At 47.5% G+C, this 60,948-nt stretch overlaps 1 protein-coding gene across 1 annotated transcript; it reads right to left on the bottom strand.

Annotated features, from left to right (window-relative positions):
• Positions 1-14,944: 14,944 nt before the first annotated feature.
• RPLP1 (ribosomal protein lateral stalk subunit P1) lies at positions 14,945-21,468 on the bottom strand. Its single transcript, XM_063921179.1, has 4 exons — positions 21,255-21,468; positions 16,188-16,262; positions 15,236-15,347; positions 14,945-15,062 (listed from the first exon to the last, which is right to left on the bottom strand). Exons 1-4 carry the CDS (start codon positions 21,324-21,326, stop codon positions 14,983-14,985), a joined length of 339 nt encoding a protein of 112 aa, XP_063777249.1. The 5' UTR covers positions 21,327-21,468; the 3' UTR covers positions 14,945-14,982.
• Positions 21,469-60,948: the final 39,480 nt, after the last annotated feature.

Here is a 60,948-nt window from a genome sequence, read left to right as displayed (position 1 = left end):
ACTAAAATTTCTGACTGATGCTGCTGTCAGCCATTGCATTTTATCCCTATTTATAGTAACTATAATGCATGACTATGCACCATACCCCTGGATATCCTTTTCCAATAGGAATTTATCTAACCCATTCTTAAAGGTGTTGACAGATTCCGCCATTACAACTCCCTCGGGCAGGGAATTCCAAACACGTATTGTCCTTACCGTGAAAAAGCCTTTACGCCGTATTGTGCGGAATCTCCTCTCCTCTAACCTGAGCGAGTGTCCACGAGTCCTCTGTGTTGATCTAACCAAAAACAGGTCCCGCGCAAGCTCTGTGTATTGTCCCCTTATATATTTGTAGATGTTGATCATATCCCCTCTTAGTCTCCGCTTTTCCAATGTAAACATGCCTAGTCTTTCAAGCCTTTCCTTGTATTCCATCGTCTCCATGCCCTTAATTAGTTTGGTCGCCCTCCTCTGTACCTTTTCAAGCTCCAGGATATCCTTTTTGTAGTACGGTGCCCAGAACTGTACACAGTATTCAAGGTGTGGCCTCACTAGTGATTTATATAACGGGAGTATAATACTCTCGTCCCTAGCATCAATACCCCGTTTTATGCATGCTAATATCTTATTAGCCTTCTTTGCTGCAGTCCTACTTTGGATACTACTTCTTAGCTTGCTATCTATGAGGACACCTAAGTCCTTTTCCAGTACAGAATCCCCTAATTTTACCCCATTTAGTAGGTAGGTGTAATTTTTGTTCTTATTACCACAGTGCATTACCTTACACTTGTCTGTGTTGAAGCGCATTCTCCATTTGGCTGCCCATGCTTCTAATTTAACTAAGTCGTTCTGAAGAGACTCGGCATCCTCCTCTGTATTTATAGCCTTACACAATTTGGTATCATCTGCAAAAATTGACACCATGCTCTCTAGACCTTCTGTTAGGTCGTTAATGAAAATATTGAACAATAGCGGTCCTAATACTGAGCCTTGCGGCACACCACTTAGCACTTCAGTCCAAGTTGAAAAAGATCCATTAACCACAACGCGCTGCTTCCTATTATCTAACCAGTTTTTGACCCAAGTGCATATTGTGCTTCCTAGCCCTGATTCTTGTAGCTTGTATATAAGTCTCATGTGTGGTACAGTATCGAACGCTTTGGCAAAGTCTAAAAAGATTACATCCACGTCTTTACCCTGATCTAGGTTTGCGCTTACTGTTTCATAAAAGCCAAGTAAGTTGGTTTGACAGGATCTGTCCTTCATAAACCCATGTTGATTCCTTTTAATGACCTTATTGGTTTCAAGGAACTTCTGAATACTATCTCTTAGAATACCTTCCAATACTTTCCCCACTATAGATGTAAGACTAACTGGTCTATAATTACCTGGTTCAGCTTTACTTCCCTTTTTGAATATAGGCACTACTTCCGCTATACGCCAGTCTTTGGGAACCATACCTGATATAACTGAATCCTCAAAGATCAAAGATAGTGGTTTTGCCAGTTCAGAGTGAAGCTCCATTAGAACCCTTGGATGAATACCATCGGGCCCTGGTGATTTATTAATCTTTAAATGTTTTAATCGGTCACAGACTACTTTCTCGCTTAAATAAGTACCTATCAGTGTGATATTGTCATTATTGAGATTGTGTGTCAGTCCCTGAATTGGGTCCTCTCTAGTGAATACTGTTGAAAAAAACTCATTTAGTGTGTCCGCTATGTCATTATCATTTTTGCTTAAGACTCCCAACTTGTCTTTCAAAGGGCCTATACTCTCCTTTTTTAATCTCTTGCTATTAATGTATTTAAAGAATTTTTTGGGATTCGCTTTGCTTTCCTTTGCTACTAGTTTTTCAGTTTCTACTTTAGCCGCTCTTATTTCCTTTTTGCAATTTTTGTTACATTCCTTATATTGCTGAAATGACTCTGCATCCCCGTCAGATTTGTATTTTTTAAATGCTCGCCTTTTCTTGCCCATAAGTTCCTTAATCTTTTTGTTAAGCCACATCGGTTTATGATTTTTATTCCCTTTTTTGCTACTCATAGGAATATATTTGAGTGTATTTTTAGCTAGCAGGAATTTTAGTACCTCCCATTTCTCCGTAGTATTTTTTCCTAAAAACAAACCTTCCCATTCAATATCCCTGAAAAATACCCTCATCATTTCAAAGTTGGCTTTGCTAAAGTTTAAAGTCCTAGTTGAGCCAGTATAGGGCTGTTTATAGAAACTGATATTGAATGTGACCATATTGTGGTCGCTGTTTCCTATGGGTTCCCCTACTGTAATACCCGATACCAAATCCTGATTGTTTGTTAATACCAGGTCTAAGATTGCATTGTACCTAGTTGGTTCCTCAATTAGTTGGACTAGGTAGTTATCATTTAGTGTGTTTAAAAACATACTGCCCCTAGCAGTATCACATGAATCGTTTTTCCAGTTTATCTCTGGATAGTTAAAATCTCCCATCACTACTATGTCTCCTACTCCTGCTGCTTTTTCAATTTGCTTTAGTAACAATTCATCATCAGATGCGTTAATACCAGGCGGCCTATAGCATACACCCAATACTAACTTTTTTGTTCCTTTTTCCCCGCATGCAATTTCTACCCATAATGTCTCAACAGTGTCTACAGTCCCCTCCTGACGATCTTCCCATATATTAGGTTTTAAAAACGGCTTTATGTACAGACACACCCCTCCACCCTTTTTATTTAGTCTGTCTCTCCTAAACAGTGTATAGCCCTCTAGATTGACTGTCCAATCATGAGATTCATCCCACCAAGTTTCAGTAATGCCTATAATATCATACTGTTTGCTTGCTGCAAGTATTTCTAGTTCACCCTTTTTAGCAGTAATGCTTCTGGCGTTTACATACATACAACTAAGATAAGTATTTTCCCTTGCGTTAGGGACATCTTTCACCTTATGTGGCAAGGATGACCTGTAATCGTCATTGGTTAGTGCTTTGGTAAAATCCCTTTTAGTACCCATGTTAGTAACCTTACCGCCTGCTCTTACCCTCCCCCCAACTTCTCCCCCATTTCGTTTACTACCGCCGTCCCCACTATTCTCACTGCATGACCCGTAGTTTCTAGCTAAACCCTCCCCCCAGGCTCCTAGTTTAAAATCTCCTCCAACCTTCTAACCATCCTTCCCCCCAGCACCGCTGCCCCCTCCTCAGTCAGGTGCAATCCGTCACGACAAAAGAGATGGCGCCTGACTGAGAAGTCCGCCCAGTGTTCCAGGAACACAAACCCCTCTTTCCTGCACCAATCCCTAAGCCACACATTTACCTCCCTAATCTCCCTCTGCCTCCCTGGACTAGCGCGTGGCACTGGTAATAATTCCGAGAATATTACCTTAGATGTCCTTGCCTTCAGTTTCTTTTCTAAGTCCCTATAGTCTTTCTTAAGGACATCCCACCTTCCGCTAACTTTGTCATTGGTGCCAACGTGCACCAAGACCGCCGGGTCTTTGCCAGCCCCTCCCAACAATCTATCTACCCGGTCCGCGATGTGCCGTACCCGAGCACCCGGGAGACAACAGACTGTACGGCGATCACGGTCCCGGTAGCAGATTGCCCTATCTGCCTTCCTGATGATAGAATCCCCTACCACCACCATTTGACTAGGTACCTCTCTATCTTTTATCCCAACCGCGCCAGAGGGACCGCACCTCTGGATGCTAGAGGGAGCAGTCTCCTCCGGCACCGTCATTTCTTCACTATCATCCTCCGATTCCTCGTCCAATCGGGCAAATTTGTTCGGGTTTGATAGTTCGGAGATGTCGTGCCTCTCCCTCTTTTTCTTCCTTCTAACTGTGACCCAACTGGCTACCTGATCATCATCCTCTTCTACCAGTGACCCCTCCCGCAACTCCTCCACCGTTCTGTCTAAACTACGCTCGAGATTGTGAATCTCCCTCAGTCGCGTAACGGTTTGCTCTAGATCAGTTACCTGGGCTTCCAGGGCAACCGTTCGCACACACCTCGTGCAGATGTATTCACACTGGGCCGGTAGCTCCAGGTGTGCATACATCTTGCACGACATGCACTGAGTGAGGTCCTCAATCACAGCCCCTCCCATATTGTTTGCAAGGTCTAACTCCCTGTTACACTCAAAGAAAAAGCAGCAAAAATAAAAAAATAAGAATTTACTTACCGATAATTCTATTTCTCGTAGTCCGTAGTAGATGCTGGGAACTCCGTAAGGACCATGGGGAATAGCGGCTCCGCAGGAGACAGGGCACATCTAAAGAAAGCTTTAGGATCACCTGGTGTGCACTGGCTCCTCCCCCTATGACCCTCCTCCAAGCCACAGTTAGGATACTGTGCCCGGACGAGCGTACACAATAAGGAAGGATTTTGAATCCCGGGTAAGACTCATACCAGCCACACCAATCACACTGTACAACTTGTGATCTGAACCCAGTTAACAGCATGATAATAGAGAAGCCTCTAGAAAAGATGGCTCAATACAACAATAACCCGAATTTTTTGGTAACAATAATTATGTACCAGTATTGCAGACAATCCGCACTTGGGATGGGCGCCCAGCATCCACTACGGACTACGAGAAATAGAATTATCGGTAAGTAAATTCTTATTTTCTCTGACGTCCTAGTGGATGCTGGGAACTCCGTAAGGACCATGGGGATTATACCAAAGCTCCCAAACGGGCGGGAGAGTGCGGATGACTCTGCAGCACCCAATGAGAGAACTCCCGGTCCTCCTCAGCCAGGGTATCAAATTTGTAGAATTTTACAAACGTATTTGCTCCTGACCAAGTAACTGCTCGGCAAAGTTGTAAAGCCGAGCCCCCTCAAGCAGCTGCCCAAGATGAGCCCACCTTCCTTGTGGAGTGGGCATTTACAGATTTTTGGCTGTGGCAGGCCTGCCACAGAATGTGCAAGCTGAATTGTACTACAAATCCAACGAGCAATAGTCTGCTTAGAAGCAGGAGCACCCAGCTAGTTTGGTGCATAGAGGATAAACAGCGAGTCAGATTTCCTGACTCCAGTCGTCCTGGAAACATATATTTTTTGGGTCCTGACAACGTCTAGAAACTTGGAGTCCTCCAAGTCCCTAGTAGCCGCAGGCACCACAATAGGTTTGGTTCAGGTGAACGCTGAAAACCACCTTAGGGAGAAACTAAGGACGAGTCCTCAATTCCGCCCTGTCCGAATGGAAAATCAGATAAGGGCTTTTACAGGATAAAGCCACCAATTCTGACACGCGCCTGGCCCAGGCCAGAGCCAACAGCATGACCACTTTTTCTGTGAGATATTTTAACTCCACAGATTTAAGTGGGTCAAACCAATGTGACTTTTGGAACCCAAAAACCACCTGGAGATCCCAAAAGTGCCACTGAAGGCACAAAAGGAGGCTGTATATGCAGTACCCCTTTAACAAATGTCTGAACTTCAGGGACTGAAGCTAGTTCTTTTTTGGAAGAAAATTGACAGAGCCGAAATTTGAACCTTAATGGACCCCAATTTCAGGCCCATAGATACTCCTGTTTGCAGGAAATGTAGGAATCGACCCAGTTGAATTTCCTCCGTCGAGCCTTACTGGCCTCGCACCACGCAACATATTTTCGCCAAATGCGGTGATAATGTTTTGCGGTTACATCCTTCCTGGCTTTGATCAGGATAGGGATGACTTCATCCGGAATGCCTTTTTCCTTCAGGATCCGGCGTTCAACCGCCATGCCGTCAACGCAGCCGCGGTAAGTCTTGGAACAGATAAGGTCCTTGCTGGAGCAGGTCCCTTCTTAGAGGTAGAGGCTACGGATCCTCCGTGAGCATCTCTTGAAGTTCCGGTTACCAATTCCTTTTTGGCCAATCCGGAGCCACTAATATAGTGCTTACTCCTCTCCATCTTATCAATCTCAGTACCTTGGGTATGAGAGGCAGAGGAGGGAACCCATACACTGATTGGTACACCCACGGTGTTACCAGAGCATCTACAGCTATTGCCTGAGGGTCCCTTGACGTGGCGCAATACCTGTCGAGTTTTTCCCAACGGTTTATAATCATGTGGAAGACTTCTGGGTGAAGTCCTTACTCTCCCGGGTGGAGGTCGTGCTGAGGAAAACTGCTTCCCAGTTGTCCACTCCCGGAATGAAAACTGCTGACAGTACTATCACATGGTTTTTCGCCCCGCGAAGAATCCTTGCAGCTTCTGCCATTGTCCTGCTTCTTGTGGCACCCTGTCTGTTTACGTGGGTGACTGCCGTAATGTTGTCTGACTGGATCAACACCGGCTGACCTTGAAGCAGAGGTCTTGCTAAGCTTAGAGCATTGTAAATGGCCCTTAGCTTCAGGACATTTATGTGAAGTGATGTCTCCAGGCTTGACCATAAGCCCTGGATATTCCTTCCCTGTGTGACTGCTCCCCAGCCTCGCAGGCTGGCATCCGTGGCCACCAGGACCCAGTCCCGAATGCCGAATCTGCGGCCCTCTAGAAGATGAGCACTCTGCAACCACCACAGGAGGGATACCCTTGTCCCTGGTGACAGGGTTATCCGCTGAAGCATCTGAAGATGCGACCCGGACCATTTGTCCAGTAGGTTCCACTGGAAAGTCTTGCGTGGAATCTGCCGAATGGGATTGCTTCGTAGGAAGCCACCATTTTTACCCAGAACCCTTGTGCATTGATGCACTGAGACTTGGTTCGGTTTTAGGAGGTTCCTGACTAGCTCGGATAACTCCCTGGCTTTCTCCTCCGGGAGAAACACCTTCTTTCTGGACTGTGTCCAGGATCATCCCTAGGAACAGAAGACAAGTCGTCGGAACCAGCTGCGATTTTGGAATATTGAGAATCCAATCGTGCTGCCGCAACACTACCTGAGATAGTGCTACACCGATCTCCAACTGTTCCCTGGATCTCACCCTTATCAGGGAATCGTCCAAGTAAGGGATAACTAAAATTCCCTTCCTTCGAAGGAATATCATCATTACGGTCATTACTTCAGTAAAGACCCGGGGTGCCATGGACCATCCCTACGGCAGCGTCTGAACTGATAGTGACAGTTCTGTACCATAACCTGAGATACCCTTGGTGAGAAGGGTAAATTTTGACATGAAGGTAAGCATTCTTGATGTCCCGAGACATCATGTAGTCCCCTTCTTCCAGGTTTGCAATCACTGCTCTGAGTGACTCAATTTTGAATTTGAACCTCTGTATGTAAGTGTTCAAAGATTTTAGATTTTAGATTTTAAAATCGGTCTCACCGAGCCGTCTGGCTTCGGTACCACAATAGTGTGGAATAATACCCCGTTCCCTGTTGCAGGAGGGGTACCTTAATTATCACCTGCTGGGAATACAGCTTGTGAATGACTTCCAAAACTGCCTCCCTGTCAGCGGGAGACGTCGGTAAAACAGACTTTTGGAAACGGCGAGGGGAATACGTCTCGAATTCCAATTTGTACCCCTGAAATATTACCTGAAGGATCCAGGGGTCTACTTGCGAGTGAGCCCACTGCGCACTGAAATTCATTGAGAACGGGCCCCCACCGTGCCTGAACTTGTAAAGCCCTAGCGTCATACTGAGAGCTTGGCAGAGGCGGAAAAGGGTTTCTGTTCCTGGGAACTGGCTGATCTCTGCAGCCATTTTCCTCTCCCTCTGTCACGAGCAGAAAAGAGGAACCCTTTTGTCCGCTTGCCAACCAGGACTGCGCCTGATAATACGGCGTCTTATTTTGAGAGGCGACCTGGGGTACATCCCCTTTTTTTAAGGCAATACTTCCAAATGCCGTTTGGAATCCGCATCACCTGACCACTTTACTGGTATAATTGGACAACGCACTTATACTTGATGCCAGTCGGCAAATATTCCGCTGTGCATCATGCATATATAGAAATGCATCTTTTAATTGCTCTATAGGCAATAATATACTGTCCTTATCTAAGATATCAAATTTCCAGTCAGGGAATCCGTCCACGCCAACCCAGCACTGCACCTCCAGGCTGAGGCGATTGCTGGTCGCAGTATAACACCAGTATGTGTGTAAATACATTTTAGGATACCCTCCTGCTTTCTATCAGCAGGATCCCTAAGGGCGGCCATCTCAAGAGAGGGTAGAGCCCTTGTTCTTACAAGCGTGTGAGCGCCTTATCCCTCCTAGGGGGTGTTTCCCAACGCACCCTAACCTCTGGCGGGAAAAGGTATACTGCCAATAACTTTTTAGAAATTATCAATTGTTATCGGGGGGAAACCCACGCATCATCACACACCTCATTTTATTTCTCAGATTCAGGAAAACTACAGGAAGTTTTTCCTCACCAAACATAATACCCCTTTTTTTGGTGGTATTTATATTATCAGAAGAGTGTAAACTTTTTCCATTGCCTCAATCATGCAATGTGTGGCCCTATTGGAAATCACGGTTGTCTCTTCACTGTCGACACAGGAGTCAGTATCCGTGTCGGCGTCTGTATCTGAGGTAACGGGCGCTTTAGAGCCCCTGTATGAGACGTCTGGACATGCACAAGCTGAGTAGCCGGCTGTCTCATGTCAACCACTGTCTTTTATACAAAGCTGACACTGTCACGCAATTTCAACAGTACATCCACTCAGGTGTCGACCCCCCAGGGGGTGACAACACTATTACAGACACTCTACTCCGTCTCCTCATCATTTTTCTCCTCATACATGTCGACACAAACGTACCGACACACAGCACACACACAGGGAATGCTCTGATAGAGGACAGGACCCCACTAGCCCTTTGGGGAGACAGAGGGAGAGTTTGCCAGCACACACCAGAGCGCTATATATATACAGGGATAACCTTATATAAGTGTTTTTCCCTTTATAGCTGCTGTATTGTTTATACTGCGCCTAATTTGTGCCCCCCTCTCTTTTTTAACCCCTTTCTGTAGTGTAGTGACTGCAGGGGAGAGCCAGGGAGCTTCCCTCCAACTGAGCTGTGAGGGAAAATGGCGCCAGTGTGCTGAGGAGATAGGCTCCGCCCCTTTCTCGGCGTCCTTATCATCCGTTTTCTTGTATGTTTTGGCAGGGGTTAAATGCATCCATATAGCCCAGGAGTTATATGTGATGCATTTATTTTAGCCATAAAAGGTTTTCTATCGATTTATTGCGTCTCAGGGCGCTGCCCCCCCCAGCGCCCTGCACCCTCAGTGACCGGAGTGTGAAGTGTGCTGAGAGCAATGGCGCACAGCTGCGGTGCTGTGCGCCTACCTTTATCTGAAGACAGGAAAGTCTTCTGCCGCTGATTTTTCCGGACCTCTTCGCTCTTCTGGCTTTGTAAGGGGGCCGGCGGCGCGGCTCCGGTGACCCATCCAGGCTGAACCTGTGATCGTCCCTCTGGAGCTAATGTCCAGTAGCCTAAGAAGCCCAATCCACTCTGCACGCAGGTGAGTTCGCTTCTTCTCCCCTTAGTCCCTCGATGCAGTGAGCCTGTTGCCAGCAGGTCTCACTGAAAATAATAAACCTAAACTAAAACTTTCACAAAGAGCTCAGGAGAGCCCCTAGTGTGCACCCTTCTCGTCGGGCACAGAAAATCTAACTGAGGCTTGGAGGAGGGTCATAGGGGGAGGAGCCAGTGCACACCAGGTAGTCCTAAAGCTTTACTTTTGTGCCCAGTCTCCTGCGGAGCCGCTATTCCCCATGGTCCTTACGGAGTTCCCAGCATCCACTAGGACGTCAGAGAAATAGAAGACAAGCAATCTCACTTATACAATAATTAAGCTGGCTTATACTTATCTTTGTGCGGTTCTTGGTCCTTCACTTTTATGCAGCCGTAGTACTCTCTCCTGCGGCACCTATACTCCACTTAGCAGTTGTTCCAGCTCACTGCTCCTCCTTTTGCCTGATCGATGCATATAATTAGTGTCAGTGTGTGGCATGTGTATTTATGTGTGGCCCCCCTAGACCTTGGCCAGAGCCATGTGTAGCTGTGCACCCCTCTCTGCCCATGTGTGTGACAGGTGGTGCAGGTTTCCGGGGTCGCAGAATGCCCGCAATGTATTAGCAGAATTGACCCAAAAGTCACATGGTGGAAGCAGTGATACACTTATCTGGCCCACAGCGGCCCCTGCTCCACTGCACATGATCGTTGTATAAATTTTTTCTTTAATTTTAACTGCACATGCTTCAATATAATATCTATATCCTTATAGTCTCCTGTCTCTTCTCATATACCATCAAGCTCCTCTCTTCCCTCATATATCCCATCAGGTTCCTGTGTCCCCTTATATATCCCGTCAGTCTCCTCTTTCCCCTCATATATCCTGTCAGTCTCCTGTCTCCCCTCATATATCCCATCGGTCTCCTCTTTCCCCTCATATATCCCGTCAGTCTCCTCTCTCCCCTCATATATCCCGTCAGTCTCCTCATATATCCCATCAGTTTCCTCTTTCCCCTCATATATCCCGTCAGTCTCCTCTCTCCCCTCATATATCCCGTCAGTCTCCTCATATATCCCATCAGTTTCCTCTTTCCCCTCATATATCCCATCAGACTCCTTATAGTCTCCTGTGTCCCCTCATATATCCCGTCAGACTCCTTTTAGTCTCCTGTGTCCCCTCATATATCCCGTCAGTCTCCTTATAGTCTTCTGTATCCCCTCATATCTCCCATCAGTCTCCTTATAGTCTTCTGTATCCCCTCATATAGCCCACCAATCTCACTTCGTATATCCCATCAGAACCTTCTCTCCCCTTGTTGTGTCCCATCAGGCTCCTGTCTCCCCTCGTGGATCCCGTCAGGCTCCTGTCTCCCCTTGTGGATCCCGTCAGGCTCCTGTCTCCCCTCGTGGATCCCGTCAGGCTCCTGTCTCCCCTCGTGGATCCCGTCAGGCTCCTGTCACCCCGCGTGGATCCCGTCAGGCTCCTCTCTCCCCTCATGCATCCTGTCAGTCTGTATTCATCTATTCTCATATATCCCGAGTCGCCTTATAGTCTTTTCTCGCCCCTCGTATATCCCGACAGTCTCCTTCTAGTCTCTTCTCTTCCCTCATATATCCTGTCAGTCTCTGCTCTCCAGCTCGTGTATCCCATCAGTCTCTGATATCCCATCAATCTTTCTGTATATTGTCTGCTCTGTCCTCTATTTGTGACACTTTACTTTGTGGTTTAATGTCATGTCCTGCTTCCATTACTGATACAGCTTTCCCTCTTACTCCTCAGTCCTATAACTTACCTCTAATAGGGGTCTATGGGGGTCATTCCGAGTTGATCGCTCGCTAGCTACTGTTAGCAGCTATTCAAACGCATAGTCGCCGCCCACGGGGGAGTGTATTTTCGCTTTGCAAGTGTGCAAACGCCTGTGCAGCAATAACATTTTGTGCAGTTTCAGATTAGCTCTGGACTTACTCAGCTCTTGCGATCACTTCAGTCTTTTTAGTGCCGGAATTGACGGCAAACGCCTGCGTTTTACCAAACACTCCCAGAAAACAGGCAGTTGACACCCATAAACGCCTTCGTCCTATCACCTTGCGTTCTGCTGTGCGAATGGAATCTTCGCTAAATGCATAGCTCAGCAATGATCCACTTTGTACCCGTACGACGTGCCTGCGCATTGCGGTGCATATGCAGTTTTGCCATTTTTTTTACCTGATCGCTGCGCTGCGAAAATCAGCAGCGAGTGATTAACTCAGAATGATCCCCTATGTACTAATCATTGGAGAGAGCTAAAAGTACCAAGCAATTGTCTCTCTCTCTCTCCAATGATTAGTAGTACATAGACACCATAATCTTTTCCTCCCATTACTGACTGTTCAATCCAGTCACCATTCCGCTCGGTAGCATGAAGCTTACTCTTGTACCACACAAACCAGCTGGTTTCTCAGGGTTATGGTGGGCAGGGAAATCACTCTTCCCATCTGACTCAGGCCTCAGAGCAACACGCCCCGAAGCCTAACATTGTACCGCAACATCTATCTCACCCATGGTATACGGCAAAGGAATGTAGGAGTAGACCATGGGTTGCTGCAGCAGCCCTCAGTGACCCAGTGCTGGTATCCCCTAAACTGCCCCCTGCCTGAGGAAGGGATGAGCACGTCAGGTCATGGACAGCTGGTGGACTTGACCATAGTTTGTAGGAATCTGTGACCTGCAGGGTCTCCAACTTGGGTCATACAGGAACCATAACGGTGTGTGGTAATCATCTTGACATGCACCATATAGGCACTAATGAAAGATCAACATTGTCCCTCATGGAGCAGTGATTCACCTGCTCCAGAACAACCTGTGTGTCCCCTGGTGGTCATACAACTGTCCTTTCCAGGTCATCCCAAATGCCTGAAAATGGGCAAAAATGGTCGGCCATATTAATTTGTTTGAACGTCCATGTTTGTCTGTTTTCCATGGTTTGGGAGGAAATGGTCAATTGTCATTTACTCCTATACATTACCAGATTATCGCTCCAACTAGAGAGATTGGACCAAATCTTATAGTGTGAATCCAGTTTATAAATTCCATAAGGACCAGGTTAGAGAAACCCCATTCTGGTAATAGGATGCCACCTAGCACCCTATAACTTGCTGGGTCTGTTGGTGTTCTGTGGCAATACTTCCGGAAATAAATGTCTGGGTTATTTCGCACCAAACCAACACAGGTTTCAGACTGATGAAATTTGGTATAATAAATGCTGCCATGGGTGTAAAGCAAGCCCCAAATCTCAGGCTATGTTCAATGCTTTTGAAGTTATATGCTCTTAAAGCTGCAATTTTTCACCTAATTGCATTAGAGTTATAAAAGGTCTCATTTTAAACTAGAGATGAGCAGGTTCGGGTTTTACTCGGTTCTCAAAACGGCATCTTCTTATTGGCTATCCAAAACAAGAGACATCAGTCAGCCAATACAATGCTGTTTTGAGAACAGAGTTAAACCAAACCCGCTCACCTCTATTTTAAACCTATTTTTATGGTCTTTCATATGATGTAACAGCGGTATGTTTCCATAAAAAGTAAAAATGCAAAAAATTTCCAAAAAGAATTGATTCTCAAAAACCAGTAGTTAAAATTTGAGAAAAAAAACCTCAAAAATTATTCGCACTGTGGGAAGGGGGGGTTGATTGATTAATAAAGTATCAACCAAAGGTTTGATACACCTCCTCCTAGGTTTTAGTTAACATCACAGTATCTGAGAGATCCATGTTGGTCTTTTTTCCTTGCATTTGAAGTCATTTACCTTCCTCCATTATCCAAGTCTAGGCTTGTGGTAACAGTCAGTAGGCTTCTGATCAATCGGCCTGAGGAGCCAGCTACGGCGGTGACATGACCATTCGCTCAGAGCAGACACTCCTGCGGCTCGCTGTATGGAGACGCTAAGTAACATTTCATTGCTGCCTTACTGCAGCAGTAATTGGAGGCTTGCTCGCCCTCCACCAGCCGCTGCTAGGCACACAAGAGTTTTATTGGTCAGCCTGACAATTGGCCGATTTTTGGGGAAATTGTAGGCACAAACATCTGAGCTATACACTAAATCTGTTTTAAAGTCACCAATTTTCTGCGTTTGCACATGTCCATCCTCCAGGAGGATAACAGTGACGGGTACACACAGGAGATATGGGCAGATTATTGAGAACGCACACACTGGTCACTATCGGGAGATTGTGGCTGAGATTTCTGGTTTGGGATGACAGATCAGAAAATCGATCATTCATGTGGGCAAGAGCTTTCAGAAATATCGCTGAAATAATCATTCGTACATCCTACACGATAACTTTGGTCGTTTTTCTGATTATTGGCAAATTGGCCCAATAATTCTATATAGTGTGTACCTAGCTTAAGTCTGAAACACATGATTAGGAATTGATCTAAAGAAATAGGATCTATTGGCTGAATATCAGGACTAAGCATGCTTCTGCGAGTTCTGCAGTTAGATTCATAAAGCAGCATTTTATTGGCCATGCAGTAATTCAGAGCATTAAATGTCCCTTTAAAATTCTGTGCTAAATCATCAAAACCTTGGAATTTTGCAAATCACCCTATTACAGAGGTTCTCAAACATGGTCCTCAAGGCACCCCAGCGGTCCAGGTTTTAATTTTATCCCTGCTTGGCCACAGGTGTCCTAATTAGCACATCAGTCAATTTGATTTAACCATATGTGCTGAGCCACAGATATACTTAAAACCTGGAACGTTGGGGTGCCTTGAGGACTGCGTTTGAGAACCTCTGCCCTATTACATTTGGGACAACATCTCTAGCTGGACCAGGGGTACGCAACCCATGGCACTACACATCCAGCATTTCTGCCATCAGAGCATGCTGGGATGTGTAGTTTCACAGTAGCCTACCTGAGCTGGAAGACCGAACCAAGAATTATGTTGGCCTTTGGCTGGTACAACATGGGTGTGAGACTGGGACCGTTCTTTAGGAGAGTACAGGTAAGGCTGCACCTGTCAGCTAACACACCTCTGTACCAGGCACCTGTCCTGCACATAGGGAGGAGTCACACACTCCAAGAGCACAGCGCTTTATACAAGGCGCAGATGGGCATTCCCTTATGGTTATAGTAAGCGGTTACCTACATCCAGATTCATTACTTTGTATTTCACAAATGTGAATGGCAAGTGAGAAAATCGGGGCAGATACTGGGAGACGCAAGTTCTTGTAAGAACCCTGCAGGAAGCCCCTCACTTTCTCATGTCCCACAGTGGTGCAAAGAAACCCAAGCAATATGGGACCACACATCACTCAGACAATAGGAGAATGCCTGGAGACACCGGACACTAGCTTATTGGAGTCATCATCCTGTAAGATTGTCACATACATAAGAATGTATCACCGTGGAGATAATCCACATCCCTGCTCCCATTAAACACCCACTTCACTGGGGACAAGTGTCTACAACCTTCACGGTGACATTCTACTTATTACAGCATTGCCGCAATGGTAAATAATGTGCATCAGGTAGTACACATCCCGTGTGTGTATGTTGTATGTACCCTGGTCAGTGTTATTACCCCGCACACACAAGTACCATGGAAATAGAGATACTCTCTTTATTACAAGTCCTCTTACAAAATTTAGTCAAAGAGCCCGAATCCCATGTCGTCATCAGATTCCTCAGACTCCTCCTTCTCTTCCTCCTTTTTCTTCTCTTCAACTGCAAGACACAAATGGTTACCCTGAGTGAGATACTCAATGGGAGCCCCTCACACCCATCAGGACCGCAACCCCCTATCCCCCCCCCCCCCTACAGAAAGGTAACCGCAATAGATAAACGCTGCAGCCGCTCATGCCAAGAGCAGAGCATTTGCAACAATTCAATAAGATTACCTGGAGCAGCACCAGCAGCGGCCGGTGCAGCAGGAGCAGCTCCAGCGGCCGGAGCGCCGCCACCGGCTCCAACGTTGCAGATCAGGCTGCCGATGCTAATGTTGTTGAGAGCCTGCAGAGGGAACAGGAAAGGCAGCTGGGATTACACTGGGACACTCCATAACCCACTGCCGACGCTGCTGTCACACAGCCCTACCACTAAGGGGTCTACTCAATTCAAGTCGGAATTCCCAACTTGTCGGAAAAACGGCAGTTTCCAACAACTTAGGATCGAATCCAGATTCGACCTATTCAATCAAACTGCGTTTATCCAACAAGTTAGAAATTCCGACTGGTCGGAAAACAAATGGATCGGCGGATTCACGCGTTCTGTCGGATTCACGGCCAAATCAGACAGGCTTTAGCTCCGTTTCAGACTAATGTCAGACTCTAAATGAAAAACCTGTTGAATTTGGCCGCAAATTGAATACTAAAATGTCGGATCCTTTCCGTCAGAAAGGATCAGACATCAATTGAATAGACCCCATAGACTGGGGGCCTGAGAGGGGCCGCTGCAGTTTGAGTAACAAGGCAGGGGTGGCTGGGGGTAATGAGTGGGACATTCCACAGATCAGAAAACTCTGTGAAAAGGTCTGACGGATTCGGTAGCCACTGCAGAGATGTCACGCGGGTGTAACTCCACCTACTACGCAAATGTGGTTTCTCACCAGGGAGAAAACGCCTGGAGAAGCCAGACTGTGCCGAGACACGGAAAGGAGTAACCTGCCCATCATCACCCACTTCAGGTGACAGCGTCTGCTTTACGTACAGATCCCACTACAGCCTTGTCTGCTATAGACCAGGCGACCAGCACTTCCCCGTACCGTCCACTTCCCTACAATCCATCCAAGTGTCACACTCGTTCAGTAAGTGGCCTGAGCAACGTTGCTGGTTATACATGATGGCGACTTACCTTGGCAAACAGACTTGGCCAGAAGGGCTCTATGCTGACACCCGCTGTCTTGATGAGTGTAATGATCTTGTCCTCCTGTAGGTAGGGAAAAAGGGACATGTCACCTGTGATACATCACAATATAAGGACAGTATTGCTGCGAGTGTAATGCTGTATTAGGGTAGCATCGGAGAAACTGCAGACAATCACATGAACACCGCAAAATGAGCATGTTCTGTCCACGTGCTACATACATGCTGCTCCGAGCGGCGCAACCCAACACCCAGACACCAGTTACTATCAAGTATCACACGTAGGGATCCCGACTTATGGGGCTAAACCATGAAACATGGCTGATCCGATCATAGGCATACATTAGGCCTCACCAGAAAGCACCTCCACCCTGTCTATACCAGCGCATGCGATGCAAACACTGACCCCCCCCCCTCACACACAGGACCCAAGGGATGGAGGTGGCAGTGCTGTCACTACAACCTGACTTCAGGCCGCACATTGCTCTGATGCAAGATCTGCTGTGAGCCCCACACATGATGCAGGACAGAGTACAGTTAGGGAATTAAACTGTGGCAGGGCATGCTGGGATGTGTAGTTTCACAACAGCTGTGACCCAGGAACATGCATTATCCATACAGAGCACCCGGTATCATTTACAGACACGTGGCGGTCTGAGGCACTGCAGAGCTGGACACATCAGTCACATGTCCTCAGCCGTGACATTTATACATGTAACCCGCACACCGTGTGTTGTCATCTTGTGTTTCATGTACTGGTGCGCCAGCTCTGTGTACAAACAGGGAACCCATGCTACAAACCTAACAGCACCAATACTATGACAGCAATGGGACAGGCCTATACGCAGCCATTTATCTCAGTGCAGGTGCCAGGCCACGGCACCGTGAGGGTTAATTCTGCGTTAGTGCATGGGACTATATCCCTGCAACACGTGATTTTCCAGCATCTAACTACTTACTGTGCTGCATCACCCCGACCCACGTGTCACATGGTACTGTGCCGCATTCCCCAGACCCACGTGTCACACCCCCGACCCGTGTGTCACCTGGTACTGCGCTGCTTCACCCCGACCCGCGTGTCACCTGGTACTGCACAGCATCACCCCGACCCGTGTGTCACCAGGTACTGTGCTGCATCACCCCGACCCGTGTGTCACCAGGTACTGTGCTGCATCACCCCGACCCGTGTGTCACCAGGTACTGTGCTGCATCACCCCGACCCGTGTGTCACCAGGTACTGTGCTGCATCACCCCGACCCGCGTGTCACCTGGTACTGTGCCGTATTCCCCAGAACCACGTCACACACCCCCGACCCGTGTGTCACCTGGTACTGCGCTGCTTCACCCCGACCCGCGTGTCACCTGGTACTGTGCCGCATTCCCCAGACCCACGTCACACACCCCCGACCCGTGTGTCACCTGGTACTGCGCTGCTTCACCCCGACCCGCGTGTCACCTGGTACTGTGCCGCATTCCCCAGACCCACGTCACACACCCCCGACCCGTGTGTCACCTGGTATTGCGCTGCTTCACCCCGACCCGCGTGTCACCTGGTACTGTGCCGCATTCCCCAGACCCACGTGTCACACCCCCGACCCGTGCGTCACCTGGTACTGCACAGCATCACCTCGACCCCTGTGTCACCTGGTACTACGCTGCATCCCCCAGACCCGCGTGTCACCTGGTACTGCGCTGCATTACCCCGACCCGTGTCACTTGGTACTGTGCCGCATCCCCCAGACCCACGTGTCACCTGGTATTGCGCCGCATAACCCCGACCCACGTGTCACCTGGTACTGTGCCGCATCCCCCAGACCCGCGTGTCACCCCCAACCCGTGTGTCACCTGGTACTGCGCTGCATTACCCCAACCCGTGTGTCACCTGGTACTGTGCTGCATCACCCCGACCCGTGTGTTTCCTGGTACTGCGCTGCTTCACCCTGACACGCGTGTCACCTGGTACTGTGCCGCATCCCCCAGACCCGCGTGTCACACCCAACCCGTGTGTCACCTGGTACTGCGCTGCATTACCCCGACCCGTGTGTCACCTGGTACTGTGCTGCATCACCCCAACCTGTGTGTGGTACTGCGCTGCTTCACCCCGACCCGTGTGTCACCTGGTACTGTGCTGCATCACCCCAACCCGTGTGTGGTACTGTGCTGCATCACCCCGACCCGTGTGTCACCTGGTACTGTGCTGCATCACCCCGAACTGTGTGTCACCTGGTACTGCGCTGCTTCACCCCGACCCGTGTGTCACCTGGTACTGTGCCGCATCCCCCAGACCCGCGTGTCACCTGGTATTGCGCTGCATCACCCCGACCCACATGTCACCTGGTACTGTGCCGTATCCCCCAGACCTGCGTGTCACCCCCAACCCGTGTCACCTGGTACTGCGCTGCTTCACCCCGACACGCGTGTCACCTGGTACTGTGCCGCATTCCCCAGACCCACGTGTCACCTGGCACTGCGCTGCTTCACCGCGACCCGTGTGTCAACCTGGTTCTACGCTGCTTCCTCCCGACCCGTGTGTCAACCTGGTACGGCGCTGCTTCACCCCGACCCGTGTGTCACCTGGTACTGTGCCGCACCCCCCAGACCCGCGTGTCACCTGGTACTGCGCTGCATCACCCCGACCCGCAAGTCACCTGGTACTGCACAGCATCCCCTCGACCCGCGTGTCACCTGGTACTGTGCCGCATCCCCCAGACCCGCGTGTCACCCCCAACCCGTGTGTCACCTGGTACTGCGCTGCATTACCCCGACCCGTGTGTCACCTGGTACTGTGCTGCATCACCCCGCTGCTTCACCCCGACCCGTGTGTCACCTGGTACTGTGCTGCATCACCCCAACCCGTGTGTGGTACTGTGCTGCATCACCCCGAACCGTGTGTCACCTGGTACTGCGCTGCTTCACCCCGACCCGTGTGTCACCTGGTACTGTGCCGCATCCCCCAGACCCGCGTGTCACCTGGTATTGCGCTGCATCACCCCGATCCACGTGTCACCTGGTACTGTGCCGCATCCCCCAGACCCGCGTGTCACCCCCCAACCCGTGTCACCTGGTACTGCGCTGCATTACCCCGACCCGTGTGTCACCTGGTACTGCGCTGCTTCACCCCGACACGTGTGTCACCTGGTACTGTGCCGCATTCCCCAGACCCACGTGTCACACCCCCGACCCGTGTGTCACCTGGTACTGTGCCGCATCCCCCAGACCCGCGTGTCACCTGGTATTGCGCTGCATCACCCCCACCCACGTGTCACCTAGTACTGTGCCGCATCCCCCAGACCAGTGTTTCACCTGGTACTGCGCTGCATTACCCCGACCAGTGTGTCAACCTGGTACTGTGCTGCATCACCCCGACCCGTGTGTGTGTGTGTCACCTGGTACTATGCCGCATCCCCCAGACCCGCGTGTCACCTGGTACTGCGCTGCATCACCCCGACCCGCGTGTCACCTGGTACTGTGCCGCATTCCCCAGACCCACGTGTCACACCCCCGACCCGTGTGTCACCTGGTACTGTGCCACATCCCCCAGACCCGCGTGTCACCTGGTATTGCGCTGCATCACCCCCACCCACGTGTCACCTAGTACTGTGCCGCATCCCCCAGACCCGTGCGTCACCTGGTACTGCGCTGCATTACCCCGACCAGTGTGTCAACCTGGTACTGTGCTGCATCACCCCGACCCGTGTGTGTGTGTGTCACCTGGTACTATGCCGCATCCCCCAGACTCGCGTGTCACCCCCAACCCGTGTGTCACCTGGTACTGCGCCGCCTTCCCCAGACCCACGTGTCACACCCCGACCCGTGTGTCACCTGGTATTTCGCTGCATCACCCCGACCCACATGTCACCTGGAACTGCGCTGCATTACCCGACCCGTGTGTCACCTGGTACTGTGCTGCATCACCCCGAACCGCGTGTCACCTGGTACTGCGCTGCTTCACCCCGACCCGTGTGTCACCTGGTACTGTGCCGCATCCCCCAGACCCGCATGTCACCTGGTACTGTGCCGCATCCCCCAGACCCGCGTGTCACCTGGTACTGCACAGCATCACCTCGAGCCGTGTGTCACCTGGTACTGTGCCGCATCCCCCAGACCCGCGTGTCACCTCCAACCCGTGTGTCACCTGGTACTGCGCTGCATCACCCCGACCCATGTGTCACCTGGTACTGTGCTGCATTATAACCAGAATCACCGCTGGACCTGCAGGAAATGCCACGCAGCCTGTATCTATCCAAACGCCCGCATGTAGGCAGACACTAGCAGCGTATAGGAGAACAGCGCCGTACTGGAGACAGACCATGTGCTGCGGCTGCCAGAGAGACCACATGTAACCAGAGCAGAGGCCTGTACCCCGGGGTACCACTGTACATAACAGCCCCAGCAGCCGGGGCACAGGGGGCTCACTACTGCATGTAGTGACCTCACGTCACAGCCTGTAGCCGAGACAGCTCCCAGGGAACTACAAGTGACAGGATACTCCAACGTGAGGGACCAGTACCACAGGATGTCTACCTCAGCCTTCGGGTCACTGACTAGCTCTAGTTGGTAGGCATGCTGGTATGTGTAGTACCACAGCAGCCAGGTCAGACTCCTATCAGTAACTCTAGCTGGCAGGGATACTGGTACATGTAACAGGTAAGAGCCACCTGGCCCGTCTAGTCCGCCCCTTCATAACCCCAACCCTATAGAGATCCCTGTGTCTATCCCATGCACACTACACTGCTCTACTGCCTGAGCCTCTACCACCTCTGATGGGAGGCGATGCCACCTGTCCACTACCCCTTCTGTGAAGTCATTTTTCTTCAAGCGGTGTATTACCCAACCAGTCACAGGCCTGACATTGATCACTGGCTGGCGGGCATGCTGGCACCTGTAGTACCCCATCAGGCAGACTAGCAGTAGCTGGCAGGCACGCTGGCACCTGTAGTACCCCATCACCCCCATATATAACGTTAGTCAGTGACTAGCACAAGCTGGGATCCACGCGGGCCGCCAGCGCCGCCATCTTCCCCCTCCCGCCGCCATCTTCTCCCCCCCTCCTCACCGTGATGGTGATATCATCGTCGTAGAGGATGAGCGCGGAGTAGATACAGGCGAGCTCGGAGACGGAGGCCATGGCTGGGTACGAGGAGCGCGGTGCCGGGGACGGATGGCTGGACAGGAGGGTGCTAGTCGCCGGATGGAGATCAGGCCTTAGCTTCCACAGAAGAACCGAGCACCTCACAGTCACACGGGGAGAGAGGGGGCGGGGCCACCACCGGGGCCTCTTATACCCGATCTGGGGCCCGCCCAGTGTAGTGTCACTCACACCGAGAAACGCCCAATGGGCTGTCACTCACACACCAAGTAACGCCCAATGGGCTGTCGCTCACTCATGACGAGGAACGCCCAATAGGAGGTCGCTCACACACCGGGGAACGTTCAATGTGCTATCACTCACGCACCGGGTAACGCCCAATGGGCTGTCACTCACACACAGGGAACGCCCACCTCTTCTTCGACCTCTCACAGCTTTATTTATATATACACAGAGACAGGGAAACACGCGCTTACAATAGGGTTGAAGCTAGATCCAAGTGGCCAAGGGACCTTTTCCGTCAGGGGGAGGAGCCACGACACAAGGGGGAGGAGCTAGGCCAGCGGGACAGTTGCTCTACTATCCACGCCACCAACTAGGGATGGACATCGAAAGCAAACCATCATATGATGGCAATGTTCTACCATTGAAACTTTCGATGCAATGGTTACTAACCATCACATCAAAAGTATTAGATGGTGAAAACTATTTATATGACTAGTTCATGCGCAAAAGCCTGTATTTTCGTTTGCAATGTGGGAATTGGGATCGGGGGCAGGGCCAGAATCTGAGCAACATATTACTTTATCACTGGACATTGTGTGTATAATATACATATATAATATACACACACAATGCCCAATGATGAAGTAACATTGCCCCCTCAGTGCCAAATATACAATGCCCCCACAGTGCAAGAGATACACTGCCCCCACTGTGCCAGATATACACTGCCCCCACAGTGCCAGAGATACAATGCCCCCACTGTGCCAGATATACAATGCCCCCACAGTGCCAGAGATACAATGCCCCCACTGTGCCAGATATACAATGCCCCCACTGTGCCAGAGATACATTGCCCCCACTGTGCCAGATATACATTGCACTGTGCCAGATATACAATGCCCCCACTGTGCCAGATATGCAATGTCCCCACTGTGCCAGATATGCAATGCCCCCACTGTGCCAGATATGCAATGCCCCCACTGTGCCAGATATGCAATGCCCCCACAGTGCCAGATATGCAATGCCCCCACAGTGCCAGATATACATTGCCCCCACAGTGCCAGATATGCATTGCCCCCACAGTGCCAGATATGCATTGCCCCCACAGTGCCAGATATGCAATGCCCCCACAGTGCCAGATATGCAATGCCCCCACAGTGCCAGATATGCAATGCCCCCACAGTGCCAGATATGCAATGCCCCCACTGTGTCAGATATACAATGCCCCCACTGTGTCAGATATACAATGCCCCCACTGTGTCAGATATACAATGCCCCCCCTGTGGCAGATATACATTGTCCCACTGTGTGCTCATTGCCCCCCACCCCTTACCGCTGGCTGTTTCTTCTATGTGAGGGGAGGAGAGCGTAGCATAGTGTCTCTCTTGCCCCTCAATTCTCTTTGATGCCCGGTCTCACTATCCAACGGCGGCGGGGTCTATCTGAAATGATGCGCCGGTTTGTTAGCCAATCAGAGCTCGCGGACCGGCAGCCAATCAGGAGCCGCGGCTGCCGGTCCATAAGCTCTGATTGGCTAGTAAACCGGTGCCTTATTCAGATTGACCGCGCCGCCGCCGTTGGAGAGTGAGACTGGGCATCCAAGAGAATTGAGGGGCAGGAGAGGCACTGCGCTGCGCTCTCCTCCCCTCACACAGAACGAAGCCAGCGGAATGCAGTATTGTGGACGACCCGGTGGTACGGCGTACCGGCTGGGAATTTCTTACAATAATGTGGATGGCAACTTGCTCAGTGCACGGTTTGCTTTGCTGTCTCACATGGGACCAATTCCGATGATTATGGTGTGGAGTTTGTATGTTCTTTCCATGGTTTTGTGTTTTCTCTTGGTTTTTCCCACAGTCCAAAACATACTCAAGCAAGGACTTTGTCCATAGCCCTCCTAAATTATTCCCCCTGAATCTGATCAATGGTGGTGTATAGCTGGAGTGATATAAATATCAGTGAGGCCACTCTGTCTCCTCTGAATCCTCCTGAGCTCCGAGTGTCTGTGGCTTCTGCTGCTGCAGGGTAAGGTCTGGGATCTGATTGGCTCTCTGAGTCAGTGAGAGCCAATCAGAGCTTGCAGTGGGCCCTGTTGCCTAGCAGCAGCCTAGAGAGGGGAGGGGGTGAGGGGTCTGGCTGAGCAGGCTCATGTCTGAAACAGACAGCCTCCAATGGACTTAGGAAGTTTCCCTGATAGACACAGCAGCAAGAGGAAGCATAGCTATTTGGAATTAGAAAAAAACAAGCCACCATCGGAAGAACATCGAATGACTATCATTCGATGGTGAAAAACATCGGGAGGGCACCATTAAATGCTAAAAACACTACCATCGAAACGAAAACATCGATGGTTCGGAAACATCGACCATCGATGTCCATCCCTACCACCAACTATTACCTTTAGTAATCAGGTTACCGAGCTCGAAACGTGGCGAGGGAAGCGAGCCCGCGAGGGTACTTTTCGGGTACCCTGTTCGGCCATGTCTCCTCCCCTAGATACGCCAGAAGCTCCCTTCTCCCACTCCGATATAGAATCAACCCTTACAATAGACGCAGTAAAAAGTATATGCTGACTGACTACAATGGGAGCAGATTGATATTTCTCTGACGTTCTAGTGGATGCTGGGAAATCCGTAAGGACCATGGGGAATAGCGGCTCCGCAGGAGACTGGGCACAACTAAAGAAAGCTTTAGGTCTACCTGGTGTGCACTGGCTCCTCCCACTATGACCCTCCTCCAGAGTCCAGACTTCAGTTAGAATCTTGTGCCCGGCTGAGCTGGATGCACACTAGGGGCTCTCCGGAGCTCCTAGAAAAGAAAGTATATTTTAGGTTTTTTATTTTCAGTGAGATCTGCTGGCAACAGGCTCACTGCAGCGAGGGACTAAGGGGAGAAGAAGCGAACCTACCTGCTTGCAGCTAGCTTGGGCTTCTTAGGCTACTGGACACCATTAGCTCCAGAGGGATCGAACACAGGCCCAGCCTCGATTGTCCGGTCCCGGAGCCGCGCCACCGTCCCCCTTACAGAGCCAGAAGCAAGAAGATGGTCCTGAAAATCGGCGGCAGAAGACTTCGGTCTTCAACAAGGTAGCGCACAGCACTGCAGCTGTGCGCCATTGCTCCTCATGCACACCTCACACTCCGGTCACTGATGGGTGCAGGGCGCTGGGGGGGGGGGCGCCCTGAGCAGCAATATTAACACCTTGGCTGGCAAAAAAATCACAATATATAGTCATAGAGACTATATATGTGATAAATACCCCTGCCAGAATCCATAAAAAAGCAAGAGAAGCCCGCCGAAAAAGGGGCGGGGCTATCTCCCTCAGCACACTGGCACCATTTTTCCCTCACAGCTCCGCTGGAAGGATCGCTCCCAGGCTCTCCCCTGCAGTTTCAAGACTACAAAGGGTAAAAAAGAGAGGGGGGGGGGCACTAAATTTAGGTGCAGCAGTATATATATATATATATATATATATATATATATATATATATATATATTGAAAGATAAGCCCGGCACTCTGTTTGTAGTCCAAATTCTGCCCCGGTGCCTCCAGTATCGAAGACAATAGTGAAAAAAGGAGTCTGTGGCACTCAAGGTCTTATCCAAAAGTTGTTTGTATTTAAAACATCATCCGTCATACGCCAATGTCTACATGCTGAAGGAGGAGGTTAAGATGTTTTTCCAAGATGATGAGCTGTCAGCATATATAGCACTCTTTACCAGGTACATTGATGACCTGTTCATCATATGGACAGGGAGTGAGGCTCAGCTTGACAAGTTGTTGTCCTCCATCAACGCAAGACCATCTCCTATAAAAATCACCCACCAGATTTCGGCTACGTCCATTAATTACCTGGATGTCTTGGTTACCATACAAGATGGCACACTATGCACAAGCGTTTACCATAAACCAACGGATAAAAACACCCTTCTACAAGCCAACAGCCATCACCCAAGACCTCTGAAGCAAGGACTTCCCAGGTCACAGATGATCAGAATAGCTCGCATTCACAATCAACCTGAGAGTTTAGAGAATGAGCTGGACAAGCTTATACTAAAATTCATAGCAAGAGGCTATGATTGTTCTGCTTTGGAAGCAACCAAGAGGGAGGTGCTGAAAATGCCTCGCAGTGGTTTGATGCAACCGAAGGTAAAATCATTAGAGAAGAGAATACCATGGATCACTGTTCACGACACCTCTAGCCCCGTTTTGAATCGAGCCAACAGGGCACTGTGGCCCATAGTGTCCACTGATCCGCAGCTACCATTTAAACATAAAACTCCTATGATGAGCTATAGAAGGGGACGCAATTTACGCGATTTATTGGTTCATACTGACATTTCCAAGTTCCCCAAGCCTACAGATGTTCCCAGGAGTGACACATTTATCTCTAAGAAACCTGGTTGCTATCGGTGTCTGGGTTGCACCACTTGCACCCACATGTTGACAGGTTCAGTATTTACGTTGCCATTAACCAACAGAAAAATTTACATCAGACACACAGTGACATGTACTTCCACATTCATCATCTATTTGATCATCTGCCCGTGTGGCCTGTGCTACGTGGGTAAAACAATTAGGACCCTAAGAGAACGCATGGCCCTCCACCGGTCTGCGATCAAGGCAGCACTGTCTGGAAAAGCCTCTGATCAACCTGTAGCTAGACATTTCTTTGAGGCTCAACACACGTTGTCTGGCCTTAAACACATCATCATTGACGAGGTCCCTAAATCCTTACGGGGAGGTGACAGGGAAGGTTGGCTCTTAAAGAAGGAATCAACTTGGATCTTTAAGTTGGGCACCATGCATCCCACGGGCCTGAATGAGAGAATCGTGTGGAGTACCTTCGGTTAAGAGACTTCCGTAATATGTACTATGCGGACATTAACATTACTAGTATTACCAGCATATTATAGAATTGTATTATGGAGTCACTATTAGCTGTACGGTAACACTATAGTGTTGTACTCTCCCTAGCCATACCGTTATGCATGACTCATTGTGAATGTTTGTAATCCCTACACTTTGACTACCCTCTCCACAGGGCAACCTATTACGCATCAAGCTTTGGGCTGCATTACTTCATTTTTACTATTAGCATGCACTTCGGTATATACACATGTTCCTTTGCATGCCCACATCCTGTTGGTTGTCTGTGATTTCATTTCACTCTTTTGGTCTTTACTTCACAGCGGCTTCTTTCCGGGTGTGTATTGTTTTCCAGACGTTGCTTAGCAACCTGTCCACGTAACGCCTCTCTGACGCGCTGACGCGTCATCACTCTGCGCGGCTTGGCGTCCACGGCGGGTTCCGGAGCGGCTGCACTTCTCTTGGGTCGGTGGGTTTTCTCCTATTTAAGGTGAGTTTTTTCACTTGTCTATACACGCTTCCACACATCTTGAAAAAGGGGTTGAAATCCCCGAAACGTCGATGTCCCTGTTTTTGATGTTTTAAATACAAACAACTTTTGGATAAGACCTTGAGTGCCACAGACTCCTTTTTTCACTATATATATATATATATATATATATATATAAGCAGCTATAAAGGAAAATCACTCAGTTACAGTGTTAATCCCTGCATTATACAGGTTGAGTATCCCTTATCCAAAATGCTTGGGACCAGAGGAATTTTGGATATGGGATTTTTCCGTATTTTGGAATAATTGCATACCATAGTGAGATATAATGGTGATGGGACCTAAATCTAAGCACAGAATGCATTTATGTTTCATATACACCTTATACACACAGCCTGAAGGTCATTTTAGACAATATTTTTTATAACTTTATGCATTAAACAAAGTGTGTCTACATTCACACAATTCATTTATGTTTCATATACACCTTATACACACAGCCTAAAGGTCATTTAAAACAATATTTTTAATAACTTTGTGTATTAAACAAAGTTTGTGTACATTGAGCCATCAAAAAACAAAGGTTTCACTATCTCACTCTCACTCAAAAAAGTCCGTATTTCGGAATATTTGGATATGGGATACTCAACCTGTATAGCGCTCTGGTGTGTGCTGGCATACTCTCTCTCTGTCTCCCCAAAGGGTTTTTGGGGGCTCCTGTCCTCAGTCAGAGCATTCCCTGTGTGTGTGCGGTGTGTCGGTACGGCTGTGTCGACATGTTTGATGAGGAGGCTTATGTGGAGGCGGAGCAGATGCCGATAAATATGATGTCACCCCCTGCGGGGCCGACACCTGAGTGGATGGATAGGTGGAAGGTATTAACCGACAGTGTCAACTCCTTACATAAAAGGCTGGATGACGTAACAGCTGTGGGACAGCCGGCTTCTCAGCCCGCGCCTGCCCAGGCATCTCAAAGGCCATCAGGGGCTCAAAAACGCCCGCTACCTCAGATGGCAGACACAGATGTCGACACGGAGTCTGACTCCAGTGTCGACGAGGTTGAGACATATACACAATCCACTAGGTACATCCGTTACATGATCTCGGCAATGAAAAATGTGTTACACATTTCTGACATTAACCCAAGTACCACAAAAAAGGGGTTTTATGTTTGGGGAGAAAAAGCAGCCAGTGTTTTGTTCCCCCATCAGATGAGTGAATGAAGTGTGTGAAGAAGCGTGGGTTCCCCCGATAAGAAACTGGTAATTTCTAAAAAGTTACTGATGGCGTACCCTTTCCCGCCAGAGGATAGGTCACGTTGGGAGATATCCCCTAGGGTGGATAAGGCGCTCACACGTTTGTCAAAAAAGGTGGCACTGCCGTCTTAGGATACGGCCACTTTGAAGGAGCCTGCTGATAAAAAGCAGGAGGCTATCCTGAAGTCTGTATATACACACTCAGGTACTATATTGAGACCTGCAATTGCCTCAGCATGGATAGTGCTGCTACACCGTGGTCTATTACCCTGTCAGACAGGGATACTATTTTGCTAACCATAGAGCATATTAAAGACGTCTTATATATGAGGGATGCACAGAGGGATATTTGTCGGCTGACATCCAGCATTAATGCAATGTCCATTCTGCCAGGAGGGTATTAGGGATCCGGCAGTGGACAGGCGATGCTGACTTTAGAAGGCACATGAAGATTCTGCCTTATAAGGGTGAGGAATTGTTTGGGGATGGTCTCTGGGACCTCGTATCCACAGCAACAGCTGGGAAAGAAAACATTTTACCTCAGGTTTCCTCACAGCCTAAGAAAGCACCGTATTATCAGGTACAGTCCTTTCGGCTTCAGAAAAGCAAGCGGGTCAAAGGCGCTTCCTTTCTGCACAGAGACAAGGGAAGAAGGAAAAAGCTGCACCAGACAGCCAGTTCCCAGGATCAAAAATCTTCCCCCGCTTCCTCTGAGTCCACCGCATGACGCTGGGGCTCCACAGGTGGAGCCGGGTGCGGTGGGAGCGTGTCTCGGGAACTTCAGCGACCAGTGGGCTCGCTCAAGCCTTGCCTGCTGCCCTTGAGGGGAGGAAGTACTGGCGGCAATTCACAAGCTGTACTCCAGCAGGTGATAATCAAGGTACCCCTCCTTCAACAAGGCCGGGGTTACTATTCCACAATGGTTGTGGTACCGAAACCAGACGGTTTGGTGAGACCCATTCTAAAATTGAAATCCTTGAACACTTATATACAAAGGTTCAAGTTCAAAATGGAATCGCTCAGGGCGGTTATTGCAAGCCTGGACGAAGGGGATTACATGGTATCACTGGACATCAAGGATGCTTACCTGCATATCCCCATTTACCCTCCTCACCAGGAGTACCTCAAAATTGTGGTACAGGACTGTCATTACCAATTCCAGACGTTACCGTTGGTCTGTCCCCGGCACCGAGGATATTTACCAAGGTAATGGCCGAAATGATGATACTCCTTCGAAAAAAGGGAGTTATAATTATCCCGTACTTGGACGATCTCCTTATAAAGGCGAGGTCCAGGGAGCAGTTGTTGGTCGGAGTAGCACTATCTCGTGAAGTGCTACAACAGCACGGCTGGATTCTGAATATTCCAAAGTCGCAGCTGGTTCCTACGACGCGTCTACTGTTCCGGGGTATGGTTCTGGACACAGAACAGGAAAAAGTGTTTCTCCCGGAGGAGAAGGCCAAGGAGTTGTCATCTCTAGTCAGAGACCTCCTAAAACAAATACAGGTGTCGGTGCATCAATGCACGCGAGTCCTGGGAAAGATGGTAGCTTCTTACGAAGAAATTCCATTCGGCAGGTTCCATGCAAGGATCTTCCAGTGGGATCTGTTGGACAAGTGGTCCGGGTCGCATCTTCAGATGCATCGGCTGATAACCCTGTCTCCAAGGGCCAGGGTGTCGCTGTTGTGGTGGCTGCAGAGTGCTCATCTTCTAGAGGGCCGCAGATTGGCATACAGGACTGGGTCCTGGTGACCACGGATGCCAGCCTTCGAGGCTGGGGGGCAGTCACACAGGGAAGAAACTTCCAAGGACTATGGTCGAGTCAGGAGACTTCCCTACACATAAATATTCTGGAACTAAGGGCCATTCACAATGCCCTACGTCAGGCTAGACCCCTGCTTCAACACCAGCCGGTGCTGATCCAGTCAGACAACATCACGGCGGTCGCCCATGTAAACCAACAGGGCAGCACAAGAAGCAGGATGGCGATGGCAGAAGCCACAAGGATTTTCCGATGGGCGGAAAATCATGTGTTAGCACTGTCAGCAGTGTTCATTCCCGGAGTGGACAACTGGGAAGCAGACTTTCTCAGCAGGCACGACCTCCACCCGGGAGAGTGGGGACTTCATCCAGAAGTCTTCCAAATGATGGTACACCATTGGGAAAGGCCACAGGTGGAAATGATGGCGTCCCGCCTCAACAAAAAGCTAAAAAGATATTGCGCCGGGTCAAGGGACCCTCAGGCGATAGCTGTGGACGCTCTGGTAACACCGTGGGGGTACCAGTCGGTGTATGTGTTCCCTCCTCTGCCTCTCATACCCAAGGTACTGAGAATAATAAGAAGGAGAGGAGTAAGAACTACACTCGTGGTTCCGGATTGGCCAAGAAGAGCTTGGTACCCAGAACTTCAAAAAAATGATCTCAGAGGACCCATGGCCTCTGCCGCTCAGACAGGACCTGCTGCAGCAGGGGCCCTGTCTGTTCCAAGACTTACTGCGGCTGCGTTTGACGGCATGGCGGTTGAACGCCGGATCCTGAAGGAAAAGGGCATTCCGGAGGAAGTCATCCCTACGCTGATTAAAGCTAGGAAAGAAGTGACCGCAAACCATTATGGCGAAAATATGTTGCGTGGTGTGAGGCCAGGAAGGCCCAACGGAGGATTTCAGTTGTGCCGTTTTCTGCACTTCCTACAGTCAGGGGTGACTATGGGCCTAAAATTGGGTTCCATTAAGGTCCAGATTTCGGCTCTGTCGATTTTCTTCCAGAAAGAACTGGCTTCACTGCCTGATGTTCAGACAATTGTTAAGGGAGTGCTGCATATTCAGCCCCCTTTGGTGCCTCCAGTGGCACCTTGGGATCACAACGTGGTGTTGGATTTCCTAAAGTCACATTGGTTTGAGCCACTAAAAACCGTGGATTTGAAATATCTCACGTGGAAAGTGGTCATGCTGTTGGCCTCGGCTTCGGCCAGGCGGATGTCAGAATTGGCGGCTTTGTCATATAAAAGCCCTTATCTGATTTTCCATATGGATAGGGTAGGATTGAGGACTCGTCCCCAGTTTCTCCCTAAGGTGGTATCAGCGTTTCATTTGAACCAACCTATTGTGGTGCCTGCGGCTACTAATGACTTGGAGGATTCCAAGTTGTTGGACGTAGTCAGGGCCCTGAAAAATTATGTTTCCAGGACGGCTAGAGTCAGGAAAACTGACTCGCTATTTATCCTGTATGCACCCAACAAGCTGGGTGCTCCTGCTTCTAAGCAGACTATTGCTCACTGGATCTGTAACACGACTCAACTTGCACATTCTACGGCTGGACTGCCGCATCCTGGATCAGTGAAAGCCCATTCCACGAGGAAGGTGGGCTCTTCTTGGGCGGCTGCCCGAGGGGTCTCGGCTTTACAACTTTGCCGAGCAGCTACTTGGTCGGGGTCAAACACATTTGCAAAATTTTACAAGTTTGATACCCTGGCTGAGGAGGACCTGGAGTTCTCTCATTCGGTGCTGCAGAGTCATCCGCACTCTCCCGCCCGTTTGGGAGCTTTGGTATAATCCCCATGGTCCTTACGGAGTCCCCAGCATCCACTAGGACGTCAGAGAAAATAAGATTTTACTCACCGGTAAATCTATTTCTCGTAGTCCGTAGTGGATGCTGGGCGCCCATCCCAAGTGCGGATTGTCTGCAATACTTGTATATAGTTATTGTTTAACTATAGGGTTATTGTTGAGCCATCTGTTGAGAGGCTCAGTTATTGTTCATACTGTTAACTGGGTATAGTATCACGAGTTATACGGTGTGATTGGTGTGGCTGGTATGAGTCTTACCCGGGATTCAAAATCCTTCCTTATTGTGTCAGCTCTTCCGGGCACAGTATCCTAACTGAGGTCTGGAGGAGGGTCATAGAGGGAGGAGCCAGTGCACACCAGGTAGTCCTAAAGCTTTCTTTAGTTGTGCCCAGTCTCCTGCAGAGCCGCTATTCTCCATGGTCCTTACGGAGTCCCAGCATCCACTACGGACTACGAGAAATAGATTTACCGGTGAGTAAAATCTTATTTTAGTTAATTGTGATTGTAAGTTTGTTCATTATTCTAATGTGTTGGTGATGTATTGTACTGTTATTCTCAATTATGTATTTTTTAAACCTTTGTATAGTTGTTTTTTTGTGGTTGCCTTGTCCTTTTTCTGGTGTTTTATGCCAAAAATAAATGTTTGTAGGTGTATTTTAAAGAAGTTTTTTTTTTAAATACATTTCATAGCATTTATGTTTATTCTGTGTTGTTCTGGGTTGTCCTTTGTGTGCTTCATGTGTTTTTTCAGGCATATTTGGTTGTGATGTTTCCAAGTTTTCTCAGATATTTGTGGCTAGTGTTTTATTGTTAGCATCAAAATTTGGGTGCTTAGCGTGCAATATTGTTGTTGTGTCAAGCTATGACGTTTTGGTTTTAAGTAGTTTTTTTTAACAATTATTTGCGTTAGTTTCTGGATTAAATTGCAAATTTGAATCAAATTTAAAGTATACACACCCAATGAAGTTAGGCAGAAAAGCATAAGCATTGTTTAGTTTACTTCTCATCAGGTACCACATATGTTTACATCACAATAAGGAATTTGCATAAACATATCAACAAAAAAGTATGTTCATAAGGACATTCTTCATATTTCTACAGTACGCCAGAGAAGCAGCACAGCCAGGCCACATCCCACACTGCCAAGAGATGCAGATGGTGGCAATGCAGGTAAGATTTTACTGTAAACACATATTCTGCAAACACATAGACAAACAAAATGTTAATGTTTATCTTATCACATAGGCTCTTCTTCAGCAAACCCCCCTCCACTAAGGCGCCCATCACAGGGCTCGGTTACTGTGGCTGCGAGGCCACCCAAGAGACGCCGTCTTGAGTCTTGAGGCAGAAGCTCCAGCACCAGCATCACCACCCCAACGGCGCATCTCCGCAGTGTCGGCCATGCCACCACTAGCTCTATTGGCCAGCCCACAAAGTGAGGAGCCACAATCCCCTCAGTTGTCTGGTGAGTAAACATAACAATTACGTGGAAATAAGTTAACAAACAGTGGTGTAGATTTAATAACCTGGAGAAGGCATAAGGAAGTGAAAAAACACTGATATGTGCAAGGTGATAAAGGCAGCAGTACAAAATAAACACAACTGTTAATTTACATATTTGAGCTGTTTGCCTTGTGCCTTTATCACCTTGCACATATCACTGGTTTTTCAATTCCTTATGCCTTCTCCAGGTTTATACATCTGCCCCACTGTTTGTGCACAGCAAAAAATGTAACACAAATGACCAGTCATCCTTGTAATAATCAACAACAACCACATGGTGTTAAGGTATTTTTAGATGGTTAATTGTCAGATGTGATGTTGGTCATATCAACACATTTGTTTGACATAATTTTTTCCGAAAATAACCAACATAAATGTTAAGTCTCATCCAATTGTTTGGCATGGCCAACAACACCAGTTCTAAACATAGGGCACCTTAATACTTTTTCACCCATTGTTAATGTGTACATTTTAGACCACTATATTTGTTAACGTTTTGGGCAGACCACTGACTGGCTTGAACAATGTATGAGTGTATTGGTCAACACATTTATTGTATTGTGTGTGTGTTGTTCCAAAGGAAGCTTCACACCCAATATGTAAATTTAGTAATTTGTATTTGTTAGAGTTCTTCGTGTTTAAACATTAATTATGGCTCAGAATCCAACTATTCCCACAAACTTTAAACAACTGAGTAGTGAACGTTAGAAGCCACATATTTAAAAAAAAAAGGTGAACAACATAGTTAAGTTGAGGCCACAATCTATTTAGCAATTACAACATTAATATTAAGAAGTAATGCATGTTGACGTAAAGCTATAGTAAGACCAATGCTACATATTTACTAAATAGTGGCTGTCTACAACCCCATACAGACCCAGGCATCATCACCGAGGATGCCCAGCAGGAACGTGACCTGGAGACCTTCACACTCCACCTGCAGCCCATCGATCCGACCCAGCCAACCACGCCGCAGGACATACCCCAAACATCACACAGCCCCCAATTGACCACAACACAAGTGGACACACAAATGGGCCCTGAGTTTTGGACCCGTTGGTCCACACAACAGGCGCAATACTGTGCAAGCCTCAACACCCACAGCCAATACCTGTCAAGTCTGCCCCATCATCTGCCTAGACTGAGTCGCAACTCAGGCAGACTTATAGTGCAGGTGGGCAGAATCGCAAACTCCATGGAGCAGATGAGGGCAGACAACAGCCAAATGCAGTCAAACCTCCAACGCATCTTGGATGAACAACAGCGGCAGCAACAATCACTCATCCAGATCATCCAACATAACCAAATGATAAATGAGAACCTATCACGAATGATAGCAAACAACACTGCCGCTAATACGCAGCTCACAGCAAGCTTGAACAATTTAAGTCAAAGCCTAAGTGTGTTTGCATCACACCATGTGACATCGAGCTCGGGGACAACTACACCCAGCCACACCCCAGTTCAATCCCCAGTTCGACGCTCAAGTCGAACCCGCACCAACGAGCCAGCACAATCCTCGGCACCCAGCACACAAAAAAAACACAAATAATAATGCGTGCACAGAATATGGGCCCTCATTCCGAGTTGATCGGTCGCAAGGCGATTTTAGCAGAGTTGCTCACGCTAAGCCTACGCCTACTGGGAGTGTATCTTAGCTTCTTAAAATTGCGACCGATGTATTCGCAATATTGCGATTACAAACTACTTAGCAGTTTCAGAGTAGCTTCAGACTTACTCGGCATCTGCGATCAGTTCAGTGCTTGTCGTTCCTGGTTTGACGTCACAAACACACCCAGCGTTCGCCCAGACACTCCCCCGTTTCCCCGGCCACTCCTGCGGTTTTTCCGGAAACGGTAGCGTTTTTTCCCGCACGCCCATAAAACGGCCTGTTTCCGCCCAGTAACACCCATTTCCTGTCAATCACATTACGATCGCCGGAGCGATGAAAAAGCCGTGAGTAAAAATACTATCTCCATTGTAAAATTACTTGGCGCAGTCGCAGTGCGAATATTGCGCATGCGTACTAAGCGGAATTTCACTGCGATGCGATGAAAAATACCGAGCGAACGACTCGGAATGAGGGCCATGGTGACCAATAAAATGTTTTGTTTTGTTTTTTTCATAAATTCGTGTGTTAAAATAAAAAAATTGTTAACACAGAATATGTGTATTGTTTAATTGGCTCCACAACCACCTCCACATTAGTGTCTTGGGCCAGATGTGTATTGGTATAAATATATTGCCTGCCCCTAGGTGTCCTCAGCTCAACGTGTGTCTAATCTATGGCACCCAGCACATTGGCCATGGCTCCAAGATCACATAAAGCTACCCTGACTGCAGGCCACTGCGACTCCTGGGTAGGGAAGCAGAGAGAGGCATCTATGTAGCCATCCAAGACATCCAAAACCTGAGTGGACATTCCTAAATTTAAGGTGAGTGTCATGACCTGTAATCAATACAATACTGTGTTCTATTACATTACAGAAGCACCACTTAGACATAGACGTGTATGTATGTTTTAACTCACCTGAAATAAATATTTGGAAAAGGTGGCCTGTGAGATAATAATGACATCGCCAGTCACAGGCTGGAAGCTGCCAGTAGCCATAAAGTGCAACACAGCCAGGAGTTTGTGCAGGCCTGAGACAGAGCGAGAGCGTGCTGTCTCAGGGTCTAGGTTCAGTTTGACAAGGTCATACAGAGGGAAAATTTTATTTACATTTAGTCGGAGCATCTGTATAACCTGGTCATCAGCAAATTTGTTATCGTTTAAACGCCCACTAAAACAACAAGCCATGTCCAGCCTGCGCGGAACCTGTACAACCTGCTGACCATGTTCATTTTCCTGGCCTGGGTTTATTGTAGCCTCATGGAGCACTGTCAGGTATCCCCCAGCAAACAAGAAAGCAGTACTACACACAGTAGCAGCCATTTCAGAGTGAGAGAGGAGAAAAATGTGTTGGGGCCCCTTTTAAAGGTCAAAAAAGTCAGGTTTGAGTAATGTAGAATTGGCAACACATGTATTGTAAACACGCTTCTCAAAAGCAGGTCTACTTTTTTTTAGGCTTTTTGTATGATTAGTATTTATAAACGCCCGCACATGCATTTTCACGCAAGAGATTTCAAATACGAATGCTTAGTAAATGCCCGAGTTCAATACCTAAACAGACGCGTTTGACCGATGGTGTATTCATTCGTATTTTTACTACACAGCCGTAATAACAATACGAATGCCCTCATCACTGCCGTGATTTGTGCTTAGTAAATTCCCGAGATGACACTTTGAAGAAAAAACACCATCTCGGTCAAAATCGTGACCTTAGTAAATATACCCCTGGGTGCTTTACAGGGAGCTCTCCTGATTTTCCTGAAAGAAAGTATATTTGTTAGGTTTTTTATTTTCAGGGAGCGCTGCTGGCAACAGGCTCCCTGCATCGTGGGACTGAGGAGAGAGAAGCAGACCTACTTAAATGATAGGCTCTGCTTCTTAGGCTACTGGACACCATTAGCTCCAGAGGGAGTCAGAACGCAGGTCTCTCCTAGCGGTTCGTCCCGAAGCCGCGCCACCGTCCTCCTCGCAGAGCCGGAAGATAGAAGCCGGGTGAGTGTAAGAAGATAGAAGACTTCAGAGGCGCAATAAGACTTCAGATCTTCAATGAGGTAACGCTGCGCGCCATTGCTCCCACAGAGAACACACACACAGCGCACACTGTGGGGGGCAGGGCGCGGGGGGGCACCCTGGGCAGCAATGTATACCTCTAGGACTGGCTATGATTAGATTTACACTATTTGGTGGTATTTCAGAGTTTCCCCGCCAGTTTGTTTTAAAAATGCGGGAACGAAGCCCGCCACTGAGGGGGCGGGGCTTCTTCCTCAGCACTCACCAGCGCCATTTTCTCCACAGCACATGCTGAGAAGCTGGCTCCCCGGACTCTCCCCTGCTGATCACCGGTGACAGAGGGTTTTAAAGAAGGGGGGGCACATAATTTGGCTGAGTGAATATATATAAAAAGCGCTATATCTGGGTAAATTTGGTTTTTCCAGGGTTATTGGCGCTGGGTGTGTGCTGGCATACTCTCTCTCTGTCTCTCCAAAGGGCCTTGTGGGGAAACTGTCTCCAGATAGAGCTTTCCCTGAGTGTGTGGTGTGTCAGTACGTGCGTGTCGGCATGTCTGAAGCGGAAGGCTCTCCTAGGGAGGAGGTGGAGTGCATGGGTGTGGTGTCGCCGTCGGCAACGCCGACACATGACTGGATGGATATGTCGAATATTTTAAATGCAAATGTGAATTTATTGCACAAACGTTTGGACAAAGCAGAGTCCAGGGACGGTACGGTGGGTTAGACCCTGCCGATCCCTATGTCACAGGGGCCTTCGGGGTCTCAAAAGCGCCCACTTTCTCAGATAGTTGACACAGATACAGACACAGATTCTGACTCTAGTGTCGACTATGATGATGCGAGGTTGCAGCCAAAGTTGGCAGAGTATTCATTATATGATTATTGCTATAAAGGATGTGCTGCATATTATAGATGACCCCGCGGTGCCTAATCCAAAGATCCACATGTTAAAGAACAGAAGCCTGAGGTTACTTTTCCACCTTCTTTTGAATTAAATGAGTTATTTGAAAGTGCTTGGGAAACTCCAGACAAGAAACTGCAGATTCCCAAAAGGATTCTTATGGCGTATCCTTTCCCGATCAAGGACAGGATACGGTGGGAATCCTCCCCACGGGTGGACAAGGCGTTGACGCGCCTTTCCAAAAAAGGTGGCGCTGCCGTCTCAGGATACCGCTGGCCTCAGGGATCCTGTTGACCGCAAGTAGGAAACTACCTTGACATCAATTTACTCACATACCGGTACATTACTCAGGCCGGCGATAGCGTCGGCTTGGGTTTGTAGCGCTGTAATAGCGTGGACCGATACCTTATCTGCTGATATGGATACGATGGATAAGGAATCTATTTTATTGACCCTGGGCCATATTAAGGATGCGGTCCTTTATATGAGAGAGGCTCAGAGGGATATAGGCGAACGCTATGGCGATTTCTGCCAGGCGAGCACTGTGGACCCGACAGTGGACGGGTGATGCCAACTCGAAACGGCATATGGAGGTTTTACCTTACAAGGGTGAGGAATTGTTTGGGGAAGGTCTCGCGGACCTAGTTTCCACGGCTACTGCTGGTAAATCAACCTTTTTACCTTATGTTTCCTCAGCCTAAGAAAGCGCCACATTATCAGATGCAGTCCTTTCGGTCGCATAAATCCAAGAGAGCTCGGGGATCTTCCTTTCTTGCCAGAGGTAAGGGCAAGGGGAAAAAGCTGCCAGCTACAGCCAGTTCCCAGGAACAAAAGTCCTCCCCGGCTTCTACTAAATCCACCGCATGACGCTGGGGCTCCGCGGGTGGAGTCCGCTCCGGTGGGGGCACGTCTTAGTCTTTTCAGCCAGGTCTGGGTTCATTCTCAGGTGGATCTCTGGGCAATAGACATTGTTTCCCAGGGGTACAAGCTGGAATTCAAAGAGGTGCCTCCTCGCCGGTTTTTCAAATCGGCACTGCCGACTTCTTCCCCAGAGAGGGAGGTAGTTTTGGCAGCAATTCAAAAGTTGTGCCTTCAACAAGTGGTGGTCAAAGTTCCCCGGCAGCAGCAGGGGATGGGCTATTACTCAACCCTGTTTGTGGTCCCGAAACCGGACGGTTCGGTCAGACCAATTCTGAATTTAAAATCCTTAAACCTTTACTTAAAGAGGTTCAAGTTCAAGATGGAATCGCTCAGGGCGGTCATCGCTTTCTGGAAGAGGGAGATTATATGGTGTCCCTAGACATAAAGGATGCATACCTTCATGTCCCCATATATCAACCTCATCAGGCGTTCCTGAGATTTGTAGTGCAGGATTGTCATTACCAATTTCAGACGTTGCCATTTGGGCTTTCCACGTCCCCGAGGTTTTTTACCAAATTAATGGCAGAGATGATGGTGCTCCTGCGCAAGCAGGGGGTCACAATTATCCCATACTTGGACGATCTCCTGATAAAAGCGAGATTGAGAGAACGATTGATGGACAGCGTATCACTCTCCCTGAGGGTGTTGCAACAACACGGTTGGATCCTAAACCTACCAAAGTCACAGTTAGTTCCAACGATCCGATTGCCTTTCTTAGGCATGATTCTGGACACGGAACAAAAATAAGATTTTACTTACCGGTAAATCTATTTCTCGTAGTCCGTAGTGGATGCTGGGGACTCCCTAAGGACCATGGGGAATAGACGGGCTCCGCAGGAGACATGGGCACTTTAAGAAAGAATTTAGATTCTGGTGTGCTCTGGCTCCTCCCTCTATGTCCCTCCTCCAGACCTCAGTTAGAGAAACTGTGCCCGGAAGAGTTGACAGTACAAGGAAAGGATTATGGAAATCCAGGGCAAGACTCATACCAGCCACACCAATCACACCGTATAACTTGTGATAAACTTACCCAGTCAACAGTATGAACAACAACAGAGCATCAGTTCAACCCTGATGCAACAATAACATAGCCCTTATTGCAGCAATAACTATATACAAGTATTGCAGAAAAAGTCCGCACTTGGGACGGGCGCCCAGCATCCACTACGGACTACGAGAAATAGATTTACTGGTAAGTAAAATCTTATTTTCTCTAACGTCCTAGTGGATGCTGGGGACTCCGTAAGGACCATGGGGATTATACCAACGCTCCCAAACGGGCGGGAGAGTGCGGATGACTCTGCAGCACCGATTGAGCAAACAATAGGTCCTCCTCAGACAGGGTATCAAACTTGTAGAACTTTGCAAAAGTGTTTGAACCTGACCAAGTAGCAGCTCGGCATAGTTGTAATGCCGAGACCCCTCGGGCAGCCGCCCAAGAAGAGCCCACCTTCCTAGTGGAATGGGCTTTAACTGATTTTGGCAGCGACAATCCAGCCGCAGAATGAGCCTGCTGAATCGTGTTACAGATCCAGCGAGCAATAGTTTGCTTTGAAGCAGGAGCACCCAGCTTGTTGGATGCATACAGGATAAACAGTGACTCCGTTTTCCTGACTCTAGCCGTTCTGGCTACATAAACCTTCAAAGCCCTGACCACATCCAGTAACTCGGAATCCTCCAAGTCACGAATAGCCTCAGGCACCACAATAGGTTGGTTCATATGAAAAGATGACACCACTTTTGACAGAAATTGTGGACGGGTCCGCAATTCTGCTCTATCCATATGGAAAACCAGATAGGGGCTTTTATGTGACAAAGCCGCTAATACTGACACACGCCTAGCCGAAGCCAAAGCTAATAGCATGACCACTTTCCACGTGAGATATTTTAACTCCACCATTTTAAGTGGTTCAAACCCGTGTGATTTCAGGAAACTTAACACCACGTTAAGATCCCAAGGTGCCACTGGAGGCACAAAAGGAGGCTGAATATGCAGCACTCCCTTACAAACGTCTGAACTTCTGGTAGAGAAGCCAACTCTTTTCGAAAGAAAATGGATAGGGCCGAAATCTGGACCTTAATGGAACCCAATTTTAGGCCCAAATTCACTCCTAACTGTAGGAAGTGAAGGAAACGGCCCAGCTGGAATTCCTCTGTAGGAGCATTCCTGGCCTCACACCAAGAAACATATTTTCGCCATATACGATGATAATGTTTAGCTGTCACGTCCTACCTAGCCTTTATCCGCGTAGGAATGACCTCGTCCGGAATGCCCTTTTCTGCTAGGATCCGGCGTTCAACCGCCATGCCGTCAAACGCAGCCGTGGTAAGTCTTGGAACAGACAGGGCCCATGTTGCAACAGGTCCTGTCTTAGAGGAAGAGGCTACGGGTCCTCTGTGAGCATTTCTTGCAGATCTGGATACCAGGTCCTTCGTGGCCAATCTGGAACAATGAGGATTGTTCTCACTCCTCTTTTTCTTATTATCCTCAGCACCTTGGGTATGAGAGGAAGAGGAGGAAATAAATAGACCGACTGGAACACCCACGGTGTCACCAGTGCGTCCACAGCTATCGCCTGAGGGTCTCATGACCTGACGCAATACCTCTGTAGCTTTTTGTTGAGGCGGGATGCCATCATATCCACCTGTGGCAGTTCCCACCGACTTGCAATCTGCGTGAAGACTTCTTGATGAAGTCCCCACTCTCCCGGGTGGAGGTCGTGCCTGCTGAGGAAGTCTGCTTCCCAGTTGTCCACTCCCGGGATGAACACTGCTGACAGTGCGCTTACGTGATTCTCCGCCCAGCGAAGAATTCTGGTGGCTTCTGACTGAATCAGAACCGGTTGGTCGCGAAGCAGGGTCTCCGCTTGACGTAGGGCATTGTATACGGCCCTTAGTTCCAGGATGTTGATGTGAAGGCAAGTCTCCTGACTTACCCACAGAGCTTGGAACTTTTTTCCCTGTGTGACTGCTCCCCACCCTCGGAGGCTTGCATCCGTGGTCACCAGGATCCAGTCCTGAATGCCGAATCTGCGGCCCTCGAGAAGATGAGCACTCTGCAGCCACCCCTGGCCCTGGGGGATAGGGTGATTAACCGATGCATCTGAAGATGTGATCCGGACCACTTGTCCAGTAAGTCCCATTGAAAGGTCCTCGCATGGAACCTGCCGAAGGGAATGGCCTCGTATGATGCCACCATCCTTCTCAGGACTCGAGTGCAGTGATGCACTGACACCTGTTTTGGTTTTAATAGGTTCCTGACCAGTGTCATGAGCTCCTGAGCTCTCTCTATCGGGAGATAAACCCTTTTGTCTAGAATCATGCCTAGGAAAGGCAGATGAGCCGTAGGAACCAACTGCGATTTTGGAATATTTAGAATCCAGCCGTGTTGCCATTACACTTCCAGAGAAAGTGATATGCTGTTCAGCAAATGCTCTCTTGATCTCGCTTTTATGAGGAGATCGTCCCAGTACGGGATAATTGTGACACCTTGCTTCCGCAGGAGCACCATCATTTCCGCCATTACCTTGGTGAAGATTCTCGGGCCCGTGGAGAGACCAAACGGCAACGTCTGAAATTGGTAATGACAATCCTGTACCGCAAATCTGAGGTACGCCTGATGAGGTGGATAAATGGGGACACGAAGGTATGCATCCTTTATGTCCAGAGACACCATAAAATCTCCCCCTTTCAGGCTTGCTATGACCGCTCTTAGCGATTCCATCTTGAACTTGAACCCTTTCAGGTATATGTTCAGGGATTTTAAATTCAATATGGGTCTGACCGAACCGTCCGGTTTCGGGACTACAACATGGTCGAATAATAACCCCCTCCTTGTTGAAGGAGGGGAACCTTGACCACCACCTGTTGAAGATACAATTTGTGAATTGCAGTTAACACTATTTCCCTCTCGTGGGGGGAAGCCGGCAGGGCCGTCGGTGAGGGGGCATCTCCTCAAAGTCCAGCTTGTATCCCTGAGACACAATATTGCCCAGGGATCCAACAGGGAGTGAACCCACTTGTGGCTGAAATTACGAAGACGTGCCCCCACCGGGCCTAGCTCCGCCTGTGGAGCTCCAGCGACATGCGGTGGATTTTGTAGAGGCCGGGGAGGACTTCTGTTCCTGGGAACTAGCTGTGTTGTGCAGCTTCTTTCCTCTGCCCCCGCCCCTGGCAAGAAAGGACGTACCTCGGACTTTCTTGTTTCTTTGTGATCAAAAGGCTGCATTTGATAATGTCGTGCTTTCCTAGGCTGTGCAGGAATATAAGGCAAAAGATCAGAATTACCAGCTATAACTGTGGAGACCAGGTCCGAGAACCCTTCTCCACACAATCCTCAGCCTTCCATATGCCTCTTAAGTCGGCATCACCTGTCCAATGTATATTCTACAGGACACGTCAAGCAGAAATCGACATAGCGTTGACTCTAGAACCCAGTAGACTAATGCCTTTTTGGGCATGTTTTATATATATATATATATATATATATATATATATATATATATCTTAAGACAGCATCTTTAATATATATATCTATATATATACATACATACTAGGGTCTCAATCTCTGCTGATAAGGTACCTGTCCACGCTGCTACAGCGCTATAAACCCATGCCGACACAATCGCCGGTCTGAGTAGTGTACCAGAATGTGCACGCTATCTGCCGGATCCCTGAGGATAGCTGTTAAGTCAGGGCTACCTTTTGGGCAAACGTGACACCCTAGGGGAAGATTCCCATCGTATCCTGGCCCTAGTAGGGGAAGGATACTCCCTGAGAATTCTTTGTGGGAAACTGCAGTCTCTTGTCTGGAGATTCACGCTCTTTTTCATCATGAGAGGAGAGAAATTTACCTCAGCTTTCTTCCCCTTAAACATGTGTACCCTCGTGTCAGGGACAGATGAGTCATCAGTGATATGCAAATCATCTTTTATTACAATAATCATATATTGAATACTTTCCTGCCATTTTGGCTGTAACTTTGCATTATCGTAGTCGACACTGGAGTCAGACTCCGTGTCGATATCAGTGTCTATTATTTTGGATAGTGAGCATTGAGAGACTTGGAAGGTCTCTGTGACATAGGGACAGACATGGGTAGATTCCCTGTCTGTTCTCTAATCTTTTGTGCAATAAATTCACCTTAGCACTTAATTACACATATCCAAACAGGTGTCGGCGTTGTCGACGGAGACACCCCTCACACACATATTTGCTCCATCTCCTCCTTAGGGGAGCCTTTTACCTCAGACATGTCGACACACACGTACCGACACACCACACACTCAGGGAATGCTCATCTGAAGACAATTCCCCCACAAGGCCCTTTGGAGAGACAGAGAGAGAGTATGCCAGCACACACCCCAGCGCTATTAACCCAGGAATAACACAGTAACTTAATGTTAACCCAGTAGCTGCTGTTTATAATGATTTTTGCGCCTAATTATGTGCCCCCCCTCTCTTTTTACCCTCTTCTACCGTGTATCTGCAGGGGAGAGGCTGGGGAGCTTCCTCTCAGCGGTGCTGTGGAGAAAAACATGGCGCTGGTGAGTGCTGAGGAAGAAGCCCCGCCCCCTCGACGGCGGGCTTCTGTCCTGCTTAAATATACATTTTCTTGGCGTGGGCTCATACATATATACAGTGCCCAACTGTATATATGCTAAACTTTTGCCAAAGAGGTCCCAAATTGCTGCCCAGGGCGCCCCCCCCCCCCCCTGCGCCCTGCACCCTTACAGTGACCGGAGTATGTGAGGTGTGTGTGGGAGCAATGGCGCACAGCTGCAGTGCTGTGCGCTACCTCAGTGAAGACTGGAGTCTTTTGCCGCCGATTTCGAAGTCTTCTTGCTTCTTATGCTCACCCGGCTTCTGTCTTCCGGCTCTGCGAGGGGGACGGCGGCGCGGCTCTGGGATCGGACGACGAGGGTGAGATCCTGTGTACGATCCCTCTGGAGCTAATGGTGTCCAGTAGCCTAAGAAGCAGGACCTATCTTCAGAGAGTAGGGCTGCTTCTCTCCCCTCTGTCCCACGATGCAGGGAGTCTGTTGCCAGCAGAGCTCCCTGAAAATAAAAAACCTAACAAAATACTTTCTTACAGCAAGCTCAGGAGAGCTCACTGAACAGCACCCAGCTCGTCCGGGCACAGATTCAAACTGAGGTCTGGAGGAGGGACATAGGGGGAGGAACCAGAGCACACCAGAATCTAAATTCTTTCTTAAAGTGCCCATGTCTCCTGCGGAGCCCGTCTATTCCCCATGGTCCTTACGGAGTCCCCAGCATCCACTAGGACGTTAGTGAAAGAGGGTTTTTCTTCCAAAAGAAAAGGCCCAGGAACTTCAGAGCTTGGTCAAGGACCTGTTGAAGCCAGACAGGGTGTCGGTACATCACTGCACTCGAGTGCTGGGAAAAATGGTGGCGTCTTATGAGGCCATTCCATTCGGCAGGTTCCATGCCAGGATTTTTCAGTGGGACCTTCTGGACAAGTGGTCTGGGTCACATCTACAGATTCATCAGATGATTCGCCTGTCCCCCAGGACCAGGGTGTCTCTCCTGTGGTGGCTGCAGAGTACTCACCTTCTAGAGGGTCGCAGGTTCGGCATCCAGGACTGGGTTCTGGTGACCACGGACGCGAGCCTCCGAGGATGGGGAGCAGTCACACAGGGAAGAAACTTCCAAGGTCTGTGGTCAAGCCAGGAGACTTGTCTACACATCAACGTACTGGAATTAATGGCCATATACAACGGCCTTAGTCAGGCGCAGACCTTACTTCAAGGTCTACCGGTTCCGATTCAGTCAGATAACATCACTACAGTGGCTCATGTAAGCCGCCAAGGCGGCACAAGGAGCAGAGTGGCAATGGCAGAAGCCTCAAAGATTCTTCGATGGGCGGAGAGTCATGTAAGCGCTCTGACAGCAGTCTTCATTCCGGGAGTGGACAACTGGGAAGCAGACTTCCTCAGCAGACACGATCTGCATCCAGGAGAGTGGGGACTTCATCAGGAAGACTTCGCAGAGATTGCAAGTCAGTGGGGACTGCCTCAAATAGACATGATGGCTTCACGTCTCAACAAGAAACTTCCGAGATATTGCGCCAGGTCAAGGGACCCTCAGGCGGTTGCAGTGGACAAACTGGTGACACCGTGGGTGTTTCAGTCGGTCTATGTGTTCCTGCCTCTTCCTCTCATCTCAAAAATACTGAGAATCATAAGACGAAGAGGGGTTCAGGCAATTCTCATTGTTCCAGATTGGCCTCGAAGGGCCTGGTATCCGGATCTGCAGGAAATGCTCACAGAAGATCCGTGGCCTCTTCCTCTCAGGGAAGACCTGTTACAACAAGGGCCCTGTTTGTTCCAGGACTTACCGCGACTGCGTTTGACGGCATGGCGGTTGAACGCAGGATCCTAGCGGAGAAGGGCATTCCAGAGGAGGTCATTCCTACTCTGATTAAGGCTAGGAAGGAGGTGACAGCGAAACATTATCACCGTATCTGGAGGAAGTATGTGTCTTGGTGTGAAGCCAAGACTGCTCCTCCGGAAGAATTCCATCTGGGCCGTTTTCTCCACTTCCTGCAAACTGGAGTGAATTTGGGCCTAAAGTTAGGCTCCATTAAGGTTCAGATTTCAGCCCTATCCATTTTCTTTCAAAAGGAATTGGCTTTTCTTCGGAAGTCCAGACTTTCGTGAAGGGGGTGCTGCATATCCAGCCTCTTTTTGTGCCTCCGGTGGCACCATGGGACCTGATAATGTCTATATTATCTTAACACACAAAGCTATACCTCTTGATACACTTTTACCGTTGAGCCGCTATGGCCACTAGACTTAATACACGTGCTACGCACTCTGTACGCTATTTGCGTACAAAGTCCCGTACGTGGTACGTACTTGGCGTACACACGCTGCGCTGATAGTACAGAGTACGCACAGCACACGCACACACACTTGATAACCTTAAAACCTTGTTAATGATACAATGTAATGATTTGATTATACTTTAAACCTTTAACAGCAAAGTACTGCAACGATGTTATACCTTAAACCTTAAGTAGCGCTGACGGTATAAAGTACCCGCAGTGCGTACACCTTATCAAAACTTATACACCTTATACAGATAAATACACTTTAAAACCCTGCAGGAAAGTGAGGACACTACACTGGTTTGATGTTGAAACCACAGGGTTCTAAGGCCACTGTGGATTAATTACAAAAGGCAAAACAATACAAGTTATACACTACAGGCTAACAAGATAAGTCTAAACAGAATAATGGCTACAGAGAATGTACATACGTGAGAATGTTCGCAAGCGCAACCCGGCCGGTCCTCAGCTGGTCATACAGATAGCGTTCAGAGTCTTGTGTCACCAAGCCTGCTGCAAGCTCTCTTTATTCACTTCATCCAAAACATAATACAATAGACACTGTGTGCTCTTCTTCCATTGGTTAGGGGGTGGGACATGTCCTGTGCACCGGGGACCATTGGTCAGTTCAAGAAGTGGGCGATGGCTAGGACTTGAGATGTGGTTTCTATTGTTTCTGATCTTCCAAACAACCTCGGCTCCTGGGCATTGTTCACCCTTTGTTTGTTCCTTCCTTTCAGGTGAGACAATGACAACTCAGCACTCATAGAAACCTGGCCATCTTAGTAAACAAAGGTGTTTGCCCTCTTCATAGAATCTCAAAGCTTAGTGTAAATAAGGCCATTGTATCTCAGTCTGTGGGAGATTTAATTTATGTGTGACTGGGTTTCATTCTCGTTCCCTCCACATTCATAATATATCTTAAATACAATTTCTATCTTTATTCTACTTCTGCACATAACTATACGCAGGAAAATGCAATCTTTCTCTAACCAACACCAGAATGTTTCCCTTAAAATACCCTACAGCTGGATACCAAACATCACCTTATAGCCTTAGTCTGTCCCCTGTTATCCTGCAAAGGTGAATCCCTTTGTTCTGGACTTGTTGATGTGGTACAAGGGAGCTATATCTAAAATGTACACTATTTGGGTTAAAATATGTAATGTTCTAATAACCCTCTACGCGCTCACAAACTCCGTCGTAAATACCCATATCACGCGCATGATCGCCGGAGCGATCCTACGCAAATTGCAGATATGTACACGCACGGCGGACTGAGTGCATGCGCAGCGGGCATGTGCATGGGGTTAGTACATGGGGCATGTATTACAATATTTTTCGACTTTGACAGTCCACCCTTTGGCAGTCAACAATAACTGCCACTATCTAAACATTAAACAGAAAAATATACAATACAATATCTACAAAGGATTGAATGGTAGGAGGAGAGGTGTAGGTGGGAAATGTATGACCTAGTGGGATAGTAAAAGCATGTATGTATGAAATCCGTCTGAGGGGCATGTATCATCGTGCCGTACATGTTCTAGATAAGCTTCGAGGTATTGCGAAGTATACATTAAATCCTTCTTATCCCGTATTAAGGGTCTGTAAGTGGGCTAACAAACACTACCAAGCTCTTTTCGGCTTTTTGTTTCAACAAATGGGGTGCACATTTAGTTGATGATACATGAAGGGGGGACACATGTGAATGCTAATATATATATGGATATTACCTATCGACTATGTGTGACACTACCTGAAGGTTGTAGAGATGAAGATAAGACACGTATCACAAATACATTCACATAACATTTGTGCAATCGTTCTTGGGTGTTGATTGAAGTCTTGTCCGTGTAGGTGTATCTTTGCTGAGAGTGTCAATCAAAATCTTTAGAGTGTCCATTAAAGTCTTTAGAGTGTCCATTAAAGTCTTTAGAGTGTGCATTAAAGTCTTTTCCAGATGGATGTATTTTCGCTAAGGGAAAACAAAGGAGAAACGGGTGAAAGAAACGGACCGTGGAATCACGTCTTATCACAACATTGTCTCTATTGATGGGTCATAAATTAAATCAGTTGTTGTAACAATGCCCCCGCTCCTTAAACTCATCACTTTGGTACTATGCTTGCGCCGCGTTAAAACTCGAAAACACCTAAATATCAAACCAATCATTATGACAACTCCCAGGATACAAAGGAGAAACTTTCCTACACTCACGATAAAATTTTGAGCCCATTCTCCTACGTGGGTTCAACCATGAGACCCAGCCGGTCAGTTCATTACTCACAGCAGTAAGGTAAGGTTGTGTCTCCTTCGGAACTCCCACTTCAATTGCAAGATATCGTCCATCTTTTGATCTATGACCTCGGTTGGGTCATCAGTGCTGTTTGTGATGTACGTGCAACACTTCACACCATACTGAGTTGCTAAAGTGACGCAGTACCCGCCTGTCACTGCTGTGATGTAATTGAGGACCATCCTGTGCTGGATCAGTTCCGTTTTGTAAGCTTGCAACTCCCTCCCTGTATACCTGAAGGTGTCATCATACATCTCGGTGATATTATCTATCAGGTTCGCTAGTGCATGAATATACCTATAATTTATAATTCCTCTGGCGGTACGGGTGATGTCTAACGCGAGTAGGAATTGAATCCCGGTGGATTCGTGGATCAAATCAGAGGCTGCGTGCTCTGTCCTATCTATAAGGTGTCTCTTAACGATGTGTTCATAGTGAGTATGAGTGTAAGGAGCTTGAGCACTGCGGTCAACGTCTTTCATCTTATCATGGGTTATGGTCATAACCTCTGGTAACACTCTTCCAATGTAACACAATCCCTCTGAGTTTGGGGCAAGCCACTTATAAGCCTTCCTCCCACATATGAAATAAGCATCATCAGGGAGAACATATGGGACAGAATATGACATTACCATATTGCAAACTTTCCAAGTGAAAAATCCTATCCCTATCTCTCTCATCTGTTCAGTACACGTATCAGGCTGTATGATATGCGCACAGTACCCTGGTGATACTTCTCCAACCCGCATGGTCCTACTTCCTAGAGTATACCTATACCGAAAATACCTTCCACTGTTGGCTATTTGGTGTATAAGTTCAGGGTCTACAGGCATTCTGTCAGCTCTGTGTGAAAATGCCATGGTTTGGTTATTCCATGTCACTTCCCAATTTCCCGGCTTTCGGGGATTGGAAATGTTAAAAGATACTAAGGATCTATCCACATGATATTGGTGGAGCTTCAAACTAGGGGGCTTAGAAATATTAAATTTCTTTTGTCCACCGGTCTCCCACCCCGTAATTCAAGTACCTCATCTATATTTAAAGGATACGGTACTAGTCCTGACTTGCTCTGACCTTAAGGTACTTGTGAGCACACCCAGCATTCTGTTTGGTTTAAAACCTTACCCACTAATGAGTGATAATCACTCAATGGATGACGGTCCATGTTGATATTAAGGCTGGACTGACATCTCTGGATGCACCCGTCCTCAACTATGTTTTCACAATTTCTACAGATACAATTTTCCTCAGCCAATAACCCTTCACAGTGTCTCCTAGTTTTTTGACTACCAGATCGTTTTCTAATACTCGCCTTTGCTCGGTGGATGTGTTGCTCTTGGAATTCTACAAATCCGTCCTTGTCATCAGAACCCATTCCAGATCCTTTCTCGACCTCTCTGGTACTCTCACCAAAACAGACTGCTCTGGTCAACAGGAAAACCCGGAATGCAGTCTCTTGGGGTAAGTCCATCTTGTTAAGGGGAGAGAAAAGGAAACAAGAAGGGGGAGGAAAGAAGGGTAATTGGAGATGGAGAAAATAATAAAAAGGAAAAAGAAAACTGGTACGACAACCGCCTCTAGTCTTGTTGTTCTCCGTGCTCAGATACCGTCTCAACAGTGCTGCCTCTCAGTCTTCCCGGAACAGACGCTCCAGTGATACAATATTCTTTCCAAGTCAGCGACCTTTCTGTATGGAACATAAATCCTGCATTACAGTGTGTTTAACTGTTGTGTGAAATAAACCATCCGTGGAAAATGGAAAAAAGAGAGAGAGAGAGAATAATAAAAAAAGAAAATTTGTCAGATTTGCATTCACCATCAGGCTGTCACACCAACATGTCTATCGGTATCTCTGCACAGTCTCCCTCCACCAGTATTTCCACTCTCCACCCTCTGTGCATGGCCAGGCACAATGATGCTGGTGAGATATACTGGGGTTGAGCAGACCTCTGAAAAGACCGAGTAGATATGTGACGTTTGAGCTGTAAATCTGTCGGTGAACGTCAGAGATGAAGAGGAAACTTTTAAAGATAAATCACAGAGTTTACCTGGCCGCCCCTGTATCTACAAGAAATGAACTACCAACTACATCAACTGTGACCTCAGGTTCACTACCAAGGCTAGCAATCAACTTCACTGGCTGCAGACTACAGGTGTGGCCCAAAATCTTTCCTATGTGATCCTTGATCCCAATTACGTGTATCATAACTTTGCTCGTGTTCTTGTCTAGGGGGTCTGAATTTATGTGTGCTGTTACAATTGCTGGCATAATGCCCTTCCCTTTTACACAGATAACAAACTCTTGGCTTCCTCCACGTGCCAGGGGCCTGGGGTTTTGGTCGAGTTGATGCTTCCAGTGCTTGGATGCGCATCACCATCAACCGCTCTCCCTGTGCCTCTCTGGTTCTCTGGATATTACGGTCATGCTCGATAGCGGACTCTCTTAATGCAGCCACCGAGATACCTCTCCAGTTAGGTTGAGTGGTTTGTACCCTTGTTCTCAACGTTTCTTTCAAGCCGTCCATTAATACGGACACAGCTACCTCTCTATGATGTACATTTTCCTTAATGTCCTCGACCCCAGTGTATCTAGCCATTTCCTGCAGTGCTCGATGGAAATATTCAGAAGCAGTTTCACCTTCTTTTTGTCTTATGGAAAAGATTTTTTTCCACTTGACAACAGTAGGGAAATATACTCCTAATTGCAGGTTGATTTGTCGCACATTCTCCTGAGTGTACTCATCAGTGAGAGGTACTTCTTCGTCTAATTTACAATCAGAAATGAATTTCACCGGGTCAATATCGGAGGGCAAACATGCCCGTAGCACTGTTCGCCAATCTTTGTTTGTGGGTTCGGTGGCGTTACCTAGTTCTCTAATAAACCTCTGACATGCGGCTAGATCCTTTCTGGGATCGGGAAATTCAGACATAATTGTCCTCAATTCTGTCCGGGACCAAGGACAATGCATAGCAATGTTCCTGACGGGAGTGATTCCCTGAGCGTCAGTCTTCCCATTGGGGACTGCGATCACCCTGACAGGATTTAGTTCAATTACACCATTTTGTGTTGACTCTACAATGTGAGGTGCTATTATCTCTGCATAATGTACAGTACCGTACTTACCTGTGGACACGACCTCACTTATCCCTCCGCTAGGGGGCTTTACTACTGCTCTTACCGGTTGGGCCGTGCCCACCTGGGTGTCCTGTATGGTGGCTGCTAGAGAAAGTGCCGATATCGTGCTGGGTTCATCTTCTTGCTTGTAGTCCTGAGGGAAGTTTAAAATGGGATGCAACTTGCACGGGTTAGAATTAATACATTTATCAGTTTTACTCTTATCGTCATTAATACATTTATCAACTTTACTCTTATCATATATCGGTATGCCATTGTCTGTAGCCACTTTCTTCCCTGTAATATACGGTGGTGGTGGTGCGGTTGCCATCAGTTTCCTGCTAGGGTTGGAACCGGCTGTGTAAGCTAGTTCCCTCTGCATATCGCCCTCTTGTTGCCATAAATGTAAACAGTTTGTGTGTCTGATCCTTTGTTTTCGGGACTTTAACAGACATATCCTAATCCTTAAATTCTGCAACACCTCTGAATCAAAACTACCTATCCCAGGAAATGGTGCTTTATCCCCCACAGTCATTCGTGTCCATTCATCACAAAAGGTCTCAGTGTGGGGACCATACTTCCCCCACATTACTAACCAAGCTGACCCCTGGGTCTGAAATCTGCAGTCTGAACCCTGACTGAGGAACGTCCCTGTGTTGTGCACTTGGCTTCCATTGTGGACCTTTTTAACATGGGAAAACTTCCTAAAATGCACCAAACACAGTAGTCTACTGGTGGAAGTCCTCAAAGTTCTTCCACTAACTTCTTCTGCTTCGAGTATCACGGATCCGCCTTATTTAGCAGACACGTGTAGCCGTTGCAGGCCCTACTTCAGCCTATATCCCCTGGGCCTTTTAGGAGTAACTTACCGTACCCAGTGAATATCTGCCTCTGGAGATTTTCCTGAGAGACCAGCGAAAACTCCCTAAACCTTTACTTTACACAAATCACGCTTGCATGTGCTTCCTATAACACGTATGATGACGAGATTTACGCACAAATATGCAAAACTTCGTATCACGTTGCGTCACGTATTGCCCATACAACCGTGCGGTCCAATCGTACCGCTTATAGACACTTGCTATCTATAAGTGGTAGGATCACTGGAGTCTCCACACTGTGCTCCAAAACAGCTGGAGTGTAATACCACGAAAACTTTATCACACTCCGTTGCACGTATTCACCTAGACCGTGCTCACCACGTTTTCACCTAGACCGTGCTTCACCAAGTTTCACCAAGCTTCACCAAGTTCACCAAGCGGGATTCAATACATTCACACCTTATTCAGCCCACACTAACATTCTATAGTTTTCTGATCAGAAAAATATATTTTCCTGTTAACTGATAGCTTTCCCCAGAGGTACTACAGTAAAAAAGGTTTTTAAAATAAATATTGGAAACTGATCAATTTGTGCTATTATCGCGTGGTTACCGTCTTGTGCCTAAACTAAAACAATGCTATTGTGTGATTTGTATTTAGCGGTCGTACTTTTACGCATGTTGCGTGAACACGCCACGTGCGTACGTCCTTACGTTGCGTACGCAGTCCCGTACACTGTCCGAGACACGTGTACAAAGGCCATACGTCCGCAATACTACAAATCCCACACTTCTATAAATGTAAACGATATTTAACTATAATCGCTCACTTAACACTACACACAGTTTCTTTCTGTATAAACCTTTACAACTAGGCCAGGCTGTGTGTGCTTAAAAAAGATATATATACAAAATCCGGCGCTATTTGTTGTAGTGAACATGCCTGCTGCTATGTCCAAAAGGCTGGGTTCACAGCCTGAACAACAACATACAAATAATACAAGGACAGCGCTGGCACATTCACATTAAAATAATGCTTTTAATAACCCATATAAAACATTCAGGTACACAATATTTCTTATTAGATATAATTAAAATATATGGTTCATATAATTCATACCATATTGCTATCTTGTGTTGCCAGCCAGAGAATATTGCACAATCCTAACTATATATAATAGCATGCAGCTAAACACTTAACCTGAGCAATCTCATACGACCCTATTGTCACAATTGTAACCTTTTTTTTTTTGGCAGCCCGTTACAATAGTAGCTGATGTTTATAATTTAGTGCCTGTATAGCTATTTAACGAGCCTCCTTCAAGTGGCAGTTCTTTGAGTGCACAATTTATAACGCAGTCTCTGCACGGAGGTTCTCCGTATACTTTAAACTGGTATTAGATGTTATTTCCAGCTTTATAATTATTCAAAGTCCCTGCTCATCAGAGCGGGGACTTTAGACACTGATGAAGCTGCTGACGGAACTCTAAGCGGAGAAACACATTTGTCATAACTACTGCAAGGAGTATTGGATATACCAAGTAAGTGCCGGCCGGCCAGAGACAGCTACCCACATGTAAAGGATTGGACATCTCACCTGCTATCCATCATAAGGTGGACTCCGGATAAGGCTATTTTTTGAAGCGATAGACGGGAGAGGTATTTAAGCACATGCAAAGCTGTCAATTAATACGTAGATGATCTATCCTATGGCTCTGATGAGCGGGGACTTTGAATAATTATAAAGCTGGAAATAACATCTAATACCAGTTTAAAGTATACAGAGAAACTCCGTGCAGAGACTGCGTTATAAATTGTGCACTCAAAGAACTGCCACTTGAAGGAGGCTCGTTAAATAGCTATACAGGCACTAAATTATAAACATCAGCTACTATTGTAACGGGCTGCCAAAAAAAGGTGACAATTGGGACAATAGGGTCGTATGAGATTGCTCAGGTTAAGTGTTTAGCTGCATGCTATTATATATAGTTAGGATTGTGCAATATTCTCTGGCTGGCAACACAAGATAGCAATATGGTATGAATTATATGAACCATATATTTTAATTATATCTAATAAGAAATATTGTGTACCTGAATGTTTTATATGGGTTATTAAAAGCATTATTTTAACGTGAATGTGCCAGCGCTGTCCTTGTATTTTTTGTAGGCTGTGTGTGCGTCTTACACTTACTTCCTTAAATATTAACTCTATATTTTAACTAAATAGCAACACTTTTTTCAGTACAGGTCAAAATGAATCTAGTAATCGCTAATTCAAATGGTATGATTCAGATTGGATAGCCATCTTGCAGAACATACATTGATATAAACACACACATAATTATAATGTGTGTTTATATCAATATAATATATATGTACCATTCACTGGTCTCCTGAGACTCATTTACCCATTAAGTGCTTCTAATTTGCATATGAATGCTATGTGCTATTGGCTGCCTGTAAAGGTGGTTTTTTCCCACTGCTAGGAAAAAGCAGTTACAGAGGTTAATTTGCATTTCAATGGCTATCTTATAGCAAGCAGAGTTTACTGAATCTTAGAGGTAAAAGGAAAAAAAACTTTGTTTATATCTGTGTGTCGTTCTTACATCAAGTATTCATCTTATTATTAACTTTCATTAAGCCCCATCTGAAACTATTTGTAATTGACTATGGCATGGGTTAAATAAATGCATTGGTAACTCATAAATGGTCATTTCTTTTTGACCAGGGAGGGCTGATTATTCTTGGCAGTGAAAATCAGCTATTTAGAAAAATGACCTTCCCAACATGGCCGCTGCTCCTCCCCCTTCCACATTCATGAGGGTTACACAAAATGGTGGACAGGCCATGTGGTTAGTCCGAAATGGAGGACAAACCATGCGGCTTCCTTTGTCATAAATAAATCACACACCATGCAAGCCCCTGAAGTTATTTTAGGCCTGAGTTAAAAAAAAACCACTATATCAAGGCTTTTGCAGCAACTTTTAAATGTACTTTTACCCTACTTAACAGATAAGCAATCCAATCTGAATCAAACACAATATAACTCATTTGAACCTTGTATTGCAACAATATGATCAGATATGCAGAGTACAGGTGTATGCTTGTATTGTGTGCGCATTTGGCGCCAAACAGAAATTTACAGATTTTAAAATAGCTTTGCGTTCTTACCTTCCAGATCCCACCAGCATCCCAACAAATCTTGCAGAGCAGACGCTTATCTTATCAGCACTAGTGTATCCACCAACCAAGAGAAGCTTTATGTGAGATACCTTCCCGCCCTTTGCTGATGGATAAAAGTTTGCTGTACCCTGCTAGGCTGTGGGTATGAGGAGAACAAGGACGAGCTCCCAATTGATAATGTCTATATTATCTTAAAACACAAAGCTATACCTCTTGATACACTTTTACCGTTGAGCCGCTAGACTTAATACACGTGCTACGCACTCTGTACGCTATTTGCGTACAAAGTCCCGTACGTGGTACGTACTTGGCGTACACACGCTGCGCTGATAGTACAGAGTACGCACAGCACACGCACACACACTTGATAACCTTAAAACCTTGTTAATGATACAATGTAATGATTTGATTATACTTTAAACCTTTAACAGCAAAGTACTGCAACAATGTTATACCTTAAACCTTAAGTAGCGCTGATGGTATAAAGTACCCGCATAGAGTTAAAGTAGCTTCGATCAACGCGAAAGGCCTTAATGTGCCGGAGAAAAGATCATCCCTTTTGCGATCCCTCTGGGCTGATAGAGTAGACGTTGCGCTAGTCCAGGAGTCACACTTTAAAATATCCGCCAGGAACCCCCTCTTGACAAACCACCGTTACCCCCAGGCCTTTTATAATAACAACCCAGACACCAAATCAAAAGGAGTGGCGATAATATTTTCTAGGACCCTCCAATTGTCGGATGTCTCAGTCCACAGACCGATCCCGAGCCACCTTTTGATAGTAAGCTGTAAAATATGTACACATTTACACATGTACACATTTGTCGCACTTTACGCCCCAAACAAGGACCAGCTCCCATTTTTCCGCTCTGCTCTCGCCCAAATAGAACCACACCTCTCGGGGGTCGTGGTTTTGGGGGGAGACCTGAACGGGATCATGGATCCATCCCTAAACTCATCTTCCGGAGCCCCCCGAACCTCCCAACGTCAATACCGACAAGTTAGACGACTATTCCATGACCTTCAGCTGGCTGATTCTTGGAGGGTTCTCCATCCCTCCGATCGTGACCACTCCTTCTACTCGCCCCCACATAATACATACTTGCGCCTTGACTACATATTTTTGAGTCACAGACATCTCCCTTTACTAATAGACTCCTCCATAGGCTCGATAACCTGGTCTGATCATGTCCCGGTATATATGACCCTTTCAACCCCCCAGACTTCCCCAGGCCAATGGACTTGGCATCTCAACGAGTCTTTACTCAAAGACCAATATTGCAAAGGTGAAATAGAAAAGGCCCTGGCTAAATTCTTCTCCATGAATGATACCGACGATGTTTCCAAGATTATCTTGTGGGAAGCACATAAATGCACCATAAGAGGTAAACTCATACAGTTGGGGTCATTTATGAAGAAACAGCGGTCAGCACTAATCACCAAACTGATGGAACGACTCCACCATCTCGAGTCCTCGCACAAAGCGTCCCTTTCGGAGGCTGACTATCTAGAACTACTTGACACACGTGCCCAACTAAAGAAAACCCTCACTGATAATATTCAGCTTTCAGTCCGTAAATGCAACTCCAAATACTACCAGTGGGGTAATAAACCCGGCCGCCTCCTAGCCCAAGCACTCAAAGCTCAACGCTCCTCCTTGTATATTAACAATATAAAAGATCACGGAGATGCTCTCCGATTTAAAACCCCGGAAATCGCTGCGTGCTTCAAACAATATTACTCCCTTCTTTACAATTTAGAAAACCGACCCGATGGCACGGCCACCCCCTACGACTTCCAACAGGCGAAGGCGTATTTAGAACAGGTGTCATACCCCGTCCTATCACCCTCAGATAGGGAAGCACTGAAACTACCCTTCACCCAACAAGAGCTGGAATACGCTCTGTCCTCGACACCCTCTGGTAAGAGTCCGGGGCCGGACGGCTTCACACTCACGTACTATAAGCAATTCAAAGAACTCGTTTCCTCTTATCTTCTACAGGCCTTTAACTCTATCACCGCAGATACCCATTTCTCGGGCCAATCTCTGGGGGCCCATATTTCCGTTTTGCCTAAGCCTGGTAAGGACCCCTCGATGTGCTCCAGCTATAGACCCATATCTCTTCTAAATGTCGATGTCAAACTTTTCGCAAAATTAATGGCAATCAGACTAAATGCATTTCTACCATCTCTAATCCATAGCGACCAGGTGGGGTTTGTCCGAAATCGAGAAGCTAAGGACAATACCACTAAGGTGCTGAACCTCATCCACATAGCATCTCAGGGCGGCCCCCCGACCATGCTGCTATCTACCGACGCTGAGAAGGCTTTCGACAGAGTCAGCTGGGGCTTTATGAGGTCTGTACTGGGGCACATTGGACTGGGCCCACTGGCGCTTGGTAGAATTATGGGACTTTATAGATCCCCCACAACCCAAATCCGAGTCAACGGATTCTTATCTGATCCCTTCTTTATAAGTAATGGGACACGACAGGGTTGCCCATTATCTCCTTTACTTTTTGTCCTCTGTGTCGAAGCCCTCACGAGAGCCATAAGAGCTAATGATGGCATCACTGGCCTGAGGGTTGGGGATACAGACCACAAACTCTCCCTGTTTGCTGATGACTTATTGGCTACAATAACCCATCCGATCTCTTCCCTTCCTCATCTCATGCAAGAGTTGTCCCATTTTGGACTTATCTCCAATTTTAAGATTAACATGTCCAAATCCTGTGCCCTGAACTTCTCTACGCCCCCCGACACTGTGGCCAAACTCAAACGATCCTTTCCCTTCACTTGGAACTCCTCTCACATATCCTATTTGGGAACACAGCTAGCAAGCGACCTGTCCCGCCTGTTCACCTTGAATTTTGCGCCCCTTCTCCGAACTCTCAGAGCTGACTATAGTAGATGGTATCGTAAACCACTCTCATGGCTGGGGAGGGTGAACGTGGTGAAAATGGATACTCTCCCTAAGCTTCTCTACAAACTACAGGCCCTCCCCATACAGATCCCAGACTCCTGGTTCAAGTCAATACGGCTCTTGATACAACAATTCATATGGTCCCGGAGACGGCCCAGGATTAGCCGATCCACCATGATTCGTCCCACCCGTAGGGGCGGCTTCCAACTACCTGATGTCAGAGGCTACTATTGGGCGATATTGCTTAATAGGGTGTTGGATTGGACGAGGAGTCGGGATACCAAGCAGTGGGTGGCTTTGGAGGGGCTTTATATACAACAATTCCCTGAGATCTTCCCCTGGCTCCCTTCCCTGCCCAGACTCCCAACCCCTCACCCAACTATCACTGCTACCCTTTCCTTTTGGAAAAAAGCGCGCAACTGGCCCTTCCTATCTTCCGCTTTTGGCCCGCTGACTTCTTTCCTAGCTAATCCCGACTTTCTGCCAGGCTTAACACCTTCCCACTTTAGAGACTGGGCCCTAGAGGGTCTCTTTAGGGTAGGTCAGCTGGCGATCCCCTCAGGTGTTAGGCAGTTTTCAGAAATACGATCAAAATGGGAAATCCCGCAACACGACTTCTGGAAATACCTACAGCTTAGACACTTCCTGCACTCTAAACACAGATATATCTTGGCCTCACGGGAACTAACACAGTTTGAAAGGCTTTGCGTTTCTAAGTGTACCCCTAAGCACACTGTCTCCGCGCTCTATAAACTGCTACAGAGCTCTGATGCTCAGACACCCACACCCTTCCAGGTGGCCTGGGAGAGGGACCTTGGGATTCAACTAACAGATACAGAATGGCAGAAGATATTCCTCAAATCTCACAAAAGCTCAGTGTGTATACAAGTTAGGGAAACCCAATATAAACTGTTAATGAGATGGTACAGACACCTCTCCCTCCTCCACTTCATGTACCCTGGAGTGACGGACAGATGCTGGAGATGCCTTAACGCCACCGGCACCCTTATGCACATCTGGTGGGACTGCCCCCTACTCTGTCCTTTCTGGGCTGACGTCATTTCTATCTCACGAGATATACTCCAAATCCCTATCCCTAACGACCCAGCCTTCTGGTTGCTCTCCCACTCCTCAATTTCGCTGGCCCAAGATAAGACATCATTACTCCGCCACTTATCTCTAATGCAGCACGGGCAGTTATCCCCACACTATGGAGATCCCCAAACCCGCCCACAAGAAAACTATGGTTCACTAGAATCAACTATTTTATGAACATGGAGAACATCCTCCTGGTCTCCAGAGACAAACTATCAGAGTTCATGGCCACCTGGTTACCCTGGATGGAATATACGTCCTCTAAAGACTACACAGATTACGTTTACACTACCAAATGACCTAGCCTCGCAGCAGATCGATTAATACGACTGCATTACATTTATTACCCAGTTCGAAGGTCCCCAGTCCTGGTCACTCTCTGCCCCCTTCTTTTTCCTATCCTTATTCCATACTTCGCTCTTCTCCTACCTACTTTAATATGTTTACCGAAGATATCACGATTGTAGTCACTGTGCAGGCAAACAGCAAGTTGATACAACCTTGAAGCCATAAGACAATACACTGAAGCTTGCACCTATACCGGCCACCTAGAGCCTGAAGTGATCTACCACTCTGTTTTCTTTGGCTAAAATGTACTTGACCATAATTATATGTTTTATTGCCAATGTATTTGAATGTGATGTAATCCTTATACCTTCTTGAATAAAAACAGATTACACAAAAAAAAAGTACCCGCAGTGCGTACACCTTATCAAAACTTATACACCTTATACAGATAAATACACTTTAAAACCCTGCAGGAAAGTGAGGACACTACACCGGTTTGATGTTGAAACCACAGGGTTCTAAGGCCACTGTGGATTAATTCCAAAAGGCAAAACAATACAAGTTATACACTACAGGCTAACAAGATAAGTCTAAACAGAATAATGGCTACAGAGAATGTACATATGTGAGAATGTTCGCAAGCGCAACCCGGCCGGTCCTCCGCTGGTCATACAGATAGCGTTCAGAGTCTTGTGTCACCAAGCCTGCTGCAAGCCCTCTTTATTCACTTCATCCA

Source organism: Pseudophryne corroboree, chromosome 5 (assembly GCF_028390025.1).
Source record: "Pseudophryne corroboree isolate aPseCor3 chromosome 5, aPseCor3.hap2, whole genome shotgun sequence".
Taxonomy (NCBI): Eukaryota; Metazoa; Chordata; class Amphibia; order Anura; family Myobatrachidae; genus Pseudophryne; species Pseudophryne corroboree.
Note: the sequence above shows the minus strand (reverse complement) of the source record. Positions and strands in the feature narration are given on the sequence as shown.

Coding starts and splice junctions, on each gene's coding strand:
- RPLP1 (XM_063921179.1), bottom strand. CDS start 21,326: ATGGCCTCCGTCTCCGAGCTCGCCTGTATCTACTCCGCGCTCATCCTC. Junction 16,263..21,254: donor ACGATGATATCACCATCACG/GTGAGGAGGGGG, acceptor CCCTACCTACAG/GAGGACAAGATCATTACACT. Junction 15,348..16,187: donor GGCCAAGTCTGTTTGCCAAG/GTAAGTCGCCAT, acceptor TTCCCTCTGCAG/GCTCTCAACAACATTAGCAT.